Genomic DNA, 72,089 nt, shown 5'->3' on the forward strand with positions numbered 1-72,089 from the left:
TTGTATTTCTTGTTCCAACAACGCGTTGGGCAATGTCTGAAAGCCAAAAGACAGTTACTCCTGCTGCCGGTTTCCTAATCTACGGTAAGCCTTCGGGAAGCGTAGTGAAATCAGAGTGGTCTCAGAGGCAAATGTGGTTAGTACACTCTCCAGCCAGCACATTTTCACCAACTCCTCTAAAGTGTTGTACAAGGCAAAGGTACATGAAGCCCGAGTCAGAAGAGGCTGCAGTTTTCCAGAAAAGACATTATAGCAATCATTATCGAGTGTCTCCTGCTCAGCTTCAGAGGTAAGACGTCTTCCAAGGCCTGAAGTCTCCAAGGTAAACCCTCTAGATTCCCTCTTCAGAGAACACCTCCTTTTTTATTATCTGATAGCCATGCCACCCAGTGGGCCATGAGGATGTCTGCAGAGTTTTCTGTATGGTTGCTATGTAGAGATTTGGAACTTTAGCTAAGAGCATGGCTTCCCTTTAGAATTTGATCGTTCCCCTGGTCCCAAAATGTCACATAATTATATCATTATATGTTAGGTAAAAAAAATGTTAGACATAATTATATAGTTATTTCTTTGGGAAGACGTGGACATGCACACGCACACACACCCCTGAGATATATTAAATCCAAGGGGCTGCCTCCAAATTTGGCTGCCAGCTGTGGGAATGGGATGGTCTGGGCACAACAGAGGTGTGGGATTTAGTGAGTGAGTTTCTGGATGAGCTCAGAGGGATAGTAATGATACCCTAGAGCCAGATCACTAGATTCTGATCCCTGTCTCCTCACTTGTTGGCTGTGTGTTTCTTTGGGAATTGACTTAACCTGCTGCTGCTCCACCTTCCTATCTGTAAAATGGAAAGGATCGTGAGAGTAGTACCTATTCATATGGATGCGTAAGAGATAAGTTGGTTAAATGAGTAAAACACTGTGCTTGACACACAGTAAAAACCAGATGGGTGAACTTAACTGGGGTTCTCAGGAAATCTACACTTCTCCCATTTAGAAAATAAAAAGCTAAATTGAGCAAATTATTGAACATAATTTATTTTGCCTGAAGGCTGAAAATTCTCCCTGATATTTATAGTGATTTTAAAAAGTCAAATGAAATGATGTGGTTAGAATAGATTTCCTCACTCCAGAAGTACTCTGGAGTTTCTCTGTATGAGAGGCTCCAATCCTTGCAAACATATTTTCAATAAGGCATGTCTCCCAACAGGCTGGACCAAAAATTTATTTATTTATTAAGCATGTATTCACTGAGTGTCCAGTGTGTGGCAGACACGGACCCAGGCACTAGAGTTACCACGTTGGGAAGACAGCAGATACAGCCGAGCATCCAGTCAGTTGAGGCTCAGAAGGGTAAACAGTAGGAAAAGGGAAGCAGAGGACATTCTTGATAACAGGGAGCTTCCTCCAGACTTGGCCAGGACTGAAGAGGGCTTCCTTCGCGAGAAGTGTGGATGTGGGCAGAGAGTCAGTCTGGGAGAAGAGCAGAAATTATCTAGGTGGAGCTTGAGGGGCAACATGTTCAGGAAGGCAGGATTAATACTGAGAAGGAGGGTTTGAGACTTTTGAGAGCTTGATGCTTGGGAGATTAAAAGAAATAAACCATGGCTGGATGGAGCTATGGGCTAGGGAGGGGGAGGCATGAAGCTGGAGAAAGATCATGAAGGAGCACCATTCCCCACGTTACGTACATTTTAGTGCAGAAGGTATCTTATCTAAAATATGTACTTATTTCCCAGCGGGCTTGGTTGGCTCACTCAGTGGAGCATGGGACTCTTGATCTTTGGGTTGTGAGTTCAAGCCCCACATTGGGTGTGGAGATTACTTAAAAAAATAAAATCTTCAAATATATATATATACACACACACACATTTCCCAATGGAGAAATTTTATTTTATTTCATTTTATTTTATTTTTAAAAGATTTTATTTATTTATTAGAGAGAGAGAGAGAGCACAAGCAGGAGGAGCAGCAGGTAGAGGGGAGAGGGAGAAGCATGCTCCCCCCTGAGCAGGGAGCCCCATGCAGGGCTCAATCCCAGGACCCTGAGATCATGACCTGAGCCGAAGGCAACACTTAACCGACTGAGCTACCCAGGGGCCCCCCAATAAATTTTAAGTTTGAGCTTTGCAAGGTGATGTTCCAAATAGATAAGAGGGATGTGAAGAAGATTATTCTACATTTAGACATTCTTATTGTACATCCTGATGAGGATTACGTTAGGCATTCATTAAAATGGAGTTTGCTGTAAACTTTTTGATCTTTTCTCATTCCGGGATTCCATGCATAGTATTGAACATGGAAGTAAGGGCACCTTGTCATTTCGCATTTTTCAGTGTTTAAATAGAGCATGTACCTAAATGTTAGCATGAAAATCAGTCTTGGCAGGAAACTGATGAGAGGTAAAATAGCAATTACCATTGTGATAAAGTGAAGGCTAGAATGTATTCTGACTTTCACCTTCTTTGTGCCTTAGTGATTAAAGAAGCGTGTCATATACCCACTATGATAGAGAACTAGAAATGTAAACGTTATCCTGGAAGGATGCAGTATGGATTTACTTTGACAAACATGAGTGAAATTATTGGAAAAATAGATCTGCTATACAATTTCTGACAAAAAGTAGAAATTAAGATACTCTTCTAAACTCAAGGCCAGTAGTTTTGGCAGAATTCAGCAGTATGTGATAGATTTGTAGTTAATCCCCTGCTTTCTACCTCATCAATTGTAAAAGCAGATAAGCATTTTGCAATCACTTTGTGTTGGAGGACACCATTGTTAACCTTGAAGATCAAACTCAGTTATTTTACTAGCAAAAATGGGTTTATTCAGGAAGAGCAGAGAATTGCAATTTGGGACAGGCAAGCTACAACGAAATCATACGCAAGTCCAGAAACAAAAAGGAGGAACTGCTTTTTATATAGAGGGAAAGAAGGGAATTGGGAGTTACTGTTAAAAACAAAAAGTCCATTGCAGCAAACTGGGGTTCGAAGTAGGGTAGTTTTTCATGGGTGAGTTGTAACAGTCTCTCATTGGCTGGACTGATCCTCGCTGGGGTAGTAAAGTAGGGTTGACTTGGAAGATGCCAGCAGCTTTTCTTCCTGTTGGGCCTACAACTCAGGAGGAGTGGTAGGGCATGAGAGCCCCCCATTTTGGCCTCCTGACTCCATTCGAAATAAGGTTTCCCTTTATCAGTTTTTATACTATGAAGTTATATTGTCCAAGATTGAACATACTGTGTATATTTTAGTGATACGTATTTTTTTAAAAGATTTTATTTATTTATTTGAGAGAGAGGGCGAGAAAGAGAGTGAGAGCATGAGAGGGGGGAGGGTCAGAGGGAGAAGCAGACTCCCTGCTGAGGGACTCAGTCCCGGGACTCCGGGATCATGACCTGAGCCAAAGGCAATCGCTTAACCCACTGAGCCACCCAGGCACCCTAGTAATACATATTTTTTAGGTGTAATGATTGAGGTGGTTGTTTGGTGACCCTTATATGTGATACACTAAGTACTTTTTGACACAAGGTAGACTGTTAGTTAAAGCCAACATTTACCAACTGTTTGTTAGGTTAGGGACTTCATACCTTATCAAAGTTGCCCCTTGCAATGTTAATATGAAATTAAAATTATTTCCATTTACATATGTGAACACTGAGGTTCCCATTACTAGATCACTCAACTAGTAAGTGACCAAATTCAGACTTAAACTTGGCTCTTCCATGGTGAGTAAACTCTACCCACTGCTATATAGCTGCCCAGAAGGTTATCTTCCATACAGTACTATACAGCATAACGATTTAAAGAAAATGTTGGACCTTAAAGTAGAATGTCTCTAGTAGAGCTGATTCACTTACGAGCTGTGTAAATTTGGGTAAGTTGTTTAACCTCTCTATGCCTCAATTTTCTCATCTTTAAAGAGGGAATAATATTGCAACATAGACTGTGGGGAGCATTAAATATGTTCACACATTCGCAGCAACCAGACAGTGTTTGGCATGTAGAAGTAAGTACTCAATAAATTATACTTATTATTATTATAGGAATATGACCGAAGTCATCTCCCTCACCTGAGTTCAGAGCTCAGTGAAACCATCTGTCTCGTTGTCTAGGATTGATTTGAAGAGAGAGGGGGGCTATGTAATAATGTATATGTGCATATAAAAATGAGAAGGGGATCACTCTTCACTGTTTCAAAGTTAAATGAGGCACCCAGACTTACTACAATAGTCTGATGATTACTACTCCAAGACGAAATGAAATTCAACCATGTAAACTGTTGCTCCGTTTGTGAAGTCATTTTGATGTACGGACAGAATTGAACCCTTCTGTTGCACTCAGAAAATATTAGCTAGTGGCAAAGGGGAAAACGCCAGACCTTTGGACTTCTTTTCTGTGACAGCCGTCAATAACCCCAGATGGCCCCCCAAGAAGTTGGTAATGCAGAACCTGGGAAAGCCTCAGCAGGTTGTCCCCCAGCAAGCCAGGCGGAATCAGTGTTGATAGATAACTCTGTCTACCAGCCCACTGATGAATTGCAAAATCACCAGAAGAAACTACAAGCCCTTGGGGTATTTCAACCTTAGTTTAAAAATTAGAAAAATTTTGGATTTTTTCTACTAATTGGAAGAAAATAAGTATGTAGAAAACCTTGTTTATCCCCTTAAGGAAGAATCTGAGTTATTCATCACTGAGTCAATAATGTGCTTCTTTAAGAAAAGACTGGGGCCTATTTTAGGCCTGGGGAGTAGGAAACAACCTATCAACATTGGAGAATGGACTCCAATCTGACCACCACATCAGGAGGCTGAGTTCTTATGAACTCATATTCCGTATTTTAAATTTAAAAATTGCGTTATGGCCCTAAAGTATGCTAGGAAGATATCTGACCCCATCTGTGTTACCAGCCATGTTGCCTCTACTCTTCTGCCACTTTCTGGAAGGTGTTTGTGAGAATGAACAGGAGCAGGGGGAGAGGGGGAGATGACGGCCTCCCCTGGGATCGGTGGGGATAGCACGGGATGAAAACCTCCCAGGGTAAGTCAGGCTTGACTTTATAATCATTTCAAGCACTGATATCTCCTTTCTGAAGAAAATTAAAATTGTCTCTTCTCCACTTACACTAGTATATGACCATTATTTGCACACACACACACACACACACACACACCCACTTCTTACAGGCCATCCAGATCCTGAATGGAGCAACGATTCTGGTCCTGGGTGTTTTTCTAGGTTCTTTACAAAACCTATTCCATCTCTTCAGTCAGTTTTTCTTTATCTTCTACAAGCCTATCCACTGTGGGGTCCTATATTTGTGAGTATTCATACTCCCCCTGACCAGAGTTCACTGCTTAAATACCACTGCTAGAAGACTGCTAGAAGTGTGTTTGATTACTATAGTGTCGTTCTTAGGTGATTTGAAGATTGCCTGCTGTGGTTTTGATTTGTAATTCTTTACACATATTTTAAAAACAAAGTGCCTGTGAATAGTGCAAGACTGTTGAATCACAGATCTGTACCTCTGAAACAAGTAATACAATATATGTTAAAAAAATAAATAGAAGAAGATAGCAGGAGGGGAAGAATGAAGGGAGGGAAATCGGAGAGGGAGACGAACCATGAGAGACGATGGACTCTGAAAAAGAAACTGAGGGTTCTAGAGGGGAGGGGTTTGGGGGGATGGGTTAGCCCACTGATGGGTATTGAAGAGGGCACGTATTGCATGGAGCACTGGGTGTTATGACCAAACAATGAATCATGGAACACTACATCAAAAACTAATGATGTAATGTATGGTGATTAACATAATAAAAAAAGTAAAAAACAAACAAACAAACAAAAAAACTAAGTGCCTTTCTGATTAAGAGAAGTCATATTTGCTGAGTACAACTTAAGTCCCAAACACTGAGTTAATGCATTCATGTATTAAACCCAGGTATTATGTTTATGGATACTAAGAAAATCAAATGAAAACTGAGTATTGGTGAATTGTATTGTGTAGCCAAGAGAAGCCTGCTTTGGGACATAAGAGATTTGCCTGCTGATTACAGTCTGGAAATCAGAAGACTGATTTCCCCTATCTGGGTCAAAATGTAATCAATAAAATAAGCTTTGGTCTTAGGTGATCTTAAAATTTATTTATTTAGCTTTGTTATTTGATTATCACCTACCTGATGGTTTACTTTTTAAAAAGGTGACTAGTAGGAAGTGTTTGTTAATTAGGCAGGACTTGTTTTGTTTGTAGATTCTGGTGTTAGAACTTTTGAGAATTTATATGTGTTTGGTCTCAGACAAAGATGCTACCATGACATAGCAAAGATGGGAAAGTTTAGTTGAAAATAGTAAACGGAACATGTAATTGGCAAATGAAGAAGAAAGAAACTTATAGTAAATCTTGGGCTCTGATTTATTCAAGCTTTGATTTTTTTTCAAAATCATTGACCTTCAGCTGTCCTTTAAAACAAAATGGCTCATCATCTGGCCAAAATTTCTTGACCCAAAACAGATCTCATATTTTGACAAAAGATTATATTCAGTTTCTGGATATAGTCTAACACATGTAATTTAGATTTAACATTTCTGAAATGTTTACGTAGTTAATATGACCGTTTAGATGACCTAGTTAGAATCTGGATTTTTTTCTAGAAAACCGGGAATACACATTTTCTCTGCATCGTGAATCCTGACTATCTAAATGGGAAATTTCCATGTTGTAGAAAAGAGAACCATGAAGGGTTTCAGTTATTCAATTGGAAAAGAGTATTCTTTTCTCAGAAAGCTGAGGTCAGTTTGTGAAAAAAAGTGGTCAGGGAACCAGAGCTCACTCTTTTAAGGCATCCTCAAGACTAAGATTCGAATCTGACCGTTGAATTCCCATTGCCGGAAGCTTTTCTCTGGCTCTGTATAACCGATGGAGCAAAGTCTAAGATCCATGACATGGAACAAAGCCTTTGCTATCTGGTCTTACATGCAACTGTACCGTAGTCTCCCTCCCCTTCCTTCTGTATACATGCCCTGCTATATATACAACAATCTTCCTCTTACTAATCCTTATTAAACCGTGTGACTTTAGAAAAGATATTTAAGCTCTTACCCTTCAGTTTCCTAGGTTAGTAGAGATAATATGAGGACCTTATCTTTGGGTCACTATGAAATTAAAAGGAAAAAAAATATGAAAACCTTAGCTATTATTAATAATATGAGGGCTTTGTGTATGCTGGGCCCATATCTAGGACCTTGCCATGTATTATTTTATTTTATCACCATATAGCAATAAGGTCAGTGACATTAACATGGGGATATGCACATCTCTATTTTACAGAAAAAGAAACACAGGCAAAGAGGGGCATGACACTGCCTCAGGTTATAGGATGAATACAAGCTGAAGACTGCATCAGGACACAGAGCGCAGGCTCTTGGCCATGAAGCTCTAGCGAGCCTGGAGTTTCTTGTGATAACCACTTTGTTATTTGAAGTGGAATTCAAAACCTGTTCCTTCATGTTCAAACAATTCAAGAATTGAATTTGTGTAGCAAGCTTTTGTTTTCCATGATTTTGGCAACTTTGTCTTCAAACCCTAGGAGTGGCTTGGTAAATTGTAAGATTTATGGGGTATAAAACAGAATGAAGTTTTAAGAAAACCATGAACTTGTAGAGAATTCAATATGTCAAATTAGAGTCATGAAAACAATAGCTTATCAAAAATAATCATTTAAAAATTAGTGGATATATCAATATAGACAGATTTGCAGAAGTTCTTTTAGAACATCTAATCCAATAAATCAGACCCTTATCTGAAGCCTGGGTAAGAACATGAGAATAATGTTACATATGCATGTGTATATGAGTAAATATCATTGGGGCGCCTGGGTGGCTCAGTCGTTAAGCATCTGCCTTCAGCTCAGGTCATAAGCCCAGGGTCCTGGGATCGAGCCCCGCATCAGGCTCCCTATTCCGCAGGAAGACTGCTTCTCCCTCTCCCTCTCACCCTGCTTGTGTTCCCTGTCTCGCTGTGTCCCTCTCTGTCAAATAAATAAATAAAATCTTAAAAACAATAAATATTATTTACATTTACTAAAAATTGAAGCATAAAGATAATTATGTTACATTAAATATATGTATTTATTATATTTTTAAAGTATGTACACTCACATAACCTATAAAAAGCTAGACATAAAACATAATGAAAATATTATATATTTGCTCAAAATTTTAACTAATTTAAAATTTTATTGCTATAACATGATGAATGACATCGAGTATAATTCCACGTGGTAGAATGTGAATTTAAAAAAGAAACTTTGTGCAACCATTGCTAGATAGCTACTAATTGAAGGAGTACAAAGAAAAAATAGTTGAGACTTAGTATTTTCTTATCTGTTTCATTTCCTGTGTTCAAACAGTTCATTGTTTCAGGATCCTTATCTGTTGCAGCTGGGAGAAAACCCACAAGAGTGTTGGTAAGTGGCAGTTCTTCTTGTCTTCCTTTGATCATAGGACTAGAAATGAGTTATTCGTTAATAGCAGGAGAGTAGAGGTTGGTGAATCCAACTGAGACACCGAGTTTCATGTAATGCATAAGAAAATTCTCTTTTCTTAAGGCATTCAGATGGTCAATTATCAGAAAACCATAGAGATTCGAATGATTATTGGGATGGTTACCTTGAATATTTGATGAATCTGAAGCTCAGAAAAAGGATTCTTGATTTTTTTTTTTGTGTCGTGAAACTTGGCCAATTCTAATTACTTTGAGCATACACTTTCCACCACTAATTCTACAACTGAAAGCCAAAAGTTCTATTCCTTTAGTGATTCATTAAACACTTTACTACGCCCTTGTTCTGTGTTCTATCTGAATCATCTGCCCAGCCATGCAACTTCCCTAGCTCATTCACTCTGCCCCCTCCCTGGATGGCCACCTCGAACACCAATCCCTTTTCTCTCACCTTTATTCTCTGTTGATGACCTTGCTTCCTATTCTGAGAAACTCAAATCATTAGAGAAGAACGTTCAGACCCCCACTCTAATATCCGCTTCGTGGACCAGATCTGTACCATTTCTCTTTTCATTCTAACCTCTTACAGCAGGTGACCTCACTATGATTTTCTTCAAAGCCAGTGTCCCTAAACTTGAATACTAGAGTCCTTTCTGGTTTTTTTTTTCCCACCCAAATGCACCACTCCAAATGTCTTTCTGCTAGATCTTTTTAATCAGCCTATAAGCATCCAGTTACTGCTCTAAACAGAAAAAAAATATTTTGACCTTATTGTCTCCTGATAGCTATGTGCACAATTTGCTTTTCCTTCTGTAGCTAAACTCTTTAAATGGATTATCTGTACTGTCTCCAGGTCAAATCTACCCAGTTTCAACTAAACCCATTCCAATAAGGGTTTATTTTCTTCCCTATCCCATCTCCATAATCATTCTGCTTAAGATTACTGAAGACTTCTATGCTGACAACACAAAGATCGATTCCCAGTTCTTATCTAACCTGACTCATGAGCAGCATTTAGCACAGAGTTGGCCACTCCTCCTTCAGTAATTTCTTCACTTGGCCTCTCGAACACTTTGATTAGCTGGTTTTCCTCCTGTCTTTTCAGTGTCTCCTTCTCAATGTCCTTTCCTAGTTCTTTTGCTTCTCTCTGACCTGTGAAGGCTGGGGTGCCCCAGAGGTCAATCCTTTGTCACCTGCCCTACTCATTCCTTTTGTGACCTCATCCATGCTCATGGCTTCAAGTGACATCTGTATGCCTACAACTGTGAAAAAATACTTCCAGCCTCGATCTCCCTCCTGGGCAACAGTCTGGCGGATCTCATGGCTTCCACTTAGAGTTCTAAAAGCCCCCAAATTCTACTCCTAATCTTCCTCGAATCTTCCCCCTCCACTGTCCTCTCCATGTCCACTGAAGAGAACTCCCTCCTTCCAGATTCCCAGGCCAAAAACCTGGGAATGACCCCCGATTTTTCATTCTTTGACAATCTTGAATCCAATTTGTCAGCAAATCCTATTGGCCCTATGTTCAAGCTCAACCCAAGTTTGACTGTTCCTCATCCAGTCCACCACCATCTTTCTTAATTGGGCTCCTTGCTTCTACCCTCGGCCCTCTCTAAACCAGTGCCGCTTGAGACACCATTGTTCCCTTTGATATGTTCATCTAATCGTGTTGCCCCTTTGCTCAAAGTCATCCAGTGGCCCTATGTTTTCCTCAGAGTAAGAACCAAAGTTCTCTTCGAGACCTGCAGGGCCCGGTGTGATCCAGCTCTCCTCTTTTTCTCCATCTTCAGTTCCTCATATTGTTGACTTTGGCCACTCCCCTCTAACCATCCACCTTGTGCTCTTGCTTCCCCGAAACATGCCTGCAACACTCTGGCCGGAGGGCTCTGAGCTGTTTCCTTGCCTGCAAGGACTCTCCTCCAGTTACCCTCTTGTGTATCCCACTCGGCTCCTCACTGCCTCTTCCTGGGCAACATTCCTATTAATACCACCATCTCCATTCCCCGCTGGATGTCCAGGTCCTCCTCACTCCACTCCATTAGCCTGCAATACTTAACCGCTTTTAAAAATACTATGTAATTTACCTATTTGTAGGCTCAATTGTTTTCTTTGTCTTTGCTGCTAGAATGTAAGCTCCATGAGAGTATGGATTTTGTTTGTTCATTGATGTGTGCCCAGCATCTAGGATGATGCTGGGTGTGTAAACAACCTTAAATCGATATTTATTTAAATGAATCACCAGCAAAGGAAAGAAGGATGTGCTTCCTGTATTAACTGAAAATTCCTATTCTTTTTTTAGGTGCAAATCGCTTTTGGAATGAGTATTGCCAGCACTGCTCTGGATCTAGTTGGGTTTGTTTTCCTCTCAGTAAATTTGGCAGTTAATAAGCAGTCTTTCAAGAGTTGTGAGTCTTCACAGTCACAGGACTTAGGCATTTTCGTGGGCATCTTTTCAAACGTATGTTTTCAAAAGTTGTGTTTAATTAGAAAATATTTCAAACAATCTAAAATGTTCAGAAGAATAATATATCAGCTATCCTGCGACCTTGATTTGAATCTGGGCTTTGCCACTCATTAGCTCCGTAATGAAAGTCAAGTTAGACAATCTTTCTGTGCTTCAGTTTGCTCACCTTTCAAATGAGGATGGTAATAGTGTCAGTCTCACAGAGTTGGTGTAAGGATTAAACAAGTTAATATTTAATGAACAGTTAAAACAGTGCACATTGTGTTATATTATTAATATTTATTACTACTACTATTATACTCTCCAGAGAGATTAAATTGAAAACAAAATTCTTTCACATCTTCCTTAATAAAACTGACTTGGAAGATTTACAGTGTTCTCTGTGGTCTGGGATCTTCAAATCATGACTCACTTTTGAATTGTGGGGGGTATTTTATTTTTAAAGGGAAGTTCCTTAAGAACCTTTTCAAATGATTTTGTTGTTTGTGTGAGATAATCTCTCTCTTCTGAGGTCCACTTAGAATTAAGGTTTTCCTTCAAATTTGCCTATTTTCTCCATGATGACCTATTTTTACTGACTGACTCCCAGTCCTCCTGTGTGCTGGCATAGAAGTTTGTGCCTCATTTTTTTCTAAATTGTATTTTTAATTTTCTAAGTTTATATTTATATGGGTCTGATTTTTTTTTTTTTTCCTGTGGGTTTCATAGTATTTTCCCTCTGGAGCAATTTTGTATTTGCTTCTTCAAGGTGCCTCAGTGATTATAGAAGAATCGCTAATCTAGTAATTTTGTGTTTAATATTTCAGCTTAGTGTTTAGTTTCTAGCAATGATGTAAATGCACAAACCCTCTAATGAAGTTCCATTAATGAAATGGTGGAGGGGTCATTTTTGTCTATTTTCCTGAACTTCCTACTCATCTTCCTAGTTTGCTATGACTCAAATTAGTAAATGTTAGTGAGAATATCAGCATTTTACCTCTATGGTTTCTTCACCCATGACTACTTCACGTGGGTTGATAAAGAAATGCAATGTGTCTCTCTCTCCAGGAAAAATATTTCCATGTTTTTAGGGTGACAAAGTGTCTCTTATAGAGTGTTGGTGTGTGTCTATGTCTTAAACCTAATCTATGGTTCACTTTGTTCTGTTTTAAGGGCGGGAGACATTATATTTGGTTTCCTGATGATATTTTTTTCCCTCTGAATGTTTGTACTGGGTTTGACATGAGGAATCATATCCCCTAGGGCCTGATGTCCCTAATGCTGATCCTTACCTTGCTGGAATTATGCATAAGCATCTCTGTCTCAGCCATGTGATGCATAGAAAGCTCACGTAATTTGATTAAGTTGGGTTTGTTTCCATGACTAATAATTCACATAGTCTGCTAAGGCTTGAAGTTCTCTCTGAGTCCCAGAATTAGAAAGACACGTTTATGCAGTAATGATTTGTGGGGTTCCTGGAGTTGGAGATGGTATGAATGTGAGGGATGGAATGAAGGCTGGAATATGAGGAAACAGTGTATTTAATGTAATATTCAATACATGTATAACGTCATAGTATAATGTTAGAGTAATATAATTCGTATAATAATAAATTAAAATATCAATAATAATACAACTACTACAATATAATGAATATTATAATAACATTTAATGTATTTTTATACAGATATAATTAAGTCCAATTATTTCCTTGTAACTTGTCAGTTTCTAGTTGTCTAGCCAGGAAAAAATTATTAATTCTTTCCAGATTTTAGGTAACTCAACTGTAAGATGAAAACATTTTCATTCTCTTCTGGTGTTTGTTGTGAGGACCATGTACGTAAAACTTCAGCACAATAATAATCAGCAATCACATGTTATTGGTGATGATCATGATGATTAGGGAAGGGATGGAAGGAGAGGGAGGGGATGATCCTATTCTTGGACATTGATGTTTTATTTTCCAGGTGATTTCCTTTCCTTCCAATTCTGTGTAAGCAGGGATGCCTCCTGATGAAAATAAGTCTGAGAGCAAGGAAATTCAAGCTTAAATCTCCAGTGAGTCAGAGCTTCATCCAAGAACTCAGGAGGATGGGAGCCTGCAAAATGTAATCCTACTCTCTTAGGGCACCAATCATGAGAAACTTGAATATTTGACTCAGTTTTTTCTGTCCTAATTATAAACTCCATTAGTATGTTTGGATATGGAAGGAAAAATACTTCTTTAGACAATCTTGGTTTCATAACTTCTGTGATCACCACTCCAAAGTTGTTCCCAGAATCAGTGCTCTTTCTTCTTACCCACCTACTCCACTGCTTTATAAGGTTTAAAGAAGCCAAGTAGAAGAATTCCTGTTTTATGTATTCTCTCTAAACCCAACTCCCAGCCATCCACTGAAAAAGAAAATGAGTCAGATTTTTTTTTCCACTGCAGAAAAACACTTCCTGACTTCAGCTGACATCAGCATTGTAAAAACTCAAAAATCCATCATTATCATCAAAATATATTTTTACTACATTTGAGGTGGGAGGGTCAAGCCTCAGAGATTTTATTTCAGTCAGCTTCTGAGATTCCAACATGCCCTGATACAGAAATGATGGTGTAGACTGGGGACTTTGAGAGCAATATCAACATTTGTTCTTCAAAGGATGGTGAGAAACTATAAAACAGAGAAGTAAAAAATAAGGCTTTGGAATCTCACAGATCTGGCTTTAAATTTTGATACTATCACTTACTACCCATGTGAACTTGAGCAAGTTACTTAATCTCCCTGACCTGTTTTCCTTCATCTATGAAATAGGTGTGATAATATCAGTGACCTCCAGGCACCTGGGTGGCTCACTCAGTTAAGTAACCTACTCTTGATTTCAGCTCAGGTCAAGATCTCAGGGTCCTGAGATCGAGCCCCACATCGGGCTCCATGCTTAGTTCAGAGTCCGCTTGAGATTCTCTCTCTCCCTCTCTCTTTGCCCCTCCTACCTCTTGTGCTTTCCCTCTAAATACATACATCCATGCATGCATACATACATACATAAAATCTTTAAAAAAAATCAACGACCATGTCAGTTGTTATGAGGGTTGAACAAACTATGGCAAAGGCGAAATAGACCCACAAGTACTAAATAATGCTGTTATTGGTGCTGCCGCTGCTGCTGTTAAGGCTGAGGCGGGATGGTGGTCAGATGTGCAGGGAAGATGGCAGAAACCCTCACTTCTGTTGTGGCTCCTCCTATCCCCCAGTGATATTAATGGCTATCTTTTCAAGGTGGCAGTTTGATGTTAAAGCTCCTTCTGATATATCTGGTTCCTGATTTATCTACTGCTGAAGTGCTTATGTTTCACATTTATAAATGAATTCCCTTCTCTTGATACTAAGATGAGTCATTCATAATGTCCATAAGTTCATACCCATGGGCTACTCTTAGCTCCTTGTTTACCATATGTGCAAAAATTCTTTCACCCTCTTCTCAACCAGTTGTTGCCTCTCTTCTTCAGAGCACACACACACACATACACATAAATAAATATATATATATATATATTTTTTTTTATCTGCTTTTTAATCCATTCAACAATATCTAGGGAGTGTCTACTATGTGCATGTTCTGTGCTACAAGTTTAGGATACAATAGAGAATGATGGATAGTTTCTGCTCTCAAGTTGCTCATAGTGGGATATATAGACCCATGGAAATATGTAATTACAACATGGAGTAATAAGGGCATTGATAGGAAGAGTATAGGAATCTGGGAAGATATAGGAAGAGTTTCAATCTTAGGTTAGAGGAGATAACACTTTTTTTTTTAGAAAACTTTTCTTCTAAACTGAGGTCTTAAAGATGACTAGAATTGGCATGATGAAGGGGGATGCACGCAAAAGTCTTTAACCTGGGGAGAATTGGGGATCTTTAGGGAACTAACAAGAGAGTTTAGTGTATCTATGCTGTGTGAGGGCCAGATGGCAAGATAAAACTTTGGAGAGGGAAAAAGTACACACATCACAGGTTTCCATAAGACAGAGCAGCTCTTTGAGTCTTTAGAAGCAATTGAAAATTGTCTGTAGTGGTGTTGAGCTGGCTTATGTAGACTTGTGAGAGCTGTTTTAAAATTTTCAGGGATCAGGGCGCCTGGGTGGCTCAGTTGGTTGAGCAACTGCCTTCGGCTCAGGTCATGATCCTGGAGTCCCGGGATCGAGTCCCGCATCGGGCTCCCTGCTCGGCGGGGAGTCTGCTTCTCCCGCTGACCCTCCCCCCTCTCGTGCTCTCTCTTTCTCTCTCTCAAATAAATAAATAAAATCTTTAAAAAAAATTTTCAGGGATCACAAGTTCATATATTTTTGGTGGATTGAAGTTGGCTGTGGTGGTAGTATTTATACCTCAAGAGATTGGTAAGCCACAAATCACATTCCCACCCCCATCTTCCAACTCTGGAAGGCCAGTTGAATATTTACAGCACACCACTGGGTAAATATGGACAGGGCATGCACTTACTTGAAATTTAGAGATACCCTTTTAGTTGCAATGTAGAGTGTATGGGAAGGAGTTAGTGGAGAAGAGGTTGATTAGGAGTCGGATACAGTACACAAAGCAAATGATGGGTACATATAGACTTCAGCAGAAGAAAAAAGTTATTTAGAGTAACATTTGTATTATCATTTTTAATTCTTTCTACTTTTCTCCTCTAAGATGTTATAATTAAATAAGTAATTTCTTTGTATTTTCGCACAGATAATCTGCTAACAAATTTTGATCAAAACATATTGACATCCTGTAGTGGACATTGTGATTGTCTTCCTGGCAGCCATTCTAGCTGTCCCCAGCTTGATGGTAAACTCAAGATTTTGGTAGGGTTAACCTCACCCTGGGCTGCAGGGCTCACCACGGGAAATCTGAACCCATCAGAACACTTCCATTCTTGATTGTATCAGCCCATGAAATGTCCCTGGACCAGGGCTTGATTCAGTTGTGGAACCATCAACATTAAGTTGGAGGGTTTTTACAAATGTAAAATACAACCTTCCCTTTCATCATATTTGTGAATTAAGCTACAGCTAGAACTAGTAGCTATTAGTGGCCATGGCAAAAAACTAACCTGAAGGCAATGTAAGAGAATTTCAGAAAATAGAAATCAAACCCTAACCTAACCACACCTGAAATTTAACCTGTATCTGGAATTAAAGTTTCATGAACACATTTTGTTTTTATTGTTAAACATTTGTTGCAAATATATTCTCCCATTCTGATTGTGTTTTGTTTTATTTTGGTGTTTTTGTTACCTCTTGTTTTGCTTCCACCCCAAATTGTTGTTGTAGTTATATTTACTCACTTTTCATCATGATTTATGCATTTTGTGTTTTGTGCAAGAAACCCTTCCTTACCTCAAGTCCATGGAGATTTTCTTTTTATTTATTTATTTTTTTTTAATTTTTTTTTAAAGATTTATTTATTTGAGAGAGCGAGAATGAGAGAGAGAGAGAGTACATGAGAGGGGAGAGGGTCAGAGGGAGAAGCAGGCTCCTCGCCGAGCAGGGAGCCCGATGCGGGACTCGATCCCGGGACTCCAGGATCATGACCTGAGCCGAAGGCAGTCGCTTAATCAACTGAGCCACCCAGGCGCCCGAGATTTTCTTTTTATATTATGATCTTTAATATATCTGTAATTTACTTTTTCTATAGAGAGTAACATCATCATCATCATCACCATCATCCTCCTTTTGGAAAGCTAATAATTCTAGAAATTTTCGGTTGAATATCTCCTTATTTGCCATACTGACGTTGACATACATGCATGCATCTACCCAGAGCCTCCTATTTCAGAGACTTTGTTGTTGTGAAAATACCACATTGTTTTAGTTGTACAACATAATTACTTTTTGGTAGTATGGACATTTAACAGTATCAATTTTTCCAATCCATGAGCATGGAATATATTTCTATTTGTGTCATCTTCAATTTCTTACATTAATGTCTTACGGTTTTCAGTTATTCTCTTTAATTATGGGATTTTTCCTTTCAGGATCTTGCTCATCTTTTATTATATTTACACCTACAAATGGGGGCAAATTTCTTTCTTTTTAAAAGATCAATATATATCCTTAGTCTCTTCTCATCTGAGACACTTTCTCAGACTACCCTTGTTTTTCATAACTTTGACATTTTTGAAAACACTGTTCTGGTATTTTGTAGAATGTCTTCTCAGTGTGGGTCAGTCTGATATTATGCCCTGATTCAACTAGATTTATGGTTTTGGGGGCAGACTTTCATACAGTTGAAGTACCGTTCTCATCACATCATGTAAGGACGCCCAGTATATTCATATCAACATGGCATCATTAATGTAATTAACCATGATTACTTAGTTAAGGTGGTGTCTGTGAAGGGGTTCAGAACAAAGTCTCCCCAAGATGTGCCTCTTTAGCTTGTAGACTGTTTTGAGCTGAAGGCAATCAAGACCCTGTGGGCTCAAGAGAAACTTTTGTCTCTCCCTTAACTACCTAGAGGGATCTAAATTGGAGATCTTTCCCAGAATAAGAGTTATTGACAGAGATAAAATTATTTTTTAAAGATTTATCTATCTATTTGAGAGAGAGAGAGCATGCACGAGCAGGGGGAGGGGCAGAAAGAGATGGAGAGAGGAGAATATCTTTTTATTTTAAGATTTTATTTATTTATTTGATAGAGATAGAGAGAGGGAGAGCACAAACAGGTGGAGGGGCAAGCAGAGGGAGAGGGAGAAACAGGCTCCCCGCTGAGGAAGGGGCCCGACATGGGGCTCGATCCCAGGACTCTGGGATTATGACCTGAGCCGAAGGCAGCCACTTAACTGATTGAGCCACCCAGGCGCCCCTAGAGAGAGAATCTCAAGCAGACTCCCTACTGAGTGTGAAGCCCGACACAGGGCTCGATCTCATGACCCTGAGATCAGGACCGGAGCTGAAATCAAGAGTCAGATGTTCAACTGACTGAGCCACCCAGGCGTTCCACCGAAGATAAATTTTATGTGAGTGACCCATCTGTATGGCAGGGCAAATATCTAATTACTAAACATCTACCCTTCTTATTGCCCTATGATTTTCCTTCCCCCTCTTTGAAGCCCCAGGTCCTTATCCCATTCTTTGGCTCAAGATGGCTTATATACCTCATTTTACCTTTTTGTCTTTGCACCTCTCATATATGTGGAACTCTCGTACATATGAAATTAAATTTGATTTTCTCCTGTTAATCTGTCTCATGTCAATTTAATTCTTGGACCAGCTGAAAGGAACTTTGGTAGCATTTTTTTTTTTAGAACAGAGTACATGGGTGGGTCTCTAGTTTGAAAATGCTACTGAATATCCAGTAGAATTAATGCATAAAATTTACATTAAATCTAAAAATCATGTATTTTTACCTTTATGGATTAAGAGAAATTATAAAACTTTCCAGAGAAAAACTACATGACACATACAAATATTTGTAATTTTGTAAATAATTGTAAAATCACATTGGAATTGCCAAAATGAACTCTAGATGCTAGAAGAAAATGGAGTGAATGATTCTGAGTAAAAGAATATTTTCCATTCAAACACTATACTTCTCTAGACTTCAATCAAGTACGGGGGTGTAAAAAAGGAAATATCAGGCCAGCAAAACCTCAAAAACTCTTATCTCCCAGATACCCTTTCTCAGCATGTAACTGGAGATTGTGTTCTACTGGGACCACGAGAAAATAGAAATGGAGCTAGGGAGCCCGAAAGGGGGCGCTCTTGCACACATACCACTCCCCGCGGCCTGCCTTGCCCGCGGGAAGAAGGAAGATGATTAGTTTATAAAGGGAGGATGTTTTCACATAAGAATTTTATCTCCTGCTTGTAAGAAAAAGAATAAAGATCTCTCCCAGCCCCTGCAACAACGCACTAACCACAGCTTGCAGCCAGTGAAAAATCGCCACAACCTCAAATCCTTGTTCTTCTCCGATGAACTTTTGTTCAAAACGACCCTCCCCAGTTTCCTTCTAAAACCTATTAAAAGCTGACCTCCCCTTGTTTTTCGGACTCACCTACAGTTTGCCATACTTTGCGTGTTCCAAATTGTGATTCTTCTGCTATTCCTGAATGAACTCATTTTGCTGGTAAAATAACTGGCCATTTTATTTTTCTGGTTAACATTTCCAATGTGCAAGAGTAAACGAAGCAAGAGAAAAAAGTGGGATCAGGGAAATAAAGAATCCAATATAAGACAGGATAATGGGAAGTCCTACAATGACAACAGTGTGGCATGCTTAGAGGCAACCAGTTCAGACTGGAACAAGGGCAGACAGGTGATCCAGGAAAAATCTGTGCTACCTCATTCTCCAGGGTTAGCAATGGGAAAAAAGAGGGCTGACAGGCGATGTATACAACACTCAGAAGGTATTGGAGGATAAAATTACATTTTCAAAAATAAGCTGATAAAGAATAGGAAATTATGCAAAGTTTTGGAATAATACTGAAAACAGTAAAAAATGATTTTGACCAAATGTTCCAATATGGTTATAGTAGGAGGGCAGGGGGAAAGGCAGAAGGGTTTAGGAAAGCTCATCATTCATAATAGAAATAGGAGTTAGTGTCTGCCTTTTGCCTATGATTCTAGGTGTCTCTTATTCTCCCCACTGAGCAGATGCTTTTGGTCACAAGAGAACAAATTATATATACACACTTGTAATTTTCCCTGTTAAAGTGCCATTTGGGGAACTAGAAGGAGTGTAAGAAGATAGATAACAAACACGTGCAGGACCTTCACAGTTGAATGGCCCGGAAGGAGCAATGGCAGATCAGCTTCAATCTCAGGAAGGGTTCAAAGCGATTTTAAGTCCCTGGGTTGTCTGTGTAAATCTTTTTCTTTGCATTTCTGAAGTCATGTAAATGAAGAGACAAAGAGGCTTTCGCTTTTAGTTCCACCTGTCCGGTTTTGTGAACAATATTTTCTTACTTCCTTCCTTTTTATAACCCAACTTCCCATGGAACCCTTGGTGTTTGGTGTCAGTTTCAGCCTTTCTGGGCCTCTTAAAGAGAGAGACAAAGGGACACAGAGAGAGAAAACGAGGGTGTAATGATTCCTTTGGGAGTATCAGAAAATACCCCCTAAGAGCTAACATCTTTCCATTTGTAATATGAAAATTGGTGCATATTTATTTTAAGCAAATTGAGCGTTCAGTCGGAGAAAACAATTGTTCAGATGGGATCTGAAAGCAAATCTGAGTTTGGAAGAATAAGTCCAGTGTGTACTGAGAGAAGAAACTGCTTGTGGAACGAAGGTGTGCTGATGGAAAGCATGTGCAAATGCACTGCTGGATGGATATACACGCCCTGTGGTGCAGGAAATGATCACTCTATTATCTCTTTCTTTCTGACAGAAGCATGATTAAAACTCATCTTGATAATCTTGCCTCCACCAAAAAAAAAAAAGTCATATTGGCATATCTTTCAATGTTCACAATTGTGAAAGACAACACCACATGTTCTAAGGGCTCAAATGTGGGTACAGGATTGGGTAAGCATCTCAAGAGGGGCAGAAGGAGGTGCTGGTGAAACCAGGGTATGAAGCAAGTTAGGGGCCATAAGATATATCTGAGTTTCTGGTTTGCATTTTGCAAGTTTCTATTGAAAATTCTCACAAAACAGTAACATGTCCAAACGCCAAAGACCATCCTCCCTTTGTTTTCTGTCTAAACCTCAAGCTTAATTTCTTAATTTGCTGCACACACAATGCACTATTACATGCTCCCAGAAAACACCACCAACGGGCATTTCCTCAGGACTTTTGCCAGCAGATGTGGTCTCATTCTGCAGATGAAAACCCTTGACGGCATGATTTTAAGTCCTGGCTTACATGATACTTTCTCAGGGAATCTCTTCCTTGAATTCTGCACACCCTTTAGCAGGTAGAATTGTTACATCTTCCTGTGTGTTCCAGGAGCGTCTGAAATATTAGTAACGTGACTTCATTTGTCTCTGACCTAGTCTTCTAGCTTGTGAGAGTGAGCAGGACAAGGGCTGGTACCATGGTATCCACCTCTGCATGCTCAGTGACAGAGAAGTGCCTGACCTAGAGACCGAAGTCCTTTTTGGATGAATGTGTACATAAAGAAGTTTTATTCCTTAATTTCGATAACACATTGGTTCAGTCCACAAGTTCCCAAAGACACGGTGGGAAGATGGCACATGGCTTAATACATTTTTGTCTTGAAAGGTATGCTCATATATCTTTTAATGTGCTCTGTTCACACACATACCTTAGTTTCCTGGAGAATGAGGAGAAGTTTCATCACATCCCAGAGAGACAATACAGGTGACTAGAGGGGCAATTTGGAGTATCTTACAGTTGAAGGAAGAGCCACTCAGGGGTATGTCTATAATTAAACTGAAATAAAATAATCCCAAATCTGTGAATCTCACCTGCGTATTAATTTTGCCATGTATTCATTTTTTTTTTTTTTAGCTTGTTATGCTATTAAGATGAACACGTCAGTTAAGCTCTGACCCTAATTTAGATACAGGGCTCCGTCCAATGCTGCTTAGATCTACTCATAGGATTTGTTATCAAGTTCATGCCCCTCGGTGCTTCATGGCCACATCCTTGCCATCACAAAAATCAAAGCAGCAGAGAGTCTGTGTAATGTTTAGCAGTCCAGGGAGTCTTTTGTGTGAACACTTAGCTCCCACACTCTATCAGGAGTGGCTCAGAGCATTCTTCCTGTCCAGTCTCTGAGCCCATCTGCTGCAGAGAGCCATATAAATCATGTCCAAAAGACAGGAAGAGAGAGAAAAAGACAATAAATATTGAAGTCAGAGACAAATCCAGAGATTCAGAGGCTAAGACACACTCACTAGTAGTGCTTCAGCCCTAGATTATGTGTGAAGCCACCTATGCCTTAAAGAAGGAAGACAGGTTTCCAGAGGTACCTTTGGGAAACTTCTGATACAGAAATGGTCAAGTAGAGAAAGCTCCAGAAAGGAAGAACATCTCTTTCTGTTCTGCAATTCTCTCTCACCTTCTCAATCTCCACTAAACTGTCTCATTTGTTGGTTCTGTAAACTGTGCTGGGCTCAGGCAGATTTATTCTCCAGGAGTCTCAAATGTCTACATTTCATACTACTCCCTGTTCAGTCCTTGATTTTGTTCTTCATTCTAAAAAAATAACAAACGAAAAACCCTATTGCTCTTAATCAGCTGGGAAACTTATCTGACAAATGTCTTAAGTATGAAGATAGTCATCAGTGTCATGAGCCAACCCATGTTAACTGCCCATGTGGAGCACACTGCAGGAGGAAGCCCACCAAGGCTCACCGTAACAACATTCCTCACCGGTGGACAGCTCAACTGATGAAGAAATGGACCCAGAAAATAGTAGCAGAGCAGGTCTTGCTCTCCCAAACCCACAAGGGCCCTCCAGGTAAGTACAAGCTACGGTTTTTTTCCTTTTCCCAGCGGGCCAGAGATAGTCACAGTGCTGGGGAGATGTCAGTTCATGGATTTAGGCACAGACCCATCTGGTTTAATTAATATATTGAGTATAGGGGCACCTGGATGGCTCAGTCATTAAGGGTCTGCCTTCGGCTCAGGTCATGATCCTGGCGTCCTGGGATCGAGCCCCACATCGGGCCCCCTGCTCAGCGGGAAGCCTGCTTCTTCCTCTCCCACTCCCCCTGCTTGTGTTCCCTCTCTCCCTGTCTCTCTGTCAAATAAATAAATCTTAAAATAAAAAGAGTATAAAGAAGCTCTTTGCTATACTTTGCCAGTAGTTCTCTCTGGGTGATAGGGAGGAAGGTTTTTACTCAGCTTGTGACTGGAAATAACTTCAGTTTTTTCGCAGCAGGGGCTCATATTCTGGGATTGGGGTAGGGGAGTTCGTACTACCGATTGAGATTTCTTGCCTCTGCATCTGATGTATGTTAAGGGAAACTTTTCAACATGACCTAGGGCTCCTTATTGGTTACTCTTTGTGAACCTCAAGCTGTGGGATCCTGCCCCATTCTTTAGAGGGGAAATATTCATGAGTGAGGTTGGTAGAGGTGCATGATTCTGTTTTCCTTTGCATGCTGAAGACAAACATCTTATTAAGACTTTCCTTTTAAAGTGTTTAGGAGAGGCTGAATGACAGAACTTTGGGAATCAATATTGGATTGAATATCATTGCCAAATATTAAGTATATCCCAAAGTTTTAGAAGGGACAGTATTTCCATTTAGCCTCCTCTGAGGATGAAAGCAGGAATAGAGATTGAACCAAACCTTCAGAGCCGTTCCTTTGTGCACATGAAGTTGAGCGTGTCATTGACAAAATATATTCAGGTACATTTCTGTGTTAAAAAGACTGAGAGATACATAGGTAAATGTGCCTGTTTTTATTTTTACTCATTAGCATAGATCACTGGGAAAGAACTTGGCGTAGTAACCCTGGATTAGGACTTGGTTCATTTTTTGTTCCATTTTGTTCATCTCCATCACTGGCTAGACAGTGATCTTGGTCACAAACTTGGACCCTCTGAGCCTCAGCTTCTTACACATTTCAATGAAGATTTTAATTGCAAGATCATTTTTGAAAAAATAAACAATTAAGATCCTGCCTTTCTGTCAGTTGAGAACTTTTCACAGAGAGAGGGAATTTTCTCATGGTCGAATTTCTGTTTAAACTTCACAGTGCACCTGAAATTGAACTTTCAGAAGTATCTCTCCATGAAAATCCCTTACTGGAGAAGGCTGCTTCATCCCCACCATGCCATACATGGTTGCTATTTTTGAAGAGGGAGCTGGAATTTCTGGGGGTGAGTGAGCATCTTCCAACCTCAACCAGAGTAGGACTGGCTCTAGGAAAAGAGTATTTAGGTGCATGAACAGTTTCCCCACTTGGATTCATGAGGCATGAGAAACCTGGCAGATGAAGAGGTGACACTGGGCCCAGTTGAGTAGAGAGAAGCATTTCCTCATGAAGACTAGGATAAGAATGGCAAATAGGATCTGCCAACTCTGGTCAGTTGCTGGTGGATTAATATCATTAATATCCAATTAATAAGTTTTGTCTGCACTTCGATGGAAAGAACAATTATTGTTGTCCACCATGACTATGTAAATAAAGTTACATGAGAAATGTATTGGTCATTCCTGCATTAGGTTATGCCTGTATCCATTCTTAGAGCGGCCTGATGATACTGGAAAATATTGCGTTTGAATTCCGTCTCAGGATTGCCTAAAACCCCAAAGCAATTTCTCATGTTTGGCCTCAGTCATAAGGAAGTTGATGAAATCTTGGGAAAATACCTTCTTATTCTATAGAACATATGCATTTTTTACAGGTAACACAAATTCTGGTTGGCTTGATATGTCTTTGTTTTGGAACGATTGTCTTCTCCGTGATCAATATTTCAGAATTTAAGGAAGACGTTTTTTCATCATTTAAAGCAGGCTACCCATTCTGGGGAGCAGTGTTTGTGAGTAAATATCTACAATTGCTTCTGAAATAACACTGCACATAGCTTTTCTCTTGTCTAGGTCAGGTCTAACCAATTATTTATTCCAGTATTTAGAGTGTATAAACATATTGCAGTTTACAAAGCACTTAGGTTAAACATGTTAGCACACTTTCATCAGATAAGAAACCTGAGACTGATAAAAGTTAAATGGATTGCCCAAGGGACATTTAGCTAATAAAAAATGAATTTAAACTTTCAGAATCCAATTCCAGAAAAATATCCCTAACACTATTTATCAATCAAGTTATCTTCATAAAGGCAGGGGGAAGTGACTGAGGAGGTGAGGAGAACAAGGTCAAATGAGGTCAAAGACATCTGATGAGCAGCTATTATGTCCTAGAAACTCTTTTAGGTGCTTTCTCATTGTATCTCCTTTAATCACTGTGCTGTTTCTAAACTAGATGACTGAATGAGACACAAAAATATATAGCTTTATTGATGTGTAATTGACATGCAATAAATTGCACATATTTAAAGTCTAAAATTTGATACATTTTGACACCTGTGTACACCTGTGCAAACACTATCAGATCAATATAATGAACATATCCATCACCTCCAAAAACTTCCTTGCACCCCTTTGTAATCCCTCCCTCTGTTCCTTGTCTTTCCATCCTTAAGCAATCACTGATCTGCTTTCCATCACTTTAGGTTAGTTTGGATTTTCTAGGATTTTATATAAAGAGAATTATACAGCATATTCTCTCTACACTCTGTCTTCCTTCACTCAGCATAATTATTTTTGATTAATCCATGCTGGTTTTTGTATCAACATTTCATTCACAAGGACATACTTTAACTCTAAACAGTATCTCATTGGCTTGGCACTCTGTTAAATACTTAGGACTTATCAGGTCACTTACCTGTTCACGACTTTCCTTGAACCTCTGCCATATTTTATTTGACCCTTCTCTCTACTGTTCTTCATTCCATACACTTAGCTTATTAGGTGTCTCTCAACCCATCATACACTCTGAAACTTTGAAATTGTTTTGAATTTGTGCTATCGATTTATATTTTCAATAAATCTTCTCCCATGTACATTTTTGTAATTACTATATGTCTATATGACATATGTCAGACTTGAGATATACATGCCACAAACACACGTTTCTTGCCCAAAGGAGCTGACACTCTAACACACAGGATGCCCATACAACCAAATAATTACAACAAATTAGAGTAATTTTTTAACAGTCAAGTACCAGGTCTGCTAGACCTTGCTACCCTGAAAGTAACCCATGGATTGTCAGGGTCAGCATTACCTGGGAGGCTGGTAGAAATGAAGAATCTCAAGCCCCCTCCAGGATCAACTAAATAAAAGTCTTCATTTTGAAACGGACCCATAAATACAGAGAACAAACTGGTGGTTGCCAGAGGGGAAGAGGTTAGGGGGATGGGCAAAATGTGTGAGGGGAGTGGGAGATACAAGTTTCCAGTTATGGAATGAATAAGTCACAATGATAAAAGGCACAACATAGGAAATACAGTCAATGGTGTTATAATAGTGTTGTATGGGGTCAGATGGTAACCACACTTGTGGTGAGCATAGTGTAATGGATAGACTTGTGGGATCACTATGCGGTACACCTGAAACTAATATAGCATTGTGTGTCAACTATACTTCAACTAAAAAAAAGGAATCTGTGTTTTAACAAGACCGTCACATGATTCATATGCACATTTAACATTGAGAAGCACTCTATAGTAAATAAGAATAAGAAAATAGTGGGCTTCTGGGGAATATGAATACATAGCTTTATAGAGTACCCACAACTTTACCTTATATTTGGAGGATTGGGCTGAAGGAGAAATAAAGGTCCACGACTCACTGTGCTCTTCCCCCTTCCTTTTGTACAGTTTACTATTTCTGGGTTTTTGCCAATTATGGCTGAAAAGAAACACGCTACTTATCTGGTGAGTTGCCATTCTGTCTTTATCCATCCTTGAGAAGATAAGAAAGATGGAATTTTAGGAGTTTTGAGAGAGACATGTCATCATATCCCATATTATGAGTGAACGTGGATATGTGGGGTTTATTTTTCAACCTATTTTGTGTTGGATATAATCATTAAAAACATAATCATTAAAATATCAGCTTTTTTAGAAAACAATAAAATATAACTACCTTGGCACTTGTTTAAAAAATATCCTCACACTGGGCCTTGTCCTTGTAAGTACAATCACATGATCAGATAGATGATTTGTTTCTGATTAAGGAGATTGTTTAAGCAGAGATGATGTGTGTCCATGTGAGTCTTTCTGAACATAGTCCTAGCAAGAAGATTATAGATGCTTATTAAACAATGACTATGTTTCCAAGGTATCCTTGCTTTAATTTACACTTTGAACCAATGCAAAGTTTACTGGGTGCAACCAGCTGTAAAAATGCAGACAGGCCTATTGAATGCACTAGCAGGTGGAGGCTCAGGTCTGAGTGTTGCTCTTCATCATCAGGTGTGGGGAACCCTGGGGGCCAACACCGTCAGCAGCATAGCTGCTGGGATAGGAATCTTCATCCTGATGGTCAACGTGAAGAGGAGCTTGGCTTATATCTACAGCTGCCAGGAAGCTTATAGAGAGGACTTCTGCTTTATGGCTTGTTTTTCCACTGTATGTATTTCTTGTGCGAAGGTTAAGATCTGGGTCCCACTCTTAAGTAAGAGCCCTCTTTTCCTTTTCCATGAACATCATCCTTTGCTGTAACCTCTATCCTATAATGTAGTGTTCTGGGGGTTCATGCACAGAGATGCTGGCCACCGCCCCCTCCCCAGCTGAATTCTGCGAGGTTGGAGTCACCTGCCTCGAACAATTTTGTGGCTTTCCAGTGTGTGTGTGTCGCTTCACTGGGACTGATCACGTGGGGGCGGGGGATGAAATGGTGATAAAATCAGGGGCTGCTATAAAGGAACACACTTTCAGGGTATCTACCTTGTGACTCTACTTGTCTTGTTGGTTATTGTTCGACAGGAAATTGTGGCAATGATCTTGTTTCTCACCATTCTGGGATTTTGCAGTGCTGTGTCCCTCATAATCTATGGGGTTGGAGAAGTAGTCCAAGGGAACAAGGTAGGTAGAGGCCTGATACTCAATCCTGAATGACAAGCTGAAGAATTTGAGTTTCATCACTTAAAAATACAGCTTGGTTTTCATGGAACATTTCTTCTGGAAAATTTTTTGTCCATGTTTCAGTATTTTGATTTCCAAATCTCTTACTTTAAAATCACAATTTCCACTCATAAGAGCACAAATCTCATGGTATAGCCCCATGAATGAGGGTTAGGAAAGTGGAATCTTCATAATTTTAGAAAATGCAGCTGTGCTTCTAAGTGTGTTGAGCATGAGAGACAAATATGCAGGTAGCGTATGATGGAAACCCTCAGGTATCTGGGCTTATTTTCTCTTCCCCAATAGTTCCCTTATATTTGTTCCTGCTCTCTCCTTTTCCTTGGCTTTTACCTTCATATTTGCTCTGAAGCCTCAGTTTTCTTTCCTTTCTAATTCACGGCAACCAGCTGCATTTCCACTTGCCTTACCCATCCATTATACCTTTGATGTATGAAAAAGAATCACCAATACTTGAAGTGTATACACTTACTCCAATCTTCCAGATGATACACACTCTCTCCATCTGTCCACTTGCCTGAAGCATTCAAGTCTGGTGGCCTTTTTTGATTGCTTTCCTCCGAAGATAAATAAGACATCAGATATACCCAAGTTCAGACACAGAATAGTCTCACCAACTTGTTATTGATGGACATAATTTCTTCTGGGCCGACTGGCCAGCCAGACTGGCTTGGTTTGTTGGAGATGGAGGGAATAATTATGGTATAATGAGGAAGAGTATGAGACTCAGAAAGGCAAAAAGAGCTGAGCTAGGTCTCGCAAATGAGTCGTCTAGTGGTGGAAAATTCCTGGTGACTGATATTAAATCATTTTTCCCTCATCAGATTGCAGAAGATCGTCTTTATGAAGAATTAAACATATATTCACCAATTTACAGTGAGTTGGAAGACAAAGTGGAGGCATCTTCTCCCGCTGATTCGTAAGAATCATGTCTTCAGAACATTCTGACTCACAGCAAAGGGTCTAGAACAGAATTTTTGTTTAAGGGGCTACCAGCAAAATTTCGATTCTATGATCTGCCAGTTTTGTATTAGGATTTATTCTCCAGAGGTTAATATTCTGTCTTTTGTTTCTGTTCACCTACACTGCCCCCCCATTTGTGGATATGTGATAGACTCCTATTTTTCTTGTTTTCTATTGCTGTCTCATACAGCAACTTTTGTGGGAAGTCAACATGTAATCAGCAAGCATTTGCTTTGTGCCTATAACCGTGCAAATAAAGGAAAAAGTGGAAGGTTGGTTGAGCACTGAGTTAAACTTTGACAGTTTTGGAACACCTGGGTGGCTCAGTCGGTTAAGTGTCACACTCGATTTTGGCTCAGGTCATGGTGTCATGAGGCATGAGATCAAGCCCCATGTCCGGCTCCTCGCTCAGTGGGGAGTCTGCTTGTGATTCTCTTTCTCTCCCTCTCCCTCTGTCCCATTTCCCACTCCATCTCTCTCTTGATCTAATAAATAAATAAATAAACAAATAAATAAATAATCTAAAAAAAAAGCCTTTGACAGTTTGATCATGTTTGGCTCTTAGCCCTTTTCAGAGTTCAAAAGAGCTACACATGTGCATGATATATGTCCCACTACTGGACTATAAGCACCTAGAAGGCAAAGCCCGTGCAGGAAACATATACTGAGGACAAATTACGTGTTTGAAATTTCCCACACTTGTGTCTTTCACCTTGTGTTTCCCAGTTCCCCTCATCATGGGAGCTCAAAGTGTACTTACGAAGTGAATGGGTGAACATTCTGGGAGGGTATCCCACGAGGTCAGGCGAGAAGTAGAGTAGACAAGGAGAAAGAAATTACTCTGAAGTGAATTTTGAGGTGATAAGGAGACCAAATTGGCAGATATTTAGCATTAGGAGGACAGTCAGATGGAGATTTGAATAGAATCCTGCAGGTTTGTATTAATCATTTTGGTGGATGTTTATCCTACCAGCTTATCAATGGATGCTTCCTGCTTATGTGTGATCTTATATGGAGAATCCAACACGGAATGTTGAAGGATCATCAATCTTATAAAATGCATTGAAACCCCAAGCCTATTGCTTATTAGTTGTGGCAAGTTATTTAATTTTTTTACTTGATCTGGCTTTTCTGATCTGTGAAATTAAGTTATTAGGAATAATTTACCTGCCAGGATATTGGAAATAATTTACCTGCCAGGATTTGTGGTGGGAACACACACACATACACACACACACACACACACACAACTAAATTAAGACTAACTTTAATGACCCCACTCTCTCATTTCACTTCAACTTTCTCTTTAATATGCTTCGTGCTTGACCATCTCACATCAGCACCCTGGCTTGAAACGTTCTGCCCTCTCTTTTGTGCTTGCTTAAATTTCTTCTTTGTTTAATCTCTTCCTTAAGTCCCACCTCATTCTTTAGGGTTTTCTAGTCAAGATTGTTCTCTCTAGATGATGAATTTTTCAAACCAAATACACACACACAGACACACACACACACAACTTACACTAAGTATAACTTTCCACATGCATACATTTTACATCCCTTTAATGATAATTTTTTCAAAGACACAAAGTCTCATAAAAAATCTGTATTATTTCCTGAATCACCAGCACATTCACTGACACAATTTGTTCAATAATGTTTGGAGATTGATGAGTGGGCAGTGGGGAGTTTTACTAAGTTACTCAGTATCTGGTGAGGTGGGTGGGTGAAAACAGGAAAACCATGCATGGAAAGATCATTTAATGAGGAATGTGAAATGAAAATAAATTATGAAGACCTGAACTAAAAGGGAATTAGTGGGAATGGAGAGAAATGGTCATATCTAAAACACTGAGTGAAAGAGGAATTGGTAGATCTTGTTAAGTTGAAATAAAGGTTAAAGTTAGACAAGCAATTGGTCAAAGGAGGACACCTGCTAAGGTTGAAAGAACTGATAGGAAGTCAGAAATATGAATTATTGAGAGAGGAGCACAGATAGACCTAAATTAAGCTCAGTCTCAGACTTTCATTTTTAGGTGACCAAAGAGAAATGCAATGGAGAGAGCCTGACAGTGTCCAATACAGAGGTTCGGGAAAGATGAAATTTGGTGTCATTATGAGAGAGCTCATCATTAAATGAAGCAGTTTAACACTCTGAATTATTTTGAGATAAAAGGGAAGCCAAGTTAACCTTCACATACCTATAATCACAGGGAAAAAAAGAGGAAAAACAAATCTAGCATAGAAGTTACGAGAATTATCAGAAAAGTGCACTGTGAAGCGGTAGACAGCAGGCAGCTCAAAGTAGAGAAAGGTCCAATAAAGAGAGAATAACTCACCATCACGTGGGCAAGAGAAAAGTCTACAAGAGAAGTCTTGCCCCCAGCGTGGGTGAGAGAGAAGTCTGCCTCCAGGGGAGGCATGGAGATGGGGCAGAGCCAACAGCAACAGTGAATGAATGGCAGAGGAGCAGAGAAATTTGAACCAGGGCATGGTGGTAAGTAAGTGAATAAAACATTTGCAGAGGCATTTAGTAAGAGAGTATGTGATATGAGAAGTCAGAAAGTAGATGGCGAGTAGCAAGTCATGAAGAAAAATAAGCAAAATGTTTATGTTGCTCTTGCTGTATTCGTTATTAAGAGGAGGAAAAAGTAGTTCACATCTTAGGGTAAACAGACAAGTCCTGTGGAAAGCCTGAAAAATCATCTTGGGGTTATATTCACAAGTCATTAATAAAATAATTATGTTTTATGTACTTAGAGCGCCAAAATTAGAAAGCGACAGGAAGATATTAACTTCCCCAGACTATGAAAGTGATCACATAACCACATACTTGGTATGCTTATCTAACCCAGTACCTCAGGTTTTCTACTTTCATTTTTCTTTTTCCTCCTTCCTTTCTTTTTTTTAGATTTTTAAAAATTTATTTATTTGACAGAGAGAGAGAGGGAGAGCGAGTGAGCACAAGCCTGGGGAGCGGCAGGTAGAGGGAGAGGGAGAAGCAGGCTCCCTGTTGAGCAGAGAGCCCAACACCCAGGACCCTGGGATCATGACCTGAGCTGAAGGCAGATGCTTAACTGACTGGGCCACCTAGGTGCTGCTCTACTTTCATTTTTCTGAAATAAAATTATGTTTCTCAAAATTTGATAGCAGCATAAAAATATACCCTTTCACTGTGTTGCTGCTAAGCGATAGTCCCATTCTGGATCACATCACTTTTGTGGCATATACATTCCCATTTAAACCCCTAAGGCTGGTCTACCAGGGCCTCTAGAAATGCATCCAGTTTATCTTTACAACGGTACCATACATTAGCACTCTTTCTCCCACTCAATTCATATTTTAACCAAATTGTTGACTATATCTTTCCTGGATATACAACACAATTTTTGTCTTATTCTGAGAGCTTCCTGCCCCTGCCTGCCTTTTATCACGTGCCCACTTCAGGCATACACTGAGCACAGAACTGGCCTGTTCTTCACACATGCATTCCTTCAAATTAACTCTCTAAAAATTTCAACTTAAAGGTCATCTTCTCCATGAAGACTGCCTGATGGCACACCTGTTCATCCAGCCTTCATTTCTTGCTCCGTAACCACTTTACCCCATGATGCAGTATATGATCATTTATTGTTTGTGTACTTGTGATCTTCTTGATGTAGCTTCAATTACTAGTATTTGTGCAATAAACTGGAATACTTTAAGTTGATTTCCGGTCTGTGTTTGTGTTTGTGTATGAGGGTAAGGGTCTGACCAAGAGTAACAGAGAATCAAAGCATCAGTTCAGTGATGCCCAGGACCAAGAACAGTTTGTGAGTCCTCCTTTTTGATCAATGTTTTATCAAATGGAACAATCTATAAATAATCCTCTAGACAGAAAACAGTTTTAAGAGCAATTGTCAGCCACCTCTTGCCAATAAATGATGGGATTAAGTGTAAAAGAAACTGTGATCATCAATCTCATTTTACAAGTTGGTTCTGACCCTAATTTATTTGCTGTGTTATATAAACTCAGAACAATCTTCTCCCTTTGTGGACCTCAGTTTCTCTGAAAATGAGCAGAAAGTTCTTGAAAATGCAACAGAAGATTTCCAACTGATCTTTCTGTTTCCATATCCCGTGCTTTTGGTAATCACAATGATTAAGTTTATGGTTGGGATAGCAACAGCAATCAGAGCTATTTGATGCTGGTTGATGTATGGCCTAGTAAGGCACCTGGGATGATAATATTTGTTCTAACCTCCTCTGACAAAAGCTAACCAAAGGTTTCTTTCTGAAAACTGTCATAGAGATAAAATTTCCCAAATAATTCCTATTCTATGAAGTTTGAGTCCACCTACAAAAACACGGATTAAAGAGGGTACTGTATTCATAATTTCAGCTTGATGTAGAGTGCTGAGGTGAATTTATATATGCAAGAGTGTAAATCCATTGATAGTCACTGTGTTTCACGAGCATCTTCCTCCCCTGGAAAACCTCTACTCACTGTGGAGTTAGCGTGCTCAGTGTCTCCCAAACAACTTCTCTCTGGGACGCCTGCTCTCTGGGACGCTCTGGGTTTTGGTGAACGACATTGAGGAAAAGGGATTGTTTTGAATGTGAGCTTTGGAATATAATATAACCAGAAGCAAATTGTAGTAGCTCTATTAGATACTAGCTCTCTCTGGGCAATTTTATCTTAGTTTATTTTTCTTATTTCTTAAATGGATATATTAAATACAACTATTTAAAATTCATTGTGTATATTCAAAGATCCTGTAGCCAAGTGCCTAGAATGATGTTTAGTACTTATTTTTGCATTCACAAATATTGATGCCTAATCATGAACCTGAAATTAGGAAAAGAGACACTGTCCCAACTTCTCAGAAGCCTTTGACAAAATTCACCTATACCTTGTCATTTCTAGTTGGAGAAAGCGGGTATGGGACCCTGGAATGGACCAGGGAAGATAATTATTAGCAGCCTTCACATAGAATATTTCTAGGTAAATTGAAATGCATGAAATGTACATTAGAGGATGGTACTGTCTTAGCCCTAAACAGGCAGAGAAGTAGATGGGGAGAGGCCATAGAGAAACATGCTACCAGATGAGCTTTGGGAAACTTCTAAAAACATTTCTCTTGGGTGATGAGAAATATCTTAATACATACTATCAACCTATTAAGAATGAACTGCTAGGAAAACACAGTGCAAGAGCCTCAGTCTGAAACAAACACAAGAAACAGAAGGATGGATAATCAAGGGAGACTCTGGGCTCTAACATTAAGCTGTGCCAAAATGGTACCCAGATGGAACAGCTCATTTCCTGTTCTTGTTCTTTGGTGGCCCCAGATAATATTTTTGAGTTGGATTCTGACCCGTGCTTCCAAGAGGACTTGGTCACTGGGATAGACTTAGGCCAGGCAGAAGGAGGGCTGGCAATTAGTCTATGAGAGAGTTAGGAATGGCTTTCTACATGGTGTAATAGTTTTCAGCACTTTTCTTTTCCAGAGACAAGTATCCTAGGATAGACAACTGTCACTTCCAGCCTCAAGCCACATTTTTGCCACTTGTAAATGGATTGATATTTTATCTAACAGGATTCTATGGATATGGTAACAGAACAGAATAAGGGCTGATCCCCTGTTGGGTTCCAGACATTTTACTCCATCACAGAACAGAAGATAAGAAATAAGTTGTGAATCCTGCCCTTCAGAAGTTTATATTCAAATAGGAAGAGAGAAAAAGAAAGAAAGAGTCCCTTGGTGAATAGAAGATGCTGTTAGAACACAGAGGAACAGTATCACTTGCAGAGAAGGTACCACAAGAAATCGACAATTAAATTTTAAAAAGCTGAACTGGAATTCGAACTCTCATGGGGGAAGAAGAAAGAGAATAAAGTTAAAGTTAATTGAATTTCCACTAGGTCTCTACCCTTCTGCTGGAAGCCTACCTTGACTTAGTTCATTTTAATCCATAAAACAAATTTTGAAGTGAGCAATATCTCTCTTTAAAATCTGTAAGTTTCTTTATATAACAAGAATAAAACCAATTCACCCAAGGTAACTTAGCCAGTAAATGCTAGAGCTTGGATTTAAACCAAAGCCAGCTGGATTTAATATCTATGTTGTTTCCACCTGGCTCTACTACCTCTTTTGGTTATGAGGAGTGTGGAATGAATGAGTCCTGTCATCTTCCGAGTGACTGGTCATTTGTTCCTTATGTGGAAAACTTGGAGCATTGGAGTGACATCAGCATCATAAAGCATAAGACATCACTCCTCTTTGTTCCATTTATGTATGTATGTATGTATGTATGCATGTATGTAAGCTCCATGCCCAGCATGGGGCCCAGTGTGGAGCCCAAACTCACAACTCTGAGATCAAGACCTGAGCCGAGATCAAGAGTCGGACGCTTAACCCACTGAGCCACCTAGGTGTCCCTGTTCCCCCTTTTAAACAAATAATTCTGCATTTGTCCCTGAACACAAGTACCTCTGCAGGAGCTCTGGGGTTCAGCACCATACACCAAGGGACCCAGAAGGAGTCTTGCTGACCTGTGCCTCTGGTGTCAGGCAGATAGATCTGGGTAGGGGCTGCTTGCTAACTGGCCACAACCCTCCTTGGCCTCAGTAGGGTAAAACCAGGAGAGGGCTCATCTGGGCATTCCTTGGCGAGAGAGACTTTGTAGAAATCCAGTCTCATCAAGGAGAAAGCCTAGCACTCCGTTTGAGCAAAACAAATGCTAAGTTTTGACACACTGGAGAGGGTAAAGAGGAACTTCCAGTGATGTCCCTTCCTTGAGGAGGCAGAGCATGGGGCTGAAGTAGCTGGTGGCGTTCTCTTTCTCTCTCTCAGAAAAGTGGGAGCAATGAATGAGTTCCCAGCTACCACAGCTGTGCAGGTCACTGCTGGAGAAAACTGTTTCTTTCCTGTAGCACCCTGAGTTTTGAGGCTCCATGACTGGGGGTATGGAGGAGATCAAGAAAGTGACAGATAAGAGTATCAAAGGGCATGAAAGGGACATAGTTCCTGCTGACTGCTTTTAGGACTCCAGCAGAAAGCCCACCCTACAAAGAAACCACCATTAGGTTAATAAGAGATTCTTCAGCAGAAACCTTACAGACCAAGAGGTAGTGGAATGACATATTCTAAGTGTTGAAAGAAAAAACTTGCCTGCCAAGAATACTGTATACAGCAAAGTTATCTTTCAGATATGAAGTTGAAATACTGATTTTTTTCCAGACATACAAAAGCTGAAGGAGTTCATCACCACTAAACCTGCCTAGCAAGAATTGCTGAAAGCAGATCTGCAGGCTGGAATAAAAAAATAATGTTAGTTAAGAACATGAAAGTATACAGCACACAGTGGTAAAGTCAATATGCCATCAGTTTTGGAAGCTCTGATTCTGTAACAAGATGGTGTGTTAGCCACTAACAATAGTATAGAGGTTAAGGAAAATCATATTAAAAATAACTATAGCCACTATAATTTGTTAACAAATAAACCATCTAAAAGAGGTAAATTGTGGCATCAAAAATATAAGGGGAGTATGTGGGTGGAGCTTTTGTATGCTATTGAAATTAAGTTGCTGTCAACTTTAAATGATCTGTTTTATCCGTAAGATGCTTTATGTAAGTCTCATTGTAACCACAAAGCAAAAACCTATAGTAGATTAGGATCAGAGAGGGAGACAAACCATGAGAGACTCTTGACTCTGGGGAACAAACTGAGGGTTGTGGAAAGGGAGGTGGGTGGGGGGATGGGGTAACTGGGTGATGGGCATTAAGGAGGGCACGTGATGTGATGAGCACTGGGTGTTATATGCAACTGATGAATCACTGAACATTATATCAAAAACTAATGATGGACTATATGTTGGCTAATTGAATTTAAGTTAAAAAAAAGGACGGCCACCTAAAAAAAAAACAAAAACAATAAATAATAAGTGTTGATAATGATGTGGAACAAAGGGCACTCTTTTACATTGTTGATGGGAATGTAAACTGGTGTAGCCACTATGGAAAACAGTATGGACATTCCTCAAAAAATAAAAAAATAGAATTACCATTTGAACCAGCAATTCCATTCTTGGGTATACACAGAAAGCAGGATCTGGAAGAAATATTTGCACACCCATGCTTGTTGCAGCATTATTCACAATAGCCAAGAGGTGGAAACAGTCCAAATGTTCATCAACAGACAAATTAATAAAGAAAAAAATATATAAACACACACAATGGAATATTATTAAGTCTTAAACAAGAAGGGAATCCTGTCCAATGTACAACGTGGATGAACTTTGGGGACATTATGCTAAGTAACATAAGCCAAGCACGAAAAGGACAAACGCTATATGATTTCACTGTGATGAGGATCTAAAGAAGTCAAATTCACAGAAACGGAAAGTCGAATGGTGGCTGCCAGGGGCTGGGGGTAGGAAATGAGTTGTTCAGGGGTATAGAATTTTGGTTTTGCAACAAGAAACAGTGTAAGTGCTGTTGCACATCCATGTGAATATATTTAATGGTGCTGAAACTGTACTTACAAATGGTTAAAATAGTAAATTTTATGTTGTATTTTTTGTGCCATAATTAAAGATTAAAAAATAATTTTTGGACATTGTTGGGGAATCAGATTCAGGAAGACACTGCCATGGCCTATTATCAGTCACAGCTGTTTCCAGTAAATCAAGATGTGGTTGCTGCTGCCCATGATAGGAAGTTGCAGAAATCCCCACCATTGGCCACACAGCTCCCCTAAAACACTGAGGCAAGTGACCAGTAGGAAAAGTAACGTTGCCATTAACCCTCATGCTTGCTGAAGCACGTGTTTATGTCTCTTCCTGCCAATGTAGAAAAAAAAGTATATAACTTGTATGTCTCTTTCCCCCTACCAGATCTTATTCTAGCATGTATTATTGGCAGAGTATAAATTGCATCAAGAACACTTGTTAAGGGATCTAGAAAGTATTGGCCCCAGTCTTCTAGCCCCTTTCACACAAAGTAGGGTATGAAATGAGAAGGACCCCCCCTGGTTTCCATTAAAAAAAGCCAACATGCATACTCCAGATCATTTTACTAAGGGCTTGGTGTTGACCTATACGCATATTGCATTTCCTCTATGGATGAGTTTATATTCTTTTCTACCAGGAACAGGGAAGTTTAGGATGGAACAAGATGCCAGCATGAAAGCAGATGTCTGTTTCCACAGATGACTCTCTTTTACTAACTTTGAGGGTTTGGGCATGTGTGGAAGGGAAAAGTGTAGGCTATAGGTTCAAGACAGTCTTTCTTCCATGCTCTGTGAAAATGTTCAACTGCGTTTGTGGGTCTATAGTACTATGCATAATGTGTGGCCCAACCTTTGCGTCTTGGGGAGTAGATTCACTCACTAAATATAAAATCTTTTCTTATGGTTATTGTTACACATTGGTTCTAAATGTCTGCAGTGATTGTGTTGAAGATAATTCTGTTTCCTATGTGGGAAAAGCTGACCTCATGGATTATTCCAGAAAGAGGAACCTCTCTGCAAAACAACGTTATTTTTCTCGCCTGTCTTCCTTTATGTATTAAGACGCGTAATTTCTTTTGACAACTATGTGCTCTTTTTGTTGGGCTTCTTTCACTTAGCAAACTTATATTGATGGTCATCCATGTCTTTGCATGTACTGAGTAGTGTTTCATTGCATGGATTTACTACAATTTGTTAATCAATTTGCCTATTGATGGGCATTTGGACTGTATCCAGGTTTGGTCTTTGACAAATTAAGCTATTATGAACTTTCATGTTCAAGCCTTTATATGGACACAAACTTTAATTTCTCTTAGATAAATACCTAGAAGTGGAGGGCGCCTGGGTGGCTCAGATGGTTAAGCGTCTGCCTTCGGCTCAGGTCATGATCCCGGGGTCCTGGGATCGAGTCCCGCATCGGGCTCCCTGCTCCTTGGGAGCCTGCTTCTCCCTCTGCTTCTCTCTCTCTCTCTCCCTGTCTCTCATGAATAAATAAATAAAATCTTTAAAAAAAAATACCTAGAAGTGGAAAGGCTCAGTCCTATGAAAGATGCTTTACGTTTAAGAGACTGCCAAGTAGCTTCCAAAGTGATTGTACCATTTACATCCCTCCCAGCAGTATATGAAATACCGTTTCCCCACCTCAATGCCAGCACTTGGTATGGTCAGTCTTTTTCATTTTACCACACTAATAGACGTGAATTAATCTCATTGTGATTTGATGGCTCTTTTCATGCCATCACTTGTTTATTTGGTCAAGGATCTAGTCAAATCTTTTGCCTCCTTTTAAACTGAATTGCTTCTTTTCTACTTATTGAGTTGTGAGGTCTTTGTATAGTCTTCATTCAAGTCCTTTATTGGAAATATGATTTGAAACTCTTTATGCCTAGCCTTTTCTACATCAACATCTTTCAAATAACAGATGTTTTCATTTGAAGTCCAATTTACATTTTTTAAAGTGGATCATGCTTGCACTTCTCCAAGCTCATCAGCAAAAGCAAGAGAAAGATTTTTCTCTAGCAAGTAAGAAAGCCTCTGCCAGTTCACAGGATATAGGAAAACCTGGGAATTCAAGTTTCACGACCATATCCCCATTCCAAGTCTCATCAACCCATTGTTTTCTTCACTAAGGTTTCTGACAGTACAATAAAAGACTTATTAAAAATGCATATCTAGTGTCCTTTGCAGTTGTATTACTTTCAAATTTTAAAATTTGTGCTTGATTTTCAACAAAGTCTGCTTTATGGCTGCAGAATATATGTATTTGTAAGTGTTTTACAGGAAGCCTTGTGACTTCCATGGTGTGCATCAGGTTGGTATTTAACTAACCTAAGAATTTTATTCATTTTCTTTAAGGTTTCTAATGAGGATAATATCACCAGCCAATGCGACAGTCCTTATCATTATCATCTTCCCATATTGCTCAAAGCACTAAAACTGCTTAACTCAAAACTTTCTCTTCTACATGGACTGCATTCCTACCCTCTGCTGGCTGGAGTCTCAGTAGTGACATTCATGCTAGAGATCATCGTTATAATTTCCACTAATCTGGAATCTTTATGATTATGATTGTGTAGACACTCACTTCCAAAATCTGATAAAGAAGGTGTACTTCATAGAGCCACTCTGGTTCCATTCTCCTCACTTCCTCTAAAAAGAGCATGTGAGATAAGGACTTGAGTGCAGATGGTTTATTGGGTGGTCAGCTCAGAAAGCTGTGAGAGGGAATGCGGAGAGTAAATGGGAAAGAAGGAAAGCCACAACAAGATGGTTAAATACACCATTTTGGGCAATTGGGATTCGATTACCCAAGTGCCTTCAAGAAGTGTGTAAAACACCTCCCAGAACTGTCAACTTAAAGTGCAAGAGGCTGAGACATTTAGCTATCTTTCTTTGAGTGCATACGAACATTCAGTCTGTAGCATGTGCTAATATTGTGCAATTTATATATCTTGCAAATATTACCTCCAAGTTGATGGCCTTTATTTTCCATCTGCATGGTTTTCTTTGAGGTGCTAAGTGCTGTTAAAAACAAACAAACAGAAAAAAAAACAAACAAACAAACAGGGCGCCTGGGTGGCTCAGATGGTTAAGCGTCTGCCTTCAGCTCAGGCCATGATCCCAGGGTCCTGGGATCGAGTCCGGCATCGGGCTCCCTGCTCCTTGGGAGCCTGCTTCTCCCTCTGCTTCTCTCTCTCTCTCTCCCTTTGTCTCTCATGAATGGATAAATAAAATCTTTAAAAATAAATAAATAAATAAACTTGTAGCCTTCCTTTAAAACAAACAAACAAACATTTATTTATTTATTTAAATTAGAGAGAGAGAGAGCCCAGGTACACATGCATGCCCTTGCTGGGGGAGGGGCCGGGGAGAGGGAGAAAGAGAGAGAATCCCAAGCAGGCTCCACACTCAAGGTGGAGGCTGCTGTGGGGCTTGATCTCAAAACCCTGAGATCATGACCTGAGCCAAAATCAAGAGTGGGTCACTTAACAGACTGGGCCACTCAGTTGCCCCTAAAAGAAACCCCTTTAAAATTGTATAATAAAAACTCACAGGTGTATCTGACTTCTTTTACTTGGTGTAATATTTTCAAACGTCATTCACTTTGATGCATATATGAGTTCCTAATTTCTTTTTATGGCTGACTAATATTCTATTATATGGCTATACCTCATTCTGTTTATTCATTCATCAGTTGATCGACACAAGTTTTTTCCACCTGCTGGCTCTTGTGAATAGTACTGCTATGAACATGTGTATACAAGTATTTGTTTGAATATTTGTTTGTAGTTTTTAAGGAAGCATATTGTGTGATTCCATTTATATGAAATCTTTAAAAAAGACACACCTATACATGCAGAAAGCATATTAGTTGTTTCCAGGGATGGTGGGTAGGGGAGCAATGGACACAGGGTTTCCATTTGGGGTGATGAAGAGTTCCTGGAACCAGACAGAGGTGATGGCTGCACAACACTGTGAATGTATTAAATTCTTCTGAATCATACACTTTAAGATGGTTAATGGCTACTTTTGGAATTAAGAGACTCTCACTGGGTATTCAAGGTTTCAGGTAAGAGTGTAAAATGATGAGTCAGCATTTAAGTGTAGAGTCTGCATCCTGGAGTATGTGTCTAGATTTGGGGATAAAAGGGTAGAAGCCACGTGCACCTAAATGCTAGTTATACTTACGCAACTGGATGTGTTCAACCTAAAGGAAGAGTTTAAGAGAAAAGAGAAGACATTTCATTGCAAGTTTTGATTACATGAAATTTTAAAGTGGGATAGAGAAGTGAATACAGAAAATGAGAGCTTGTGGTCCCCAATATAAACCAAAATTTAGGTGACATATAAAAGGTATTCTTAAATTTTTTATTTAAAACACCTGTCTAAAAACCTGAGTTAGAAAATGACGTTTCTCCAGCTTAAAGATTCTCTTTGTTTGGAGGCAGCCAAAGAATAAAGACCTGGCAATGGGCTGTGCCTACTAGGGCCCTCTCCAGTGCTGTGGGTGTCATATCTAGGGAGCCTCCCTGTGTTTTGAAACTTCTCTGTTTGTCACAGTCTGAGTATCTGGGCCAAGAAATCTTTAGCAGGATCTCCTGTGGGTTTTTCCTTATCTTTGTTTTAGGCCATGGTTCTCTCTGATAAACAGCTGTGATGTGTCCAGACTTCTAGTACAGTAGATAATTACTCATCTCTGTCACCTAGAATTAGACTCTGATAGCTTTATTCCACTCCCTCTTTCCCTTTTCACTCCTCTCTGTTTCCCTGGCTGAGATGCCACTTATTCTAGAAGTTAGTGTTTCCCATTGAAATGGGTAGATACCGAGGATGGTGCATTTCTTCTCTGCCTCTTCTTTATGTCTTTGCTTTAGATCTTTCTTAATTATATCCTACAGTAAAGCCAAAGTATGGATGGATATTATCAGAGTTAATAAAAGTGGAGAATATATCTCTTTCCCTTGTTTTCATTGCTAATTTTATAGAACAAACATTTATAATCAGAATTGTATGAGCTCAAAAGGAAATAAGCACCTGTCAATAATTTTATGTATATAATATACATAATACAGTATTTAATACAATATTTAAATAAAATATAATTGTAAAAATATAGTCATATAATTATATATGTAATCTATAATTTATCTATCTCTCTATATGTAATCTCCCCAATGGTCTCCTCAAATTCAAAACAAAAACTAAGAAAAATACCATTGGCTTTCACTTAAGGACATTAAAGAAGCTAAAGGTTAGAGAGGTTTTATTATTACCTCGGGTGCAGATTTAGTTACTGGTGTAATGTGAGTCTAACCCTGGTATTTATATATTTGTGGCTATAATTTTATAATCTTCTCTCCCTTTTCCCAATTCCAAATGTTATTCACCAAGTCCAGGCAGCTGTTCATCTGGTGGTGCAGGTGGGTTGGTGAGGAGGTGGAAAAGGTGGGCAGAAGCAGTGAGATGGAGAGAACTTGAGTTCATGGAAGGAAAATATTTCACATCCTGGGAGACTAGAAAGAATTTAGTGTATCTACTGTCTGGTTTCCTAAGTAGCCCCTTGCAGTAGACAATTGAAATTATTTGGAATTCTTCTGCACAGCAGGATTGTCTATCCCCCTTTATTTATTTACTCAATCATTTATTTATACCAGTAGGGATATTGATTTTATATGTTGGATTCTAATCCAGCAATACTTTATTTATCTTTTTTTGCTTAAAATGTTCCAGCTTTGAACACTATAAGCTCTTTCAATTGGCTCCTCTGAACCTTTGACATACCCTTATCATTATGTTTCTTTTTAATTACTTTCTTACTTTTTGGCATGAAAAGATACTCCAGACTTACTTTGTCTATTTCTTACCCAAGACCTAGAATCTGCCATTTACTCAAGGTCTGGTTTCTTTTACTGGAGAACAGTATTTGAAGCAAAGATCTGTGAGTTAGGTGTGCTTGTTGCTACTGGGATGTTGTTTTTTTAAGGTTCTCTCAATGGAAAGAGCAAGGAGATATGTATGCATGTTGATCCCTGTAAACACATGTATCTGTAAATAGTCCTACATATATTCACATGTATCTACGTTAACTAAAATATGAGTTCATACTGATTTCTCCATCTCTAATAGATTGCCGTGTGGATCATTCTGGACTTCTCCCCTTGCTTGTCTATAATCTCTCATTTCAAGAGTGAGAAACATGGCTTCCACAATCCACCATCCACTTAGTTCTTCAATTCTAGCATATGTGTATAGTAGTTTCAGACTTGACTGACAAAATTAATGCATGCTGTAGACTGAATGTTTATGTCCCCTCAAAATTCATAAGTTGAAAACCTAATCTCCAACATGATGGTATTTGGAGATGTGGTCTGTAGGAGGTGATTAGATCATGAGGGCAGAGTCCTCATGAATAAAATGAGTGCCTTTTATGAAAGAGACCCCAGAGGGCCACCTTGCCTCCTTTTGCCATCTGAGGGCTGGCTGCTATGAACCAGGAAGGGGGCCCCCACCAGACACGAAATCTGTCTACACCCTGATCTTCGATTTCCAGGGCTCCCAAACTGTGAGAAATAAATTTCTGTTGTGCATAAGCAACTCAGTGTGTGGTATTCTGTTATATAGAGCAGTCCAAACAGAGTAAAACAAGACAGAGTTATTTAAAGAAGATTTTAAAATCGGTACAATAAATTCAAACCAACCAACAGAAGAATAGAAGACACCAACATTCAATTCCTATAAGAGCTCATATAAATAGCGATAAACATATGTTCACCACCATTTTAAGCCCATAGAATGGGTACAAACTGGTCTCTTGTATACTACTTGTTTTTAATATCTTATAAAACCAAGAATTGGACAGGATGTGAAGCAATTGTAACAGCAGTTGTCACATATTTCTTGGAGAAGGATAATTCGAACTATGAGTTTAGAGAATAATTTAACAATATCTTAGAGGTGTGGTAGGAGGTGTGCACAATTTAAGACATAAACCTTGCAAATTATTTCCCAGTATACAAAGAGACATGCTCCAGGATGTTCTGAATTGGGTTTCTGCTGAAATAAAAATATTGCAGGAACTGTAGATTTTATCAACATGCAAGAAAGAAAATGTTTGTATTTACACAGTGGAATATGGTAAAATAATGAAAATGAATGAATAAAAGCCACACATTATGATAGTGAGTGGAAAATGCTCATTGAAGAAGATGAAGTAAACATGATATATTTTTAAAACACAATAAAAAACTAATGATGTATGGTGATTAACATAACATAATAAACAAATAAAAACAAAACAAAACAAAAAAATCACAATCTTAATATATTAGTGAACTCGGTTAAGGACAACTCTACTTTTGTCTGCCCATAGGCTAACAGAATGCCCTCCCTTTCACAGACTTTCAAAACCAGGGAAAAATGTAAAGAGCAGAGCAGTGAAAAATCAATGTGGGAAAAATATGATTTTTATTTAATGTTATATTTGGTAGAAAGGTGGGATCAGTAAAAAAAAAAAACTCTTTTGATCTGATCTCTATCTCTTGATCTTCTGAAACAATTGGTTCTCTTATTTAAAAAAAATTAAGTAATTAGCAAGCCATAAAATAAATGGAATATCCTCCCTGATTTACAAACTGACTGATGGGACCCAGGACTGTGGGTAAATATTTGAAAACAAGTCTTGGAAGACAGGGCAGAACATTACATGTTACATCTCAAGCAAAATCATAATCATAATCATAATCAATGAAGGTAGTTGTTGAAGAGTTCTCCAGTGTAATCAAGAGGAAAAGGCTAACAAAAGGGTTGGTTAATAACTTTTTTTTTTAAAGTAGGCTCCATGCCCAGCGTGGAGCCCAGTACAGGGCTTGAACTCACAACCCCGAGATCAAGACCTGAGCTGAGATCAAGAGTAGGACACTTAACCTCCTGAGCCACCCAGGCACCCCAGTAAATTTTTTTAGTATAGCCAGTTGTAATGGTTAGTGATTTTTTTGTCCTGATGTTTGTTAACAAAATGTTAACTTGTGGAAATTCAAATTTATTCTTAGCTGCTGTTTGGCCTTCGGGATAAAAGTCAGAATCACTTGTCCTCATGTGACTGATGTTTTGATAGGAAAACCCTTAAATATGGTACTTAAGAAAATAGCCTGGGAGTGCAATCAAGATTTAAAAGCAAGTTTCTGTTAGTTGGTCCTTGGCTTCATTATCTCATGCGAGCACTAGTTTATTCACTGAAATTTCCTTGCAGCTGCCCTGTGGTAGGCAGGGTAGGATGACCCACAGGAAGTAATGGTGACAACACAGCTGAAGGTGATTGTCCTACTACTCTTCAGATCAGATCAGACTCTTCGGTGGAAGTGGTTTTAAGGAATGATGGTCAAGAGGAGCTCTCACCTCCCATTTGGTGCAGTTCTAGAGGGATGTGAAGGTAGGAAGAGTTCATTTTCTATTCTCAGCTTCTTGGAAGAATTCTGGGTTGAGTTATTAATGGGTGATATGTAGGAACACGGGTCAAAAGTGTCTAGTAAAGGCTGAGGTGAGAATGAAATTTGGGACAAGTTAGACTGCTTTTGAAGGACAGGTTCTCATCTATGTGGGAGTGAATGTTCAGGCTGGGGAACTGTGCCCCCTTCAACAATTATTTCAAAGGGAAAAATATTAACTAACCTCCAGAATAAATGGAATCTGAACTGGAGAAATTGAAGGAAAGGAAAGGGAAGAAGTGGCTGGCTAAAGATGAGATAAAGTCCTCCTTTCCTGGTAAATGGTTCTGTTGTGTATATTCATGTGCAGAAACACACCTTGACTTCACCCCTGACCTGATGTGAGAGGGAGACTATGAAACTTGATCATGTAAGGAAATTTTTCTGGTCCATCCTTTATTCCCTGTCTTATGATAGAAATATTACTCTTTCACGGTGTCTGGGTGACTCAGTCAGTTAAGCATCTGACTCTTGATCTCAGCTCAGGTCTTGATCTCAGGGTAGGAAGTTCAAGCCCTGTGTTGGGCTCCATGCTGGGCATGGAGTGTACTTAAAAAAAAAAAAAGAAAAAGAAATATTACTCTTTTTTGAGACACATAAGACACATGTCATATACTAACATGTTTTGACATTGCCCCATATCTGTGGGTCTTAAAAATGCACAAAAATTATCTGAGCCCCTTTGTAACCTAAGGTCACAAGTTTAGGTTTTATCTTCAGGATGTTTTGCTTAGACCTGGATCCTGATCACTTAACAGATGGCTGTCAAAGCTCTGTCCTTGTTGTTTTTCCCAGACAGAGGTAATGCTGTTATTGTTTGAGTCTATTTGTAATTATCTCTGTTCATGTGGGCAAATATGCAGGAATGACCACCGTTTTTTTCCTTTAGGACTAAAGAATAAGACAGAAACTAGGAAATATAGACAAACCAGACTCATTATAGGTCACTTTAGAACCTAGGTGCATCAGTGATTTATTGCCACAGTAATGGTGCCTAACAAATAACCCCCTGAAACTTAATGGCTTAAAGCAATAAACATGCATCTTGCTGATAAGTCTGCACATGGGTGTTCGTGGTTCTTCTGAAATTCCCTGGGATCACTCACATGAGGGTCGATAATTGCTATCTGGTTAGGGATAGCTGAGATGAATGCTATGACTTTTCTCATTTCCGTATCTTTTATCCTCAAGCAAGGTGGCCCAGCTATGTTTTCTCAGCCATGACATGAGCTCAAGAGCCTGTGCTTTTAAAACATTTGCTGATATCCCATGGCCAAATGATATCTCATTGGCCAAAGTGAGTCACAAGGCTGAAATCAAAATTAAGGGGGGAAGGAAATATATTCCACCTTTTAATGGGGGCAGTGGCAGTCATGTGGCACTAGTATGAATGCAGGGAAGGGTAAAGAATAAAAGCTGTCATGCAGCAAATCTATTTGCAAGGGTAATATACAACAATTAAAGAGAACTCTGAAAACCATTTTGAGTTGGCCTGGCACATCAGAGCTTTTAATAAATCATCACTATGCTTGTGGTGTAGGGCAACATTAGCAAAGGCCAATTTACTAGAGAAATTGAATTCTCATTTGGTTCAAACACAGAAATGCTGACTGACATTGAAGAGGTGATAGAATTGCTTTAAAACTAAGTTTTCTTACATGGACAGTGAAGGTTCTCATTTTATGTAGTTTCTGTTCACATGCACTTATAAAATCATTATATAAATTAAAAACTTATTTTCTTTTACTGTATTGTAGGTTTCCAATTGACAGGAATTGTGCATGTTTTGTTCATTGGTATATTCCTAGCAACAAAACTTATAACAGGGTCTGGCACATAGTAGACATTTAATCAATATTTGTTGACTGAATGAATGAATGGATATTACCCATATCCATAATATAATAACCAATGAATGATATTATAACAATGGCACTTACAGGACTCGCTATAATGATTTGTTCATTTTCCATCAGTTTTTTTTTCCTAGAAGATGTAAATGTAAGCATTCTGCATGCATATTTATCATATTAAATTTTAACAATAATACAATAAAAATAATAATGACGCTATCTATTATTTAGACTATACCAGGCACTCAGTTCCAAGTTTTACATGTACAGATCTGTTGAAATAATATAGATGTATAACAAGCAACAAGAGGCGAGTACCACAAGCACATCCTTTTATAATTTTATTATTTATTTATTAGAAGTTTATTTATTTCTTTATTTGAGAGAGAGAGAGAGAGAGAATGGGGAGAGGGGCAGAGGGAGAGAATCTCAAGCAGATTCTGCATTAAGCGTGGAGCCTGACGCCAAGCTCCATCTCATGACCTGAGCTGAAACCAGGACTTGGATGCTCAATGGTCTGAGCCATCCAGCACCTCCCCAACTTTTTATAATTTTAAAAACTAGGGCATGGAGATGGTAAAAGAGACCTGCCCAAGTTTACACAGTGTGTGACTGGAATCATAACTCAGACAATTTAATTTACCATCATACCAAACTGCCTCATTAATACCATTCTTCCAAAGGCCATTTTTCATGTCTACAAGAAAGGAGTTGAAGAATGAATCTGTTCTCTGTAAAATATTTACATTTATAGCACTTAAAGACTGTGTTAATACATCAGAAGGAAAAACTGCATGGTTTGGCCCGAATCCTCTACAGAAGAACATCATCCAAGTAGACCAAACAGACAACCTGAAGACCTTCCTGACGGGGCAGCCCCAAATACTGGCAGTGAATGAGCTTGACCTTCAAACATAGTATTTGGGGAGATAGCCATTTCCAGAGAGGAGAACAGTTGTCCTTTGTGGCTCCTGAGGTATGATTAACTGTGTCATAAACTGACCTCCATAAACCTTACAGTGGCAGGAAACAGATTTTTTAAAAAATCAGAGGTGCTGTAATCTGAAAGGAAAATGCATTTCTCTAGTGAGAGGGGAAAAAGAAAGTTATCATAAAACCTTTCTAAATAGCCTTGAACTTGAGAAAAGGCCATGGATTCCCAGGGGTTTCATGCTGGGGGCCCTTCTAAACTCAGGAGATGGGAAATGGCTCTGTGTAAAGACCACAAAATCATCTTCCTAGAAACCTGCAGGCTTCATACTCTGAGCATCCTCTTTTTTCACTCCCCAGGTGGCTCAGATCCTGATTGGTCCGATGAAAGTATGCCTATTTGTTATAGGTCTGTGTTTTTATTCTTCTGACTTTTCCTTTTGGTGTTATCCCCTAACCATGGTCTCAGGATCTCCTACAGGGAGATCCTTATTTGTGAGTATGTGGAATATTTCAACTTCCTCAGTGGTAGAATTCTGCGAATATTTCTTCCAGCATTCCCTTTCAAAAACCAATGCCTTGATCTGGGATTTTACTTCTTAGAGCAAAAGATGTGACCTAAATTCTTTGGGGTTCTGATGATCTCTGGTTTGGGAAGTACAGGTGCAGGCTCACCAGGCTGAGTGGATTCTTCCATTTTTAGTTCTTTGTATCGGGAGCTGTGTCTATTGCTGCTGGAAGAAACATGACATTAAACCTGATAAGTGTTTCCCTTGGCCCAAAGCAACAAGCAGAATCGGAAGTGCTCTATCTCAAGACAAAGGAAATAATCTCCAATTCTCCGAATCATTTGGGCTCTATGGGGGTCATGGCGAAATCTTCCACGAGGAAACTGAGGTTTGACTTAATTTTTTCACCCCTATTGTCTGACACTCCATCCCTGGGATTAATTTATGAATACAGAATCCAACGGTTCAGCCCATGCTCCTCTTTCTTTCTTAAACTTAGGAAAATTATTTGAGAATGTGTCTTCAACCCTTCAAAATGAGTGAATGTTTTTGTGTTTTCCAAAGGGAAGAAGAGCATGAGACAGAGGGACATAGAGGACACTGATCATTCTCTTCCAGATCAAAGGCAGCCTGGGAATGAACATGCTCAGTGCTGTGGCTGGGGGACTAGGGATAATCCTGTTAACAGTAGTGCTGACTATGGTACATGGATCAGAAAAAAGGTGTCTTATTCTTTAAGTGTTTCTGAGCTGCTTTTATTTTCTGAAGTTATGTTTGTATTATCTAAATGTATATTAGTCTGAGATGACTGTCTCTCAGTTGATCCTGGCTTATCACCACAAACAGTAAGATCTGGGATTTGATCTCATGGGGAGAATTTTCAGTCCCTTTTTGCTAGGACCTACCAGGACAGTTACCTTTTTTTTCTCACATTCTTCACTGAACACAGCGAATTTAGAAAATTGATCATGAGGATCTTTCTTCCAAGTCTTCAGGTTCGAGTTGAGATGGCAGTGGGTTGCTGTGCTGGCTCAGCAAGCTCTGTGTCATTTGTAGGTGGGGTGAGGAGAGTCAGGGCTCCAAGCCAAGATGCTCAGAGCCTCGGGGGTATATGTATGTATAAGGAAAGAACAATGACATCACTTTCGTAGACCTGGAGGTTCTCTCCTCTTTGGATGAGGAAAAAGTATAAATTCATACAGGGAGGTTATTATAAGGAAAATAACTTGATAACTTGAAATGGACAATAGAGAGAATTTCTAAGCCAAGAAAACTAAGGAAATACATCCGCTTTAATCTGAATTTCCCCGCACTTACGAAGTTCCAGAGTAGAACTCCTCTCAGCCATTTTAGGATTTTCTTTTCAATTTTTCTTTTTTGGTTTGTTATGAGAGAGAACATACCTGTTTCTATAGTGGAGAACGAGTCAGATTGGCATCAGAGAATCCAGGGCCAGGGGAAGTATCCATCTATTAATTATATTCCTTTCCTTTTTCTTCGTCTCTCTCCTGGTGGAATCTGCTTCTTTTTAGAGGGTATTTGAGACTGCGATATTAGTCCTCTCCCTGCTGGAAGTCAGCATCGCTATCTCTCTTTCTGTGTTTGGGTGCAAGGTGGCCTGCTTTGTCACACAGGTGAGTGTTCAGGACCTGAGGGAGGGGTCACATTTGTCATGTGATGCTGAGTCTATGTTCTTGTTTCTCTCATTGTGTCTTTTCTCTCTGAACCAATGAGAAGGATAAAGATGCAGAGTGAAGGAACGATTGTTGTGTATGCGACTCCTTCCTGAAATTGGAGACAGCAGAACACAGAGAGAGCTATGGCAGATGCTTCTGGGAGCCTCATGTCTTGCTGGATATTGATTTTTATCTAGTGGGGATGTAAGACCCTGAGGGAAGGGATATTTAACCCTCAGGTCCCAGGATACAGAAAAGAAGTAGGGGACCCCAGGATGAATTGAATCCCTCTAGCTGGAAGAGTATGTGAATAACAATATACATTATTCTCAATCTCCACAGGTGGTGGTTATCCAGCCAACCAATGACAAGGTGCCCCCAGTAATGGCCCCTTATGAACATGTTTATGAGGACCCGGAGTTTTAACAGAATAGTTCCTGCTTTTAGAAAAATTATTCATTGAGTATCACTAGGTCAGTAATAACCTGCCTGCTAGAAATGGTTCACATCTGTGCATGGGAACACTGTTACTGCAAAACCAAATAAAATACATTTTCCCCCCTCTATTGATGCTGATTGTGATTTTGAATCCCATCCTCCCACATCGTCCCATAACCAATCATCTGACTGGGATGCACAGTATCATTTCTCATGATAACTTTTAATGGAACTGTACAGAAAAGTGAATAGATCATTGTAACAGCTGGCCAACTTTTTTTAAAGATTTATTTTTAAGTAATCTCTACACCTAACATGGGGCTCGAACTTACAGCCCAGAGATCAAGAGTCACATGCTCTACCAATGGTGCCAGGCTGGTGCCCCCAATTTTTAAGAGAATAGAAAACGAACATATTCATGTAACCAGCACTTGCATCAATGAGTAAAAGTTATCAAAGTCTCAGAAGACTGTGAATGCCCCCTTGCATTCACTCAGATCCCCAGGGTAACTGCAATCTTGACTTTTACCACTAATATGAGTTTTATCTATCTTTGAATTTTATAAAATGGAATACTTTGATATGTATAACTGAGTATATATAGTGGATATGACTCTTTTCTTCTAGCATGTTTTCTTCATTCATGCTCTTGCCAGTAACAGTACTTATTCTTACTGCTGCAAGATATTCTATTGTAAGATTTATAGAACAATCTATTATCTATTTAAGTATTGATGAATATTTGGGATGCTTCTACTTGGGATGAATAATGCTGTGCATGAAAATGTATCTATACACTTTGGTACATACATGTGTAAAATTCCATTGGGTATAGACATAGCAGTGGAATTGCTAGGTTATATCCAAAGTGCATATAACATGCACATGCCTTCTCGTAGTGCTTGAGTGCCAGTCGTTGCACATTTTCACCTTGACATTGTGTGGTTTTCACTTTAACCATTTTGATGTAGTTGTATCAGACTGTAATATTTTTAATACTATTTATTTTTATAACAGCTTTAGATTTATTTAAAAAAATTGAGAAGATAGTAAAGAAAGTTCCTATACATCCCAAATCAGTTGACATCTTACATTAGTATAGAATGAACCATATTGGTACATTATCATTAACTTAAGCATTATTATTATTAAGATTTCTTTAATTTTTAGCTAGTGCCCTTTTCCTGTTCTAAGATCCCACCCAAGACACCACATTTATTAGCTATCATGTTTCCTCAGGCTCCTCTTGGCTGTGACTATTTACAAGACTTCGTTTTTGATGACCTTGATAGTTTCGTGGAATACTGGTCAAGTGTTTTGTAGAACGTCCCTCAACTGGAGTTAGCCTGATATTTTTCTCATGATTAGACTAGTGTTTTGAGTTTTGAGGAGGAAGAACTCAGAAGTAAAATATCATTCTTATCACATCCAATCAAGGGTACATACTATCAACATGACTTACACTGTTGACGTTGACTTTAATCACCTCACTGAGTACAGTTTTTCCAGTTTTTTCCACTCTAAAGTTAACTTTTTCATGACTTTTATTACTGTAGTCTTAGGAAAGATGTCACTAGACAGCCACTGTGTGCAGCCCAGACTCAAGGACTCAGGAGTTATGATCTACTGCTTTGAAAGTGCAGCAACTACATAAGTTATTAGATATTCTGCACTGGGGTTTTGTCTATTTTCTCCCACCTATTTATGCATTCAATTATTCATTTGTATAGACTCATGAATACTTATATATACTTTGGGTTATAATCAAATACTACTTTATTTTATTGCTCAAATTGTTTCTGATTTCATCACAGTGGCTCCTGCGTCCCTTCTGTGTACTCCGTCATTGTGTCTCATTTTGAGCCCTTCCCTGTTTTATGGCACTACCATATTCTCAGGCTCATCTTATGTGGTTCCTGCTCAAGTCTTGGAATCAGCCATTTCATCAGGCAGCCCTGTTTCCTTTTAGTGGAGAATGGTATTAGAAATCAAGATCTGGGCTCTAGGTGTGCTTGTTGCTATCAGGATGTCATTTCTTTCAGGTTGTCTCAGCTAACACAGCAAAGAAATATACATGTCTACTAACTCATGTGTCTTAGTTGAACTGCTGTAACAAAATACTATAGACTGGGTAGTTTAAACACATTTATTTCTCACAGTACCGGAGGCTGGATGTCTGGGATCAGGGTACCAGCATGGTCAGGTTTTTTTCTGGCTTCCAGACAGCCATTTTCTGATTGTACGTTCAAATAGTAGAGAGTAAAGAGACAAATCAAGCTCTCTCGTGTCTTTTATGTAAGGTACTAATTCTATCATGACAGATCCACCCTTGTTACCTCATTCCCTCCCTAAGGCCCCATCTCCAAAAACCATCATTTTGGGGATTAGAGTTTCAACATCTGAATTTGGGATGGGGGAGGACACAGACACTCGGTCCACAGCACCATGTTTATACACCTCTATGAAAGTTTCTATCTGTAGCCATCTGTTATGGTATATGTTACATCTGGTTTTGAAAAAAAAAATCACAAGAAGTGCTAAAAAAGACAAAAGAAACCCCACAATTTGTATACGTTTTAAAAACTATTCTGTGACCCGTGGACTATTTGGAACTATTGAGAACATACTTTGTATGATTCCTATTCTTTTAAATTTGTTGAGTTGTGTTTCAACACATGAAGTAACCAACTGGTAAATATCCCATGTACATTTGAGAAAAATGTACTGTTGTTGGATGGAAAAGTCTATAACTGTCAATTAGATCAACTTGATTGATACTGCTGCTCCGGTCATCCATACCCTTACTGCTTCTCGGCCTGGTTGATATATCAGTTGCTGTCAAAGAGGTGTTGAGGTCTCCAAATATAATAGTATATTCGTCTATTTTTCCTCTTAGTTTCCTCCATATTTTTCCTCAAATATTTTGGAACCGCCATAAGTGGCCATTGAACATTTGGAATACGGTTACTGAGACCAAGAAAATAGACTTAAAAAATTTTTTATTTTAAATAATTTAAATTTAAATTGCCATATGTATCTAGTGGTTATTGTATTATAATATATTCTATATTATAAGAACAGAAATGGAATTGTTTGAGCTCATGGGACATAGTATTAATTTTGCTGGACTTGGAAAATTTTTGGTTGTATTATTCAAGAAGAATGGGGTAACATTTTGATTACTTGTCAGTGGGCCAATTAAGCAACACAAGCTTTTATATATGAGCTTATTTATGTAAAATATCAACAGAAAAGCTTAATGTACTTAGAATGATAGAGTATAATTAATTAACCTAACACTATATTAATGAAATACTCCAATCTATAGTATTTCATATAGTTAAAAGTATTTTTCCCTATATTTACTGTTTTCCTTGCTGGATATCCCAATCTAAACTGAGTAAGCACGAGCTGGACGATTTGAGAGATAAATAAACCTGATGTTTAGTCACAGAAGATACACACCCAAACACACAGAGTGTAAAAGTGATGGACCAAACTTGCAAAGTATTTTCACAATTAGTTCAGGAAACTATGTTTACTTCACTGTTTTTCATCAAACGCTAAACTTCAGAACTTTACGTCACCCTACATTTCCTGTCTCCCACACAGTGCTGAGAAAATGACTGTTTAATGGACTGTGGCAAAAAGAGACACATGCTTCTTCCAGACCAAAGTACCTAATTGCCAAAGGTCCGACTTCTAACTTTTTCTTTCCCTACCTTGGCAGAATTAAAAAAAAACAACTTTTTGAGATATCATTCTATTTGGTAGAACCCATATCAGTGTGGGTCTAAAGTGAATAGCCAACTAATAATGAACATGAAAAATAGGAAAAAAAAATGAACTTCTGATGTGTTAAGCCATCAATATTTCTAGGTTAAGTTTTGTAACAGAGCGTAAACTTAGCCTGTGATGACATCCAAACATAACAAAAAAAGTGGTGACAACCAAATTCTTAATATTATAAATGCCAGTTGCTATCGTTATAACTCTGAACCACACAGTTGTATCCTCACATATTGTATATTTGTGTATATAAATATACACATGTATATTTATGCCTCAGTGGTCCCAGTATGTGCTTCTTGCTATCACTGTGAATTCAAAATACAGAAGTGCAGCCTCCTATTTGTTTGCTAGTATCTGTGGGATAACGTGAAGGTGTTTCTTTCTTACGTTCAAGTTCTTGATAGATTGAAGTTTGAGGAAATAAATCTTGGTAAAGACCTTCAGAAGGTGTTTTCCAGCAAAACAATAAAGAAATCTGTAAAAAACAAAAAACAAACAAAAAAAACCCACTAGGGAATAATCTGTAAAGTCTGTAAAATAAGCCATTAAGAATAATATAATCCAAGTCCTCAATGATTTGTCTCCAAATATATGCTATCTTACTCCAAAGATAAATTGTGTGTACTTTGGGCCCAGAGGAGCCTACTGGCTGCTCTCCAAAAAGGTAGAGGGTGAGGTCAATTTCAGTCATGACTAATACTACCCAATGATTCAACAAATGGTGTTGGGAAAACTGGACAACAACAAGCAAAAGAATGAAACTGGACCACTTTCTTACACCATAGACAAAAATAAATTTTAAATGGATTAAAGACTTAAACATGAAACCATAAAAATCCTAGAGGAGAACACAGGCAACAACCTCTTTGACATTGACCATAGCAACTTCTTTCTAGATATGTCTCCTGAGGCAAGGGAAACAAAAGCAAAAATGAACTATTGGGACCTCATCAAAATAAAAAGCTTCTGCACAGTGAAGGAAATAATGAATAAGACTAAAAGTCAACCTATGGAATGGGAGAAGATATTTGCAAGTTACATATCTGATGAAGGGTTAGTACACAAAACATAAAAAACTTATAAAACTCAACACCCCAAAACCAAATAATCCGATTAAAAATGGGCAGAAGACAGAAATAGACATTTTTCCAAAGAAGACATACAGATGGCCAGCAGACACATGAAAAGATGCTCAACATCACTGATCATCGGGGAAATGCAAATCAAAGCTACAGTGAGATATAACCTCACACCTGTCAGAATGGCTAAAATCAACAACACAGGAACAGGTGTTGGAGAGGATGTGAAGAAAAGAGAACTCTCCCCCTGTCGGTGGGAATGCAAACTGGTAAATGCATACTGGAAAATAGCATGGAGGTTCCTCAAAAAGTTAAAAATAGAACTACCCAATGATTCAGCAATTACACTACTAGGTATTTACTGAAAGGATACAAAAATACTAATTCAGAGGGACGCCTGGGTGGCTCAGTTGGTTAAGCGACTGCCTTCAGCTCAGGTCATGGTCCTGGAGTCCCTGGATCGAGTCCCACATCGAGCTCACTGCTCAGCAGGGAATCTACTTCTCCCTCTGACCCTCCTCTCTCTCATGTGCACTCTCTCTCACTCATTCTCTCTCAAATAAATAAAATCTTAAAAAAAAATACTAATTCAAAGGGATACATGCACCTCAAATGTTTATAGCAACATTATCTACAATAGCCAAATTATGGAAACAGCCCCAACTGACCATCACCTGATGAATGGATTAAGAAGATGTGGTGTATATATACAATGGAATATTATTCAGCCATCAAAAAGAATGGTATCTTGCCATTCACAACAATATGGCTGGAGCTAGAGAGTATTATGTTAGGTGAAATAAGTCAGTGAGAGAAAGACAAAGATCATAAGATTTCACTCATATGTAGAATTTAAGTAACAAAACAAATGAGCAGAGGCAAAAAAAGAGAGAGAGAGGCAAACTAAGAAACAGACTCTTAACTATAGATGGTTACCGGAGGGGAGGTGGGTGAGGGATGGGTGAAATAGGCGATGGGGATTAAGGAGCGCACTTGTCGTGATGAGCACTGGGTGTTGTATGGAAGTGATAAATCACATATTGTACACCTGAAGGTAATATTTTTAAAATTTTATTTACATTTTATTTACAAACCCTTGTGTTGAGGGCTGACCTTCAATAGATCGCAGCAAAGGAGCCGCTCTGCTATGTAGAAAACCCCCACCCAGAAGCTGGTTGTCTAAGAATGGTTTAGCACCAGGTTCCCCATGAAGGTGCATTGTGCTATGGGCAAGGGGGTGGCCCCCTTTCTGGCCACAGCCATTTCCCAGGATGAGTGGATCTCCACATCACCTGAAGCTAATATTACATTGTATGTTAACTAACTGTAATTTAGATAAAAAGTTAAAAAAGAACTACCCAATGATTATTTTTTTCCAGATGTTTAGCCAGGTGAGTATCAGTCTACTTGGCTTATTACTGTTTAGTTTTTAGGAAGATAAAGGAAATATAAGCATACCCATTAAAATAATTCTTGAACAGAAATAGGGAGATATAATAGAGCTTTTGCCTTCTTTTATCATTTTGGTATGAAGACTGTCAGCCCAGCTAATATTGGGACATTTGTATATATGGTGCATTGCTGATGGTCTGGAAAATAATGAGCTGATAATAGAATGTAAGTTTTTGAGTGTCTGAACACATTATGTGTAATTATGTATATAAAATTTTAAGTATTTTTGTATTTTGTATTTGTGATTTGATATCTGTCTCTTATAATGAATGATTATTTGATGAGAGAAAGTAATGTGAGGTTTTTTAAATAAAGGATGATTATTGTATTTTCATAGTTTTTAAAACTAACCCATGGAGCTGTTAATATCATTTCCCTTCTCTTAACAGTATAATTTGTTTTTAACCTGGAAAATGGAAATAAAATTGTGACTATATTTCCTGGCTCTCTTGCAGCTAAGTATGGGCAAAAATTTAAGTAGCCAGCAAATGTAAGAATAAATAGCATGGCTGGGTGATAGACATTGGGGAGGGTATGTGCTATGGTGAGCGCTGTGAATTGTGCAAGACTGTTGAATCACAGATCTGTACCTCTGAAACAAATAATGCAACATATGTTAAGGGAAAAAAAAGGAGAAGAAGATAGCAGGAGGGGAAGAATGAAGGGGGGGAAACTGGAGGGGGAGACGAACCATGAGAGATGATGGACTCTGAAAAACAAGCTGAGGGTTCTAGAGGGGAGGGGGTGGGGGGATGGGTTAGCCTGGTGATGGGTATTAAAGAGGGCACGTTCTGCATGGAGCACTGGGTGTTATGCACAAACAATGAATCATGGAACACTACATCAAAAACTAATGATGTAATGTATGGTGATTAACATAACAATAAAAAATTTAAAGAAAAAATAAGTTAAAAAAAAGAATAAATAGCAGGTCTCATTTTGGAGTTACACACTCAAAAAGAAGGGTATGTATTCCCATTTCCCTTTTCCTTTCTGCTGGATGTGGGATGTGGATGTGATAGTAGGAGCTGGATCCAGAGGTGAAAGCCATATTTTGAGAATAAGAGATCTACCTTTCCATCCCTGTTTTTGGTGAGAGTATATTGCCATAGAAAGCAAAGACCTGGCTTACAATAGCCAGGGAATATTTGAAATATAAAGCAATTCCAACACCACCTATACCATCAGAGAGTAGGATACCAATACTGAGAAATACCTAAGAAAAGTATACTCTCCAGTGTCTACTCTATTGATGGACATGAAAATTAGCGTACAAAGAGCCAGAGAGGAAAAGGAATAAGTTAATACCTCCCAGAGACATGAACTATGGTATAACTTAAGTATTTTATGCCATTTTGGGGGCAGGGAATCTCCATAATTCCTGCCTTCAAAAATATTGTAATTGCTATAGTGATTTCTCATTTCTCTTTTTCCGTCCAGGTTGAAGTTTTATCATTATCTTTGGTCCATTCCACATATATGTAATAGTTGTGAATAGAGATGGGGCAAATAATTTGTCTTTCGGCCCGCATTGCAATGAGCTACTTCTGAATTTGTTGGAGAGAACTACAAATATACAAAGACTCCAGGGCACTAAATGGCTTGGATTATCGTCCTTTGTGAATTGGTGAATGTATTTTAGGTGTGTGGAGGAAGGTAGATGTTTATATTTGGTGCCTATAGAGAGGAATGAGATTGAGAATGCTCATCTTCCTTTAATAATAGAAATTCTATCTACTTTAGCTAGATTTGAGCCTAACAGAATTCTGCAGCGTCCATTACAGGTCAGTGTGATCATGTGACGCTGTTGGTCTAGTGGATACATTTCACTTCAAATCCATGACCTTACAAGAATAAATATGTCTTTCCCTTCTCTGTATCTTTTCTCAGTGGATGCTGCACAAATATGAAGAACAGAGCTGAGGTGGGCAGAATATTATGGTGTTATTACTGTAATTATGTTATATCATATGACCAAAAAAGACAGTATTTGGATAAGCCTAATCTAATTATAGGAGTCTTTTAAAAACAGAGTGTTCTCTGGACGGTAGAAGAGGAAGTCAGATTGAAAGCATGAGAAATGTTTGACAAAGAGGAAGTTCTCTGTTGCTGAAATGGAGAGAACCACTTGAAAAGATCCAAGAGGGCTTCTAGGAGCTGAACGTACGTGACTCCTGGCCAACCATCTCAGTCCCATAATCACAAGCAACCAAATTCTGCCAACAACAACAATGAACTAGCAGGCCATTCCAGAGTTTCCAGGAGTCTGGTGCCTCCAGTACATGGACTTCAGCCTTATGAGATTCTGAGTAGAGCATCCAGTCGGGTCCACCCAGACTTCTCACCTACAGAGCTGTGAGGTAGTAAGTAGGTGGTAGGTATTGTTTTAAGTTGATATGCTTGTGGCAATTTGTCAGGCAACAACAAAAATTATCATGTGTTTTGGTACTGGAAATGGGGTAACAATACAATATTATTGCTGTAAGTATATCTAGGATCTGTAAATAAATACAGAGGATATTTGGAATTAGGCAGTGGGATGAAACAAGTTTGAGGAAAATTTTGCGGAGCAAAATTTTCAAGAACTTGGAGGAGCAACATTTTGAGGAACAGTATAGATAAAGCCTAAAATGCCTCAAACGGTTTGCTAGTGGAAATAAAGACATTGAGGATGCTGTCAGTCTGGCTCAGAAAGAAGTGAGGAACATATTACTGGAAACTGGAGAGAGGGTCTTGTGGTGCTGCGGCAGAAATCTAACAGAAGGTTCTCTGACAGTTATGGACAGTTATGTGGAAAGCATAACTAGTAAATGATAAACTTGGATAACAAACTGAGATTTCCAAAGCACTGAAGGAAAAGCCTGGCTTCTTCTGGCTTACAATAAAAGGTGGAAGAGAAGAAATTCTACTTACGTGTGACACCTTTTGCCATGCCCCTGGGCCCATCCCACCCATGGTTTTCCTTTCCTGACTGACTGCCCTGAGGAATTCAGACTTGCTTAACTAGCCCTTAGAACCATGGAATCCAATGCTTGTGATAAATGTTATATACTTGAAATGAGGGGAGTTCTGATGCCATAAAACTTTCCATTTTCTGTTTGAATTAACTCTAACTGACACACAGCCATGGCAGTAATTTCAACACACAAAAAGAGCCAGTTGATGAGGTTGGGGAAAGTATGCTACTAGCTCTGTACTACCTATATTTGTTACGTGTGATAATAAAACATAAAATTCTAACTATATTTGTGTTTCTTAGTTTATTTTATTTTCAATTGTATATACCTGCAATTATATATGTCATCTCCTTCAGGTTTTTAAATTAATTATACCTTGATTTCATTATTTTTTGAATGATAGATACTTTGTATATTCATCACACTAAAGAGTGTACTTCATACAGTAAATTAATGGATGGATGGATGGATGGATGGACGGATGGACGGATGGATGTTTGAATTCATGGATATATACCCCTCAGTGAGAGTTTATGTATGGACTAGAGAATTATACACTGTGTATTCCAAGTGTGCTCAACACACAACTAGTAGCTCCCAGGTTGTCCATAGAATCACTTATAGTTTATATTTTTGTTCATTTTACCAAAGGTAAAAGAAAAAAAAGTCACTGACAGCATCATCTAACGAAATAGTTGAAATCATCCTCATTCTTCCGAGAATTGCACTTACCCAGTGAATATTCTTGTCATCCACATCATAGTTGAGCATGGAGAGAGGTAATGAAATTAAAATTTGCAGACAAGTTAGGAGAATTAGGACAATCACAAGTCCCTGTTAAAGAAAATAAAATGTCATGCATTACCTTCCACCCTGATGATAGTTTGGAAAGTTTTATTTCAGAGCCCCACATCAGGCCCTCAAAAGGGAACACATTACATTATACAAAATGGTGGCACGAGGTTGGATCTGAACCCAGAAATATATGTGCTGCTGTAGAAAAACAAGAGCTGGAGATGATAGTCAATATTCTTGAATATACTAATACAAGATGGGAAGTTAAACTTGATGACATTTCAGAATTCACAATGATTATTTCATTTTTTATTATTATTGGTAGTGGTAGTGGTGGGTTATTAGTTATACTATTATTGAAGTTATTATTAGTCTGTCATAGATATCAGAAATGTTGCCAATGCTTACAAAGCTGACTCTTCTCAATATACAAGGCAGAAATGGCAGATCTCCCCAGTGAGATATTAAAATTTTCCAGTTTTCCATTAGTCTCAATTCTAATTAAAACCAGAAAGTTTCCTAAATTTGGAATACACTTTAGGGTGTGAAATTTTTTGTCATTTTCCTAATAAGTGAAATGTGTCTTCCAACACTCCAGTGTTCTTGGTTTCTTTTACTGGTTTCTTACTGACTTCTTTCTCCTGGGCCTCAGACCATTCGTCTCCATTACTTTCACATGGCTTTATTGCAAAAAAAGGGTCTACTCTTAGCTGGTGGCAAGTCAGAATAAGTATTCATTCTCCATGTAGCTTTAGGTAATACTTATTTTTAAATTCCTAGCAGTAATGAATATTATGATAGAAAATAATTTAAAAATAATAAAGGATAAAGTAAAAATTACCCCAATCTTTGACTCAGATTTTAGTATCATTCTATTTCTTCACCAGTTTTTCTTGAAAAATAAAATTTAGCTCACAGAATTTGGGGCTCTGTGCTACTGTAAAGAAATAGTTTTTTCTATTTCTAAATGTGACACCTGTAGAGATGCTTTTGGAAGGAATCTGCAAAGCAAGAATTTTTGTCATGTTCCTGAAATATACCAATGATCATGTCTCATCTTCATCGTGCTCAGATAACATTCAGTCTTCCCAGAATTCAGGAGGATAATACTTACATTTGCAATTAATTTGATGTCTAAACAGAAAGTTTCCTTCTTGCAATCATAGCAGCCGTTTTTTGTTAAATTGTATGACAGAATACAGATCCCAATAATCGAGACCAAGGTGCTGAGAATGTTAGCACCTAGATTCCCTTTCAGCTGAAAAAAAAAGGAAATAACTAGCTTATAAGTTAAGGACCAGGGGTTTCTAGACCCTATAAACTGGGAGAAGAATTCTGACTTAACTTAGCCATGGCATCTACAGGCATTCATCATCCCTGGATTAAATTCAGTTCAATGGCAAATCACAATTGGGAGAAGAAACGTTGGAGAGGATTGATCTTTCTTAAAGACATACCATGGATAGGATAAAAACATTATGGACATTTTAGCATCTCTAGTTTCTAACCCTGTATTAGGTCCTCCCTCCACCAAAAATGAAAGTCTGCCTTGCTCAAGCCTAAGCCATGCTTTTATCTTTATTAACATTGCCCTACCCGATACCATAAAAAGGCTTCAATAGCTAGATAAATCTTTACTCATTCTTCTTATGGTGACAAGATATGGGGATCAGAATTTCTAAAATCCCAGGAGATCTAGCTTGTTTGTGTTTAGCTATAGGATGATCACATGATTCATTGGGCCAAATGGACAGTTACATGATGAAATATACTATAAAATGATGAATCCCCTGGGTGACTGGCCTTCACATGGGAAAGTCAAGAGTGTTATAAGTTCTGACAAATGGAAATGACAAATGGAAAACTTGTTAGCTTACCAGTGATGTTGTTTGCTTCTTGGCAGACGCAACAGTCAGAATTCCAGAAATGATAAACTGTTTATAAGATAAGAAAGGTGTCTGCAGAGTAGCAGCTTCTTCCAAACTCACCCTCCCACCCCATTGCCAGATGCATATCTCTCTTCCTATCTAGTGCCCCGCACCTCCCAGGCACCCCTTCAGAACTCAGAGGAAAGCAAATCATGAAAGTGTGTGCACTGCACAATTAAAGTACCATAATTATACTTTTATTCTTATGAATAGTAAAATTCTTTTCGCTAATAAATAAGAGAAGTGGACATAAAAACCACAGCGGAAAACTACTTATTCAATGTGGAGAAAATAAAATAAGTAGAGTAAATATAATTCAAAGACACACTTTGGGGTGCAGTAAAGGGAAAAATGTGAGCTCAGATTACATGGCATTTTTCTCAATGTATTTGGCCAAGAAGTGTGATGACTTAAGAAGAGCAACACTTCCCTATCCCCAGCATCTTCTCCGATCCAAATATTATTACATTTCAGAGACACTTCTTCCATGTGTCAAACCCAGGATTTTCTCCTTGAGCAAAACAGCAAGATTATACTGAATAGTATCATACTACACAGCAATGAATAGAGCTTAAGGAAAGTGTTACATTAGAATATATATTAAAGTTCAGGTTGGAAATTCAATTTTAACTAAGTATCGTTGCAAGTATTCTAGAATTGGCAAGATGCCATACAAGTTGTGTGTTGAGCTGATGAATGAATAAATGATTGAATAATTATAATTTTAGATGTGAGATACTCACAGACAATGCCCCCCAGAAGGAGAAGCCTGTGTAAATTGAGAAGAAAATGATTCTGTACATTTCAAAATCAGGAGTAAGAAATCCAATTATCCCATATAAGAAGCATTTCACACCAATCATAATCTGAGCCACCTGGATAAGAGACAAAACAAACCAAATTACAAACCATCAAAATTAACAACAACAAAAAAATACATGTTTTAAAGACAAAGGTGAGCATTTTTCAGGAGAGAGAATCACCTGGTCCAAACATCCTGGTCATCCATAGGATTGACCCCCTTGAATACTGTTAGAAGATCTGCTAAGAAGAGTCAGATCCTGGAGAGTGCTTTTTTTTCCAGAGGCCAGCCCATATAGGTCAACTTTGCTTTAATAAGATACAGTCACAATGAGGCTCACCCAAGAGCCTCATTTGCAGTCTCCTCTTAATGCACCCCTCCCATGCCCATATAAATATGGTCCCTTGCTTTTAATCAAAGTGTCTTTCTTCCGCTCCACAGAATGATTGACACAGGTCATAACCTGGTGCCTCTATGCCAACCACTTCATCAGCCAAAATAATCCTTCACCCTCATATGCCCCAGTTTCTCCTGGTTCAAAACTCTTTATTAGTGGCTTACTTACTTACCCCCAGTGCTTCTAGATTCCCCTTCAGGAATTTCTGCAGCTTGTCTAGTAGATGTTTCAGGGTACTAGATGTTTCTATCTTTCCCAATGGGGTACTTTGGTTTTGGTTTGGAGGAATGTCCGCAGGCATCCTATCAGAATTCAAAGTTTTGTTCATTCTGTAATAGATGGTTGTCTGTTAGTAGCATCAGATATGCACCATCATATGCCAAATATTGTTAATCTTATTGTGAGGGAAGTAGATACCGGGCTTCTTTTATCTGAGGTCTTTATCATATATGAAGAGAAGTCACTGGCCAAGTGATGTTCATGTGTCCATGCTGCTGACTCTGATATCACTGGTGTGATAAACAACAGTGTAAATTAAGGAGAGAGATGAGAGAGGTTGAGGAATATCAAATCCTACATAACTATAAGATATCCTCCCAGGTTAAGGAATGCTATAAATCTCAAGCCTGGTTTTGTGTTTTTGTGTTTTTGTTTTAAGTTGCATGTGGCCACAGACTTGTAAAAAAGTACCCACCATGGGAGTTGTGATATATTTATTTAGCCTTATCCATGGTCAAGTGAAAATAACCTGGGATTTAAAGGCAAATAGAGGGACACCTGGTGGCTCAGTTGGTTGGGTGTCTGCCTTCGGCTCAGGTCATGATCCCAGGGTCCTGGGATGGAGTAGAGCTCCTTGCTCAGCAAGGAGCCTGCTTCTCCCTCTGCCTGCTGCCCCCTTCCCCCCACCCCCCCGCCCGTTTGTGCTCACTCTTTCTCTCTTACACAAGCAAATAAAATCTTTAAAAAAAAAATAAAGACAAATAGATCTGAATTAAAGACATTTCCCTTTAATTTAATTAAATGTATCACATAATTTATCATCCAATCCAAGATAGTTTTGAGGATGAAAGAGAATAGGGGTAGTATCCCTAATTACTCTACGGAAATAAGAGAGACCTGGGAATACACTATATAAAAGCCACCTTACCTTTAATTTCTGTGTGACAATGAATATGCTATATTTAGTTGAAGCCCCAGGTTTGTCAACATAAAATACAATCATGCTTATGTTTCATATGTGTGACACTGGAAATGATGCATCCAATTTTCCTAGTTATCATCAGATATGTAAAAATGTAGCATAAATTCTCAATTATCTTCTTAAGAAGTTAGGATATGCTTTGGCACTTGTTGTCAAAACCAATAATGGATTTCCATAGTAGAGCAAACCCCAGAATGGCCACCCTTGAAAACTAACTCATTTTTAACCTTTTTCCCCTGCAAAATGTTAGCTTCTTATTTCTTTATCATCTTCTACTATATCAATTTTATGAATATTTACTAACATTAAATTAAGTTTGGAAAATAGGGGCAGACTTTATTCCTTATTGCACTGGTATTTATGAATTCTATCACTCTCCCTATTATGTTTTAATTTAGTTTTGATTACACTTCACACAATTTCTTCTTATGTTTTCTCCTCCCATTATGCTAATTATATGGAATTAGACCCTTCATATAACTGCTTATGTATAAAATTCCTGGGTCAAAGTGGAAACATAGTTTCTGACTCTTGAGATCCATGCCAGATTTCTTAAAAAAAAAAAAAAAAAAAAAGGTAGCAGTGTACTCTGGTCCCAGTAATGTTTGCATGTGTAAATTTCTTTGCAGTTCTAATGAAAAGATTAAGATATCATGATATGGAACTCTTATGGGACACTTAAGATTAATCCTAAGTATTCAATTTTTCTATTCCCAATAGTTGCTTTCAATGAAGGAGTTGAAACAAGGAATTTATCTTATGTGATCACACTGGAGTGCTAACAAGAACATTTCTTTTTCTTTAGTGGATGAGTCTTTTCCATGAATATTTCATAAATAAAGAGTATCTCATCAATCAGTTATTATATCTTTTTAAAATGTGACCTTTATATCCAAAGATGGTAAATAACTTGCTTAAACTCACAGACATATTTACAAATGTGGGACCAAAGAGTCATAGGTCTGCTAAGTAAGAATCTGCTCTTTAGATAAAGCCTGGCTCAGACTAACACATCCCTTATTTAGCCTCCTGAAGCCCACACATAACAGGTTTGAGTGTTTGAGGGAACCAGAGCTTTCAGTATAACTTTGTTGGGGGGAAAATAAACTGTTGACTCCAAAAAGTATCTCCTATCATGCCTTACTGCAAATGTCATTATTTACTCATCCATTCACTCAACAAATATGTATTTTAGGTTCAAAATATTGACCATAATATTTACCGGGCACATTTTTACTCACTAAAATTCACTTTAATAATTGTTATTACAGATATGTTATTATATACTGTAATAGTCTGTCAAATCTTAAGCCTGTAGTGCAGCCTTTGACTACTCCTTTAAGCTACCATTCAACTGTTCAATATTTTGAGTAGGATTTTCACATTTACAGTCATCAACTTTCTAACAAATGCTGCTATTTCACCTCTGTTGCCTATTTAGAGAAGGACAGTACAGTATTTCTTGGTTACTCCACAGTACAAAAATTAGCCTTGTTTACCACATTGTCCTCACCTTAAATATTAACTTCAAAGCCCCATGACCCTTTATAAGTTAATACAGCTTGAAACCCACCTAATAATCTTCCTTAAATCTCTATGAGATTAGTTATAAAACTCAAGTGATTCTCACTAAGAATACTATTGTGAACTTAGCTAGCTCACCCTGCCCATTCTTGACATTCTGAATTGCACTTGCACGTTATAAACAAAAAGTTTCAATGTCACAATTCTAACCAAATTATTCCCCTGTTATCTTAAATTGGCTCTGCTAGAAAATAGGGCTGGAGACTAACTTCCTTCTTAATGCTAAGTCTTACTATCTATCCACTGATGCAGAAAGTGTACTTGCATAATCAGAAAGTAGGAACAAAAACAAGATCAAATGTGTCTAAGTCACTGCAACTTTCTATGTTATCTAAAAAAAAAAAAAAATTCCTGAAATATTTGACATTGAGTATCTACCGATGGAAAGAAAGGAAGAACTGTCTCTGCCTTGAGCCCACATTCTGTCCAGTCTCTGTCTGTCAGGTTCTACAACTGTGCCTCTCAGAACATAGACAAAAGTACTTTCTGGTGCTCTGGATAATGGAAAAAAAAAAAAAAAAAGGTCTACTTACCTAGGTTTGTTCCACTGCAGGAACAGGGAGGTGGATGCAGGAATGTGGGAGTCTGTGTCTTCTTAAGCTTATGTCTCTTCTGTGACTATCAAAGACTGTACCAATATGTGGGGGAGGGAAATCTATGTTTTGACCTCTGTGTTTCCTCATTTGTTGTTATTTCCACACCTAGAACTCCAGATAAGCAGTTCTGGTGTATTCAGACAAAGTTGATATACATCATGTTTTGTTGCACAAAATTAGAAGCATTATAACCATAATCCTCAATACCAACTGATGGTTTCATTTCCACACATTCTTTTTTCATTTCTTTCCACTAATCTGACAAAGACTGTATTTATTCTTTTAACTTACTAAATAAAATTATTTCCTTTGGAGCAATTTCTAGGAAATTCATATTTTCAACCAACTTCTCTTGGTCTTTGCTTTAGCATCTTATTAACTATACCTTCACTAAAATAAAATAAACATAAACAAAACAAAAATAAATATATTTCCAATGATATTTAAATTTCAGGAATATCTATCTGTCTATCTATCTATCTACCTAGCATCTATCTATCTCAATGATCAGGCTCAAATATACCGAGCAAAGTATTAACATATAACTGTATTAAGATGACATTACAATAAAAATCAACAAAATGGATTAAACTTTGTTCAGAACAACCAAGGAAAAAAGAGAAAAGACAAAAGTTATCAATATAAGGAATAAAAGAAGGGATATCACTGCAGAATGCAGAGATGTTAAAAGGAAAATGAAGAAATACTGTGAACAAATTTTTGAAATAAATTTAACATCTGGAAGGAAATAAAGTTACTTGAAAGACACAAATTATCAACATTGACTCAAGAATAGATGTTCTCCATAGTTTAATACCTTTTAAAGAAATTGAATGTATAGACAAAACCAGCTCCATCTGGTTAGCCATACCACTGGCTAATTCCACCAAATATTTAAGGAAAAAAATAATTAAACATAATCCCTTCTATTTTATGAGGTCAGCATTACTCCAATACCAAAACAAGACAAAGATATCATAAGAACTACATAGCAATAACTTTCTTTTTTTTATTGTGTTATGTTAGTCACCACACAGTACATCATTAGTTCCATGATTCATTGTTTGCATATAACACCCAGTGTTCCATGCAATACATGCCCTCCTTAGGACCCATCACCGGGCTAACCCATCACCCACCCCCATCCCCTCTGAAACCTTCAGTTTGTTTCCTGGAGTCCATAGTCTCTCATGGTTCATGTCCCCCTCCAATTCCACCCCCTTCATTTTTCCCTTCCTTCTCCTAGTGTCCTCCCTGCTATTCCTCATGTTCCACAAATAAGTGAAACCACATGATAATTGACTTTCTCTGCTTAACTTATCTCACTTAATATAATCTCCTCCAGTTCCATCCATGTTGATGCAAAAGTTGGCCATTCATTCTTTCTGATGGCTGAGTAATATTCCATTGTCTATATGGACCACATCTTCTTTATCCATTCATCTGTTGAAAAGTATCTCAGCTGCTTCCACAGGCTGATTATTGTGGACATTGTTGCTATGAACATTGGGGTGCATGTAGCCCTTCTTTTTACTACATCTGTATCTTTGGGGTAAATGCCCAGTAGTGCAATTGCTGGGTCATAGGGTAGCCTATTTTTAAATATTTGAGGAACTTCCACACTCTTTTCCAAAGTGGCTGTACCAACTTGCATTCCCGCCAACAGTGTAAGAGGGTTCCCCTTTCTCCACAACCTCTCCAACACTTGTTGTTTCTTGCCTTGTCAACTTTTACCATTCTAACTTGTGTAAGGTTAGCAATAACTTTCAAGATAGATGTAAAAATCCTCAACAAAATGTTATCAAATCAAATCTAAAAGTATATCAAAGGATAACACACCACAACCAATGGGGTTTATTTCAAGAAAGGAACACTGGTTTAACAACAACAACAACAAAATCAATGTAAACAACTCATCATATTGACAGATTAAATACAAAAGCTCATATGATCTTCTCAATATACAGAAAATGTATTTGACAAAACTTATTTATTCATGATAAAGAAAAAACTCAAAAAACTAGGAATAGATGGGAATTCCTATTATCTGAAAAAAGCCATATACAAAAACGTACAGTTACAACATACTCAGTAGTGACCTACTGAATGTACTCCCCTGTCCCCCCAATACTAGTATATCTGCCCTTCACACGCCTGTTCAACATCTACCGGAAGTCATAGCCAATGTAATATGGCAAGAAAAGAAAGAAAACATCTACAGTTTGGAAATTAAGAAATATAAACATCCCGATCGAAGACATAATTGTATATGTAGAAAATCCCAAAGAATCTTTTTAAAAATCCAGTATAGGAGAGTAGAGTATAGTAGACTTTGCTTTCTGGGAAAAAAAACATTAAAATAAGAGATGAAGTTTAATTTGCTAGGCCACAACTGGATGTTTTTTCTATATTTTTATTGTTCCCATAGACCAGAGTCTAGTGTCTAAGACAGTGCTAAGTGCCAATTAATATATTGTACTTGACAACATGCTATCAAACTGTGACAACAGTTAAGTCAGAATCATACAGAGGATTGCGTTTCTGATCCCATTGCAGGTGGTACAGGCATTAAGCCATCTGCTAGTACCTTCTTAAATTTTGGTTAGACATATACTAAGAGAGGCCATCTGTGTCTTTTGACTACAGATTACAAACTGATAGTGTTCCAGGTCTTTCAAAAAAGTCAAAATGTGATGATGACTGCTCCCTTTTCAAGTAGTGTGTGGGTTATTTCAGGCTGCATCAGGATCCATGAAGCAAAGGAGACTAAGGACCTGCAGGGGATCGATCACTGAAAAAGCAGAACCTGCTTTCAGAACCTGGGTGCAGAAAGTGTGTGTATTTTCCTTTTTTTTTTTTTTTTTTAGATTGTATTCATTTATTTGAGAGAATGAGAGAGAGCAAAAGAGAGAAAACATCAGTGGGGGGGGGGTTGTAGGTGGGGGAAGAGGGAGAAGCAGGCTCCCTGCTGAGCAGGGAGGTGGATGCAGGGCTCCATCCCAGGATCCTGGGATCATGACCTGATCCAAAGGGAGATGCTTAGCCGACTGAGCCACCCAGGCACCCCTGTATTTTCCTATTTTAAAACATCAGTCACACTTTACTCATTGGATTGGTTTTATAGGACCCTCAGATTAAAAGACCACAACTGACTTCATGATGTCAAATCTTCATGGTACAGATAACACTACAATGGAAAAATAAAAAGAAATGATGACTACTTCAAGGTGAAAGGATAAGAGCAGGGTTTATTTTAATTCATTTATTTCATGGAAATTTGTACTCTTTAGGGGAAGTGTCAGTAACAGCATGATCTACACAGCTGGCCTATTGTACAACTCCCAGAATAGGGTTAGCATTATAGTCTGAAGTGAATGGCTTCTCAGAAACTGTGTAGGTGAGCATTTCTGGAACATACCTTCCAAGGCCAGACCAGAGTCCCAAATACCTAAACCTTTCTGGTATGTTCCATTTTTTTTTTCATATTACAAAGGGTGTGAGATGATGCCAGTGCTGATGCTGATGAGTCATATGCTTCACTTATCATTTCCAAATGTAATCATAATTGGGGATAGAGTAGGAGACCATAGCAGAGTCAACATCAGCAAATCTGTAACTTTTTCTCCCCCTGAGACCACTGAAGAGTCTGTTTACTGTCTGATTATTGATTTACTCTCAATAATACAATTTGAGTAAATCCAGGAATAGTTCAAAAGTTGATACATCAAACAATTAAGTGGGTTGGAAAGCCACCTCATCATAGTCATGATTAAGAGTGGCTATGGGAAATCCATGCTCATTGGAGGATAAGTTGACAACCACCTGTGGAGGAAGAAAACACAGTAGATGATATTTCATGATATCATGTGATATTTCACTTGTGGCCCTGGTTCTCTTAATGCACAGACCCTCTTTGGGGCCACTCTTCTCTTTCTGACATGAACACCTACATCCATCCAAGCAACCTTCCGCTAGTGCCCAGTCCAGTCTTATGCGTGTGGCTGCTAGTGGCAAAATGGAATGTGAGGGGCTCCTAACATGACAGAGGGTCTTGGATATTTTGTATGCTTTGAATGGTTCAGTGAAACTCAAAGAGGTAAATGTAAAAGTGGCAAAGAATATCCCAGAAGACATTCTAAGTCCTCTGGGTCACAGACACTCACTGAGGTCATATCACAGCAGACAGCACTGCATCCAAATGCAGGCAGCAACACTGGGATGATGAGTCCCAGTATGATGAGGATGAGCTTCATAAACATAATCCCCTGCCAATTAAAATCATGCAGGGGGGAAAGATGGAAGGGCTGAGCAAGGGAACTCCTCCCATGGAGCCTGCATGTTTTCCTTCACAACTGATTGACAGATTGTCAATGGTAGTGAAATATCCCACTCTGGCTTCACCTTCAGATAAAATCTGGGCAGAGATACACATAATTACTCTCATTTACAGACTCCCAAATTTGCAATTTCCTTCATTTATAATTTTCACACAAATGAAGTGAGATCTTGTTATTCACTTTTTTCTTGACATAACCAACTGATAAAAAGCCTGCACATTTGCAAACCATGCTTTATTGAGATGTCTAAAAATAAGAGTGTTTTAGGATCCTT

At 38.5% G+C, this 72,089-nt stretch overlaps 3 protein-coding genes and 1 pseudogene across 5 annotated transcripts; 3 read left to right on the forward strand and 1 right to left on the reverse strand.

Moving 5' to 3' along the window:
* Positions 1 to 4,419: 4,419 nt before the first annotated feature.
* Positions 4,420 to 12,324, forward strand: MS4A3 (membrane spanning 4-domains A3). Its single transcript, XM_027577844.1, is given in 6 exon segments — positions 4,420 to 4,572; positions 5,185 to 5,287; positions 5,290 to 5,318; positions 8,407 to 8,463; positions 10,798 to 10,956; positions 12,205 to 12,324. Coding segments are annotated over 6 exon segments (621 nt in total).
* Positions 12,325 to 22,224: 9,900 nt separating this feature from the next.
* Positions 22,225 to 32,201, forward strand: MS4A2 (membrane spanning 4-domains A2). 2 transcript variants are annotated; one of them, XM_027579775.2, is made up of 7 exons: positions 22,225 to 22,353; positions 23,600 to 23,723; positions 24,252 to 24,386; positions 26,289 to 26,345; positions 26,886 to 27,041; positions 27,399 to 27,497; positions 32,041 to 32,201. In XM_027579775.2, the coding sequence occupies exons 1-7, from the start codon at positions 22,292 to 22,294 to the stop codon at positions 32,065 to 32,067; spliced, it is 660 nt and encodes a 219-aa protein (XP_027435576.2). In that variant the 5' UTR covers positions 22,225 to 22,291; the 3' UTR covers positions 32,068 to 32,201. The 2 variants fall into 2 exon arrangements, with proteins under 2 accessions (XP_027435576.2, XP_027435575.2); XM_027579774.2 differs by lacking the exon at positions 32,041 to 32,201 and adding an exon at positions 28,379 to 28,945.
* Positions 32,202 to 44,195: 11,994 nt separating this feature from the next.
* Positions 44,196 to 50,883, forward strand: LOC113913529 (annotated as a pseudogene).
* A 3,195-nt stretch (positions 50,884 to 54,078) lies between these two features.
* Positions 54,079 to 67,509, reverse strand: LOC113915105 (high affinity immunoglobulin epsilon receptor subunit beta-like). Of its 2 annotated transcripts, XM_027580845.1 has the most exons (7): positions 67,416 to 67,509; positions 64,270 to 64,426; positions 63,642 to 63,773; positions 62,848 to 62,904; positions 62,085 to 62,228; positions 60,908 to 61,009; positions 54,079 to 55,162 (listed from the first exon to the last, which is right to left on the reverse strand). In XM_027580845.1, exons 2-7 carry the CDS (start codon positions 64,423 to 64,425, stop codon positions 55,001 to 55,003), a joined length of 753 nt encoding a protein of 250 aa, XP_027436646.1. In that variant the 5' UTR covers position 64,426; positions 67,416 to 67,509; the 3' UTR covers positions 54,079 to 55,000. The 2 variants fall into 2 exon arrangements, with proteins under 2 accessions (XP_027436646.1, XP_027436647.1); XM_027580846.1 differs by lacking the exon at positions 63,642 to 63,773.
* Between the last annotated feature and the right edge of the window lie 4,580 nt (positions 67,510 to 72,089).

The sequence above is a fragment of the Zalophus californianus genome, chromosome 11, assembly GCF_009762305.2.
Source record: "Zalophus californianus isolate mZalCal1 chromosome 11, mZalCal1.pri.v2, whole genome shotgun sequence".
Lineage (NCBI taxonomy): Eukaryota > Metazoa > Chordata > Mammalia > Carnivora > Otariidae > Zalophus > Zalophus californianus.

Coding starts and splice junctions, on each gene's coding strand:
- LOC113915105 (XM_027580845.1), bottom strand. CDS start 64,425: ATGAACAAAACTTTGAATTCTGATAGGATGCCTGCGGACATTCCTCCA. Junction 62,905..63,641: donor CCTTCTGGGGGGCATTGTCT/GTGAGTATCTCA, acceptor TCTTATAAACAG/TTTATCATTTCTGGAATTCT. Junction 55,163..60,907: donor ATGACAAGAATATTCACTGG/GTAAGTGCAATT, acceptor TGTTTTTTACAG/ATTTCTTTATTGTTTTGCTG.
- MS4A2 (XM_027579774.2), top strand. CDS start 22,292: ATGGACCCAGAAAATAGTAGCAGAGCAGGTCTTGCTCTCCCAAACCCA. Junction 26,346..26,885: donor AGAAACACGCTACTTATCTG/GTGAGTTGCCAT, acceptor CTTCATCATCAG/GTGTGGGGAACCCTGGGGGC. Junction 27,498..28,378: donor AAGTAGTCCAAGGGAACAAG/GTAGGTAGAGGC, acceptor TTCCCTCATCAG/ATTGCAGAAGATCGTCTTTA.